Genomic DNA, 72,089 nt, shown 5'->3' on the forward strand with positions numbered 1-72,089 from the left:
ATTCTAAAAAACAGTGTTTTAAATCCCATGTGTTATTTTGCTTTGTATAAAAAGTGTGTACACGTGGGTCAGTCTATACCCAACCCATGTATATGTGTTAAAACACTAAAAAATATATAATCTCCTTAAATTCGGGTGGATTTTACAGGTTTTACCTGTTACTCACCTACTATAGCTTGTGGCCCAACTGTTTCCCAACTGTAAAAACTAATTTGGAGAAGTATAAATAAACCTCCATGGGAAGGCCTAAGGGGGGAGAGAGATGAGATATTGATATTATGGTTGATTACATCCCTAATCAAGTCTGAAGAAATCCTTGTGCCTCTTGCACTCCCAAGTTATAGGAAACCTTTGTTTCCTTCTTTGAGGTGTCCATCATCTTTGTATGACATCCTGGTGTACCTTTACGGAGGAGGATTGTTGAGGCCTGGGCAGGACGGATCCGGAGGACGGTTCCACTTGGAGCTAGAGGAAGACTCAGGTTGTAGTTTTCCACATTTCATTTAGCTTACATCAATAAATAAATGTTGTTTTGTTCCTGATATTTATTGTGTTTATGCATTAATCTATGTTATGATTTACATATGAAATCTTATGTTAATGCTCATTTGCTCACATGCTTATATGATTTAACACCTATATCATGAACATGCTTTCTATTACTGTTGTTGTATATGCTTTGCTTGGATAAGTTGCAGGTTCTAAAGGAATTGGAAGGAGCAAAGGTTTTGGACCCTGCGGGATCAACCTCGAACGTAGGACCTTCAAGTAATACCTATTCTTCCTACTTTAGTAATTTAAGCATTTAGATTGCTTATCTGCGTGTTTCTTAATGTTGTATGCCCTCCGCTCTGTTGGGGTTTTCAACCCAATACACTAGGATGTTTCCACCCTCAAGAGTAGATGCTCTATTTCTCTTCCATGAAGGAAGCGAAGGGCCTCAAGGGAGGCTGAGTAAGTCAGATGCAGGAGGCCAAGAAGTATAATTGTGATGGTGCATCTAATGGATGAATGAGGAGCGTAGCCAACATGAGGAGTATACAACAATATTTTTTGTTGTGGGAAGAAGATGGGCTGCAGTGATAGTGTGGAATGACTAGAAGCTCACAGCCTAGTCTGGTCCACAGTATTAGTCCCCAAGCAAAAGCAAGGGATCTTTGCAGGAGATCAAGGAGCATTGGCTCAAGGGCAGATTATCTGACAAAGTAGTAGTAGGAAACAATGGGAAAGGAAGATTGTTGAGCAAAGGAAAGGTTTGCATCTTTGATGAAACACTCTTATTTCATTTAAGTTGTAAGCATATAATGTATAGAAATCTTGTGTTCATGAAACAAAATTGGTGTAAGATTTTTCATGTCCCTTAAACCTCAATTGGTATAGCTATGTCAATTGATTGTCATAGGCTCATGTTGAGAAACCATGTGTGAAAATGGACATTTCTTTTTTAGAAAAGAAATAACAGAGTTTTCCTAGTACAATGTTCCACTTGTATCATTTCTTTTTATGCAATTGGTATGAGCTGTGAAGAAGTCCCCATAGTATGAGAATGATCTCAAGGGGAGAAGTGGAGATGCTCAAGAATGAGAGAAGTCTCAGAAGCAGCAATAGCAGCAAGAAGGGCAAGCCGAAATGCATCAATATAACTTGGTATTTGCAGAAACAACAATACCATGCGGAATTTAATGGGTATCAATATTTTTTATACAAAATATGCATTGGTGGACAGAGTGCTCAGCCAACAGCCATAAGGTTTCCAAAATTGGAAGGAAAAATCAGAGGAAATATATGTTCAGGGGGAGCATATCATATTTTCCCAGTTTATGGAGTAGCAACAATGGTCGTCCTGGTAGAGAGGTCTACAAGGTAGAATTCACATCCCGACAGCTAGACTCTGACCCTCATAGTCAGTGAGAACATGGGGAGAGAAAGGCAGCTTGTAGCCCCTTGCCATTGATGTCAAAGGGGGAGAAAAGTTGTGGAAAAGTTGTGATGGAAAGAAGGTCATTGGAGTCTCATGCCATGAGATGTGTGGAAGCAGCTTGAGGTTTGGACATCACTTGGAAGAGAAGAGGATGGTTTAGTTTCCTCAATGCCAAAGGGACAGATTGTTGGATAGTTGGCATTATGTTGATGGCCAGTGGCCTAGGGAAGGCATCTGCAAGTGTGGGTTGGCATTGATGTCAACATTCATGCTGGAGTGGGTTGGGGAGTTGGCAGTGCCTAACTGATTGGCAGGAGTGTTGGTATTGATGTCAGCCAGACAAGATCGGATGCTTGTTGTAGCAGATGCAAGCAGTGAAGGCTCAAGAGGAATCTATTGGTAGTTTCAAGCTTTATGTAGCTATAGGCCTCATGCTAAGGAAAAATTGTGGATGTGATTCATGCTGGAGTGGGTTGGGTAGTTGGCAGTGCCTAACTAATTGGCAAGAGTGTTGGCATTGATTTCATCTAGACAAGATCATATGCTTGTTGCAGTAGATGCTGGCAGTGATGGCTCAAGAGGAATCTATTGGTAGCTGCAAGCTTCATGTAGCTGTAGGCCTCATGCGAAGGAAAAAATGTGGATGTGGTTCCTAACTGTCTGGAGAGTTCAGAAGCAAAAGATTGGAAGTGAGGTTAGAGCCATCTTTGAGGTATCAGATGGGATCAATGGCTAATCGGACCCCTTCCATTGGAAATTTCTCTAGAAGAGATTTCCAACAATATGAAAAAGTCTAGAAATGGACTTGTGGTTCAAAAGTTATGACTTGATGAAGTTTATGGTGTTAAAGCCTTAAGAAGGGAAGAATCTCGCATATCACAAGTCTTGCAAATCGGAGGTCCTGACAATCGGTAATTGCAGGGTCTAAGTGCATTGCACAACGATTGTGAATCACTGGTAAGAAAATAGCGATATCGGAAATCGGATGAAAACAATCGACAATATGGGGATTCAAGGCTCAGTGCACAGTTCCCAATGAATCGCAATCAGAGGTCCCCACGAATAGGAGGTCCCCACGAATATCATATCAGAGGCCCTAATGAATTACATATCGGTGATCCCGGATGTCGAAGGTCTCGAAATATCAGGGGATAAGTCAGGACTGTGCATTCTCTGTTAAATTGTCAAGAAGGCCAAAAGGAAAACTACAAAGGAATTTGATGCAAAACAAGGATAGGTGGGCCTCTTTCTCTCTCCTCCAGGAGGACATGTTGAGGCATCTGATTGGTTTCAATGATGACACATGGCAGTGTCTAGTAGGCTCCAATAAGGATAGATGGTAGCATCTAGTAAGCTCTGATGAGGATACGTGGCAAGATTTGATTGGTTTCTATAAGGGACATGTGGTTGTTGATGTTAGCATCATGTGATGGTACAGAGGGACACGTGGTAGGAATTTTTAGTGTTTTGAATGGCCTAATGGGCCATATATGAGTGAAACATGTCACTAGTCAGAAGCTGCCACCTGGCATGAGATGATGTCACTTCGGCAATCGGTGATCAGATTTTTGTGATGGTTGGCACATTGGCCACATTTGGAAATCGCCAGGATGTGGGATACGGGATAGCACATAGCCACGAATTGTTACAGAACTGAAGGCTAGTGCTGCACAGAGGGGCCTATTGGCAATCGACAATCAACAATTTTTGGTTTCTGGCATATGGGAAATAAGTGAAAAACATCGATAAGGGGGCTCCGATGGTGTTTGCGCTTGGTTGTGGAACACACAAGAAAGCAAGGGCTCGGAGATTTAACAAAAGAAAAAGGCCCCCGAAAGAGCGCTAAAAGACTTAGCGCCTTAAGGCCAAGCCCTCGGTCTTATGGTGAGAGGTGTGCGGTAAGGGCTAAGTGGAAAGATCTTAAAAATTAAAGATCGACAATCGCAGTTTTGTGCTTACTAACATATTGGAAACAAATGAAAATCGTCGATAAGGGGCTCTGATGTGGTAAGTGCATGGTATAGAGAAAAGACAAGAAACCAAGGGTGTGGCACTTTATAAAGGAAAAAAGGTTTCCAGATAGGAGTCTAGTGCCTTAAGGCTAAGCCTTAGGTCACATCCTTTGGTCCTATGTTGAGAAATGTGCAGTAAGGGCTAAGCAGGAGTGAGCTAGGAAATCAGAGATCGACAATCGATGGTTTGTTGTTACTGGCACAATGGCACAAATGAAAATTGTTGATAAGGGGGCTCCGCTATGGTTGGTGCTTGGTCACAACACCCGGTCCTATGGTTGTGATACATCAAGGTGATAATCAAAAGGGGCTTGAATATTGCAGATCGATAATAGACAATGTGTAACATTTCACCACTAAAAATTTGTGATGTGGAAACTCTGATATAACATTGTAGTGTGAATTCTCTGATAGCACAGTACATGACTTTGAAGGTTGGATGGGTCGGCAGCTGAAGATTAAATGAAAAGGCACTGGAGTTGGTCGCTAGAGATATCCCGTGATCGCATTATAGAAATAAATGCAAAACAGAAAAGCCATGTCGAAATATTGTAAGCCATGAAGAGGCATTGAGATTCTTAGTGGAGTGTGCAGGAGAACTAAGATTAAATTTTCAGCATGGAGAGCCTCAGTGATGGGAGAGTTGCAACATAGAGAGGATTGTGCCTAGCTTGAGTAAGCAGGTGGACTAAGAGTTAATTATCAGTATACGGAAACAGTGAGGTGCCCATTCTAAGTGAATGCAGTGGGAGAGACCATGTCTGATGCAGACACCATAATGCAGGGCCATGTTGAGGTACAACACAAAGTGTTGTATGAGGATAGTGTGACAACATCGATCGGGGAGACATGAGAGGAACAAAACCCAGGAGCTCGATTGAGCATGTGGGTGAACGAAACATTGTTGTTTGAGAGGTTAAGAGGAAAAACCTCTTATTGTGACCATTGTTGTGAGAGGCTAAGTGAGAGCCAATTCTACATGTAAAGGTCGAAAGTGTCTAAGAAGAAAAGAAGAGACCCCGAGAGAAGCACTCTGTGTGTTAGGCCAAATGTGCATGTGTTCTCTATGTGTAAAGGTCGATATTTTCCTATGCTATGTGCGTTAGGCCAAAAGTTTCTTGTGAGTGTTGAGACAAGGCTGAAGTGCCTGCACTCTATGTTAAAGGTGAAAGTTTCCTGAGTTGTGTGTATAAGGTTGTGAGTGTGCCTTATAGAGTAGACTGTGTGTTGTGCAAAGTAGTGAGGCTGAGAACAGAGTGATTTCTGTTGAGAGCAGAGAGCATAGGGTTGAGAGTGGATGTTGTTGAGTAGATCACAGGGTTGCTAAAGAGAGCTGAAGAGCTACAAAGTGCACCAAAGTGAGCAGAGATCAAAAGTTGTTATCAGGCAGAGTTTCTTCCAAACTACAGAGAACATCCAATGCTTGTTTGAGTGTGGGTGGGTGCCTACAGTCAGGAAGTTGGTGCTTCCATCTCTAGTGGAGCTTGGGAAGCTTGGGGGTTGATGCCTCCTGCAAGTTGGTACTTGCATTAATTCAAGAAGTTGCAAGTTGGTCCTTACAACAAATCCATGACATCGATGCCTCATATGGTGCTTCTGGTAAGCTGGACAAATGTCTACAAATAGAGGGAGTTTTTGCTTCCTAATAGTTGGTGCTAGCAAACAAATCAAAGGGAGTTGGTGCTTCATGTGAGTGGGTGCTCACAAACAGATTGATGTAATAGAGTGGGTGCTCTTTATTTACATCAATAACAACAACAAGATTTATGGTTTTTTCCCGATAGGGTTTCCATGTGAAAAACCTGTGTCTAATGTGTATGATGCTTATGGTTTGCATGCTTGTGTGTTGATTTAATGTTGCTGCTACATTATAAGTTGCTTCTGATTATATGTATGAATGCCATGTTTAAATAACGAAAGTAAACTGGCATAAATAAGTAAAAATTAGCCTTAATACTGATTCACCCCCTTCTCAATATTAACATTGTTTCCAACAATTAGTATCATAGAAAGTTCCTTCAAAAATAACTTAGTCGCTAGAAGGTAGATCGAAGGGAAACAATGGCTAATGGAGTTTGGCTAGCAACAGAAGAAGTTCCATTCTTAGATAGATCATGCCATGATCTTTGGTATGAAATATATAAGGTTAGAATGGAAGCCTACCTTATGTCCCTCGATGGTGATATGTGGCTCTTTGTTTTGAATGGAGAAAACAACGAGAAAGCCAAGTAGGTCATCCTGAGAGGGCTATCTAAGTTAGATGTCGATGAATTAAGGCATTTTGAGTCAGCAAAGGAAGTGATAAATAGACTGCAATTTCTGTATGGTGGAGATAGCCATGAGGGTCAAGTAGAGGTTGAGGAGCCCCACTGCTCTGAAAATGAACAAGAACAGGGTAATGTTGCTACTCATCACATTTATGATGATGAGGAAGATGTCTCATAAGAGAGACTGTGCTGCTCAGAATCTAGAATCTCTAGTGGTGAAGAAAAGGATCCAAATGAAGGGAACTTTTCTAGAAATAGGTTGACTTAGGCTCTAAAGGAGACGAAGGACCTACCAGAGGAAATTATCAAACAAGAGGAGAAACTGAAATTCTATGAGATTGAGAATGGAAATTTTAGCAAAACAATAGTTGAACAAATTACTCAATAAGAAGAGGTTAGTAGACTGACTGGGAGGTTAACCCAACTGCGTATAGAGGAGGTTTGCTGCGAGAGACTACAAGCTGAAGTAGTCTCATTGAGACATGACTTAGATAAGTCAAATAAAGAGTTGTATCAATGTCAAATGCTTAAATAAATAAAGGTTGTTGGACAGCAGCAAAAAAAACAACAACAGAAAAAAAGGTAGGAGCAGAAGGCTAAGTTGCAGCGGCCTGTAGTGTAGCAAAATCCCAAGTAGCAGAAATAGAAGAAAAGGCAGTATCAGAAGGCTAAGAAACAACAACCTATAGTGCAGAAGAAGAGGGCAAGGCAGCTTTAAGGGAGAGTGCATGGTAGCAATGATTGTTGTCATAAAATGCACAAGAAGAGCCAACAGAGGACCCCTCCTTCTCAGAGACAGAGCCTTCGAAGAAAAGGTAACCTCTGTCATCAAAATCCTTTTCATGGTTTTTGTTTTTCTTGCAAAAATTTTGGACATAAAGCCATAAACTGTAGATGGCATGCAAGGAAACAAAATGTGTTGGGTAGAAGAAACCCAAGAATGCACATAAAGGTTGGGAGAAGGAATGTTGGCCTTAGTAGGAGTTTTGACAAAAGATTTATCAAACGGAGTAACTCCTCTGCCCCATTTCTAGGCAAAATCAAATGCTACAATTGTGGTGAATTTGGGCACAAGGAAGCCTGTTGCATGCATGGGAAGTCGAAGCATTTATTTCAGGTGATACGAGGAAATGAAGCCAAGAATGTCTTCGGTGCTTTGTGCCATAAGATCAAGGTGAATAGAGGAGGAATAAGTCAAAAGAGTGATCTTCATACTCTTGTAGAAGTCCCTTCTAAAAGGAAGAGAGACTCCAAGTGGCTTTGGGTGAAGAAAGAGGAGGTGAAAGAAAGATTTCCTCTACCCATGTGCAGCAGAGAAGAAGCCCAGATAGGGGCAAAGAAGAAGCAAGATGGGAATTCTTCTGTCAAGTCTCGACCTTTAAAGGTCTGGAGAAAGAAGGGGGATGATCTTCTCAGGGGGAGTAGATCCTTTGTTTCTCTTCAGTGAAGGAAGAGAAGGGCCTCAAGGGAGGCCAAGTAAGTTAGATGCAGGAGGCCAAGAAGTATAATCAAAATGGTGCATCTGATGGATGAAGGAGGAGCGCAGCCAACATGAGGAGTATACAACAATATTTTTTGCGTTGAGAAGAAGATGGGCTGCAGTGATAGTGTGGAATGACTAGAAGCTCACAGTCTAGTCAGGTCCACAAGATCAGTCCCCAACCAAAATAAAGGGATATTTTCAGGAGATCAAGGAGCATTGACTCAGGGGGAGTTGCTTTGACAAAGTAGTAGCAGGAAACAATGGGAAAGGAAAATTGTTGAGCAAAGGAAAGGTTTGCATCTTTGATGAAACACTCTTATTTCATTTAAGTCTTTAGTGTATAATGTATAACAATATTGTGTTCATGAAACACAATTGGTGTAAGATTTTTCATGTCCCTTAACTCTCAATTGGTATAGCTATGTCAATTGGTTGTGATGGGCTCATGTTGAGAAGCCATGTGTACAAATGGATATTTCTTTTTGAGAAAATAAATAACAGAGTTTTCCTGGTACAATGTTCCACTTGTATCATAGGAACACCCAAGCCTTATCTGCAAGGCACCTTACCTGTCCAAAGGACCCCACAAGTCCCTATAGTGAGCCCTATATTTCCACAAGAGCACCCAAGTCTCCGTAATGTTCCAGTATATCTACCACAACACCGAAGTCTTCATAGTGCATCCTATTTGTCTATAGGAATACCCAATCTTGTTGATAGTTCGTCTTGTCAATGGTTGAAAGCTTCCATCTGAAATCTATCTTACCAAGAAAACCCCAAAATGTGCCTTGCCAATGGAATAGGGCATCTCCATAAAATCATGTATCCAACATGCTCATCTACACCAACTCAGTGGAGGTGTCTAACGCCACTCTAGGAAAGGGTCTTATATCATGTTAAAAATGACTCAACAATATTGATAATAACTCATATAGAAACACACATTTCAGTAACTTTTTCTACGGCTATCTCATATAAATTTAAGGGAGTTAATATGAAGAATATCACCTTTCACACAATAACTCATAAGTATTCATAAAAGGAAATATATGCATGAACACTTTGTTGTATCTCTGAAGATAATTCTAGGTTAGGAATTATGCCAGAGCATCTATAATGTTTTGTTGGTTTTTAAAGTTTTTGGATGACCAAAGCTCTAAATTGTTTAAACATGTGCAAATTCTTAATTACTTGTGATTTATTAGAAGGGACGATTCTTCGCCTCTAAGAGTGTTTCATATTTGATAAGATATGTAAGGTTGAAACTTTATAAACTATATGATTTGTTAAATATCAAATAGATTATTTCACCAGTGATCCACAAAGGATGCGTGTAAAATAATTTTACAACCAAGTAGTATATGTTTAAAACTTAAGGGAAGATGACAATTTAGTGATGTAGAGGAGTTAAATCAAATAGATAGTTTAATTAACTAATATTTTTAAAGGATTATAACTTCATGGGGGATTTCAGATAAATTGAAACTCAATTTTATCATACCTAGAATTCCCATAAACTTCAAGCATATGCATATCAAACATAGTGAAAAATAATAAAAAAGAAGAACTTACAAGGACACAAGTTGTTTTGAAATGAATCGAGAGTCCTTTTATTATTTTAGAAATAACTTCGAAGGATACAAGTCTGCTCAAAATCTATCACAATGGTTCAACCCTTTCTAAGTCTCTATTCTAAGTATTTATAGAAATATTTACATTCCAGATCGGATTTCAAATAAAATACATTTACAAAATAATATATGTTTAAAAACACAGATATTTCTAGATATAGTAGGAAAACCTATTGAATATTTTTTGCGTTGTTGAGGCTATATAGGAGTCTGGTGATGACTATTGCTGCTTTTCTGGAGATGGTGTTTCTTTTAACTTCACTCGACCAATTCTAGCAACCGGTCCCACCTTTCTTCACTTGGGATAGAAAAGCTAACCATATTCTTGAACCTTTTATCCAGCTCGGTGTAAGTGTCGAAATTTGGTTTATTTACAAAAAGGTGGTGGACCTCGTGCTAGATATTCAAATCAAACTAAATTCCCTGTATGAATGCTTCCCACTGATCATTCCTTTGGATTTTGTAAACTTGGAAGTATCAACACCTATGTTGCACAGTTGTTCTTGATAATTTTCTAATGGGGTTTATTGTCCATTAGAATTCCTTATAGTAGGCAAGCCTTTTTCTTGTAGCAATGTGAATTTTCTGTTCAATCTTCTGACCTACAACTCAAGATATTTACATTTATTTTCCAACTGTATCATCAAATTCTTCTTAGTCAATATCCTCTTAACTTCCATGATTGTTTTTGTTCTGTCTGGAATGTTCAAGTCTTCTAGTTCCTCCTTGGTTTTGGAATTTAGGAACTTGATGATTCTTTGTGCTTCTTCTGGCCTGTGCTCTAAATCCACCTTTGTATTTTCTACTGTCATCTTAACTCTGTGTATAAGTTCTTCCTATTCAAAAATGATTTGTATTGAGGACCACATGTTTGTTATGTTGGCATTTATATTTTTCCCAATACTATTCTTAGCCTATGCTAACATTTTAATAACAAAGGACTGGTCTTCATACTTTTGTAGTTGTTGCATGAGTTTGTAGTTTTTCTAGAGTTCTGACAAATATGCATTGTCAGTTTTAATATTACTATCCTCCATCTTGGCCAATTTCGCTGACAATTTATATTTTTCTGACTAAACAACTGATAATTCATCCAAAGCTCTAGTATGCTCTTGTGTAGATTCTGAAACTGTAGTCCTTGTTGAAGTTTTTGCCACTATACATGTGCCCAATGCAGATACTCTTGCTGCTTCCCACTGTTGTTTTTCTTTCGACAGTGCTTCCATGCCCTACTCCATCTTTTGAATTTGTGCATTTTGTTCAATTACAATAGTAAAGATTTTTTCTTTCTCTGTTTCTATATTGGCAACCTCTTTAGCTTGAGGATGCTCTGTGGAGGGCAGCTTCAATTGCTTCCTCAATGCTTGAATGTTTGCTTCCTTGTTTTTTATGAGCTCTTATGCTTCTTTGATATCCTTAGGATCATGTCCTAGATTTATGATTAGATCTCTCAGAGATTTGATCTTGTTATCCTTAGAAAAGGATGACATTTTTTCAAAAAAACTGAGAATTTATATTATTCAAAGATGATTGTAATTTGGAAACAGTCATTGCTGAACTAGCGAGTGATGAAAAGATTGGCTCCCCTATTTTATGTAAATCGATCTGATTGATTTCATGAATTTCCTTGGTATCAATTGAAAATATGGAAGCTTTATAGTCTTCAACACTCCTGGGGGCTGGCACTATAGGTTCGATTAAATCCATCTGGAATTGTCCCCTTTTCTGAATCAAATGCAGAAAGTAGTATGTTTTGAGTTTTAGTTGTCTGCTTCCAAAACTCAAAGTAGGTGGAGGCCTTTAAAGCTTCATTCTTTAATTTTATTTCTCTGTATCTTGAAAATATACTCTGCTCAGTAGAAACCTGTGAACTGGATGAAAATGAAGATTGGATCGTTGCTTCCACAGTCGGTGATTGTACGGTTTGTTCTACTTAAGTAGGAGTGATAAGGGTCCCTGATAAAATCACTATGGTTGGCTACACTATGTTCCCTTCCTTTGGATTTTCATCGTGAATAGTTATTATTTGAGGCCTAAACTGAGGATTAATTGGAGAATCTTATTTTTGTGTAGTATTAGGGTCCTTCTTCTTCCTTTTAAACACAATAAACTCTGCATCTGGATTATCAAAATCTATAGGGGACATATGTTCTCTTTCTCTTTTCTGCTCATTCTCTTTGGGAATTGGTGTTTGCATGGATGATTGGCTGACAAGTTGTTCTTCAGCTTCTTGTAGAGTACCCTCTATAAATTCTTCTGATTGGCATATTGTTCGATCTCAGGCCTTGGTGTGTGTGCATAGGGAGTGATTTTCTATTCCAATCTGAGCTTGGAAATTATGCCCTTAGGATCATAAGACCAAGAAAAATTGAGTTTGAACTTCATTTGACTCAAGATTGCTTCTATTTCCTTTGTTGCAGCTTTGGTGTTGATGATGTATGGCCCTATGTGAGTTTTCAGCTTGAATTGTGCTTTCTTATTATAAGAGACAAAATTCACTTCATCCATATTTAACATTTTCCTAGAGTATTCCAATGCAAAGATCCTAATATGTACAAAACCTAGCAGCCTGTAACAGGGGAATTTTGATCCATAAACTCTAATCTCAATGTAGTTTTGATATAAATATCAGTCTCCAACTTTGGCTTGCTTAGTTAAGTGTAAAAATTTATTTATCTTTGGATAGATTCTTGGGATTACATCATTGCTTAACAAGCATAGTGAGGTATATAAAAAAATTTCAACATAGTCAGTGAAAGAATACTTCTCTGAGTTATTTCTGTAGGTTTTAACCCCGTAAAGAAATTACATGCATACAAATTCTAAAACACTGAAAATAAACAATGCGAGATCATAACACATAAAACACATATACACAGAGATTTTCCCCTAGATCCCAAAACTGGGACTACCAGCTTGATTTTTCATTATGTTCCTTTCAATGTTATAATACATATTTATACATGCGGAAGCATCCAATACCATGGACCGAAAACCATCGTGTCCAAAACCATGTGCATAAACCATGCAGAAAACCATAGGTAGGTCCACCCAACCTAATATACAATCCAAAAAAAATTTCCTCGGGGTGCTACCCCAGACCCTATAGAGGAGGGCTACCCACCCCTGCAATGCCCATTATTTATCTACATCAAGAGAACTTCTCAGAGCTCATAGATTTTGTCAATGAATTTGCAGTATTCTTTAATGTTTCCACCTCTACCAGCAACACCTTTTTGTCTTCTATCATATCCCTCACAAAGTGATATTGAACATCAATGTGTTTTGTCTTTGAATGGTAAGCAGGATTCTTTTCCAAGAAAATTTCACTTTGGCTGTCACAGCCTATCCTTATAGCTCCCTGTACTAACCCCATACTTGAACACAGTCTCTACAACCAAACTGCTTCCTTGCTTGCAAGAGTGGTTGTCATGTATTCTGCATCTATAGTTGATAGTGCCTCTACAGATTGTTTCTTACTCATCCAACTGACTGCACCTCCAAATAGGTTAAAAAAATACCCACTCGTAGATCTTCTTTGATCCAGATCTCCAGCCCAGTCCACATCAACAAAGCCACGAATATCCAAAAGTCTGTCCAATCCTGGTCTTCCTTGGTAGCACAAACCATAATCACTAGTTCCATGCAAATACAGAAAACCCTCTTCACTGTTGTCCAATGCTCCTTCCCTGGGTTTGACATAAACCTGCTCAATACTCCCACTGCATGTGCAATGTCTAGTCTAGTACAGACCATTGCATACATTAGGCTACTGACTGCACTTGCATATGGAACACAGGAAATGTAATCTTCTTCTTCTTATGTCTTGGGACACTGTTCAACAGATAACTTTACACCTATAGGAATAGGAACCTTCACCGGTTTACTATCCTGCATATTAAACCTCTGCAGTATTGTCTCGACATACTTCCTTTGGTTTAAATAGAGATCCCTCTTTGTCCGATCTCTTTTAATTTCCATGCCCAAAATATAGTTTGTAGCACCAATATCTTTCATGTCGAATTTGGAGGACAATTGGGTCTTCAAATCCTAGATAATTTCTTTGTCATTTTCAACCAGCAACATATCATCCACATACAAGACCAGATAAATAACATGGTCACCAATTAATTTAAAATACACACAGTGATCTACCTTGCTTCTGGTGAATCCAAGTCCTCGTATAAATGTATCAAATTTCTGATACCACATCCTTGGTGACTGTTTAACCCATACAGAGACTTCTTTAACTTTCATACCAGTTCTTTCTTACCCTTCACCACAAAGCCTTCAGGTTGCTTTATGTAGATCTCCTCTTCCAGATCCCCATGAAGAAATGTTGTCTTCACATCCATCTGTTCTACCTCAAAAGCAAAAGCAGCAGCAACAGATAAAAGTAATCTAATAGAAGTTACCTTGGCAACATGAGAAAAATATCACCAAAATCAATTCTCGGCACCTGGGAATAACCTTTTGCTACCAACCGAGCTTTGTATTTCTCCACCTTTCCTTCTGCATTTGTCTTCTTCTTGAACACCCATTTTCTGCCAATGGGTTTCCTTCCAGCTGGAAACTCCACCAGATCCCAAGCCTCATTTTTGTGAAAGGATGCCATTTAATCAACCATGGCCTCTTTCCAAAGTTTTCCATCCTCTGAATCTACTGCTTCCTTCACAATTCTGGGATTATCATTAGTAATAGATGAAGAAAAATTTGAACAGAAAGCAGATGGACTATACCTTTCTCGCTGCCTTCTTTCTCGAACTGATCTTCTCACAACCTTTTGTTTGTGGCTATTCATATTCTGATTCCTCTTCTACTGTAGAGTTTGATTCTTCCTCCTTTAGCTCAAACTCTATCTTCTCAGGTTCCTTTGATGGGACTTCATGTTTAATAATATTTTTCACCTCTCTGAACACCACATCTCAACTATACACAACCTTCCTTGTTACTAGGTTCCAAAGTTTATAGCCTTTTAAGCCATCCTTATACCCAATAAAGATGCACTTTTCAAATTTACTCTCCAACTTGGTTCTTTTCTCCTTTGGAACATGTACATATGCATCACATCCGAATACCCTCATATGTGAAAGAGAGGGTTTCTTACTAGTCCATACCTCTTGTGGAGTCTTATCCTCCAACACTAATGAAGGTGATCTATTGACCAAGTAACATTCTGTCTCCACCACCTCTGCCCAGAATTCATGTCATAACCCGGTACCACTGAGCATGTTTCTTGCCCTTTCCATCAACGTCTTGTTCATTCTTTCTACAACTCCATTTTGCTCAGGTGTGTATGGAGTAGTCTTCTGTCATGCTATACCACACTTCTTACAGAATTCTTCAAATCCTGATGCAGGAGCATACAACTCAGCAATTTCATTATGTTCTATTTAACTTAGGGGGTCTTGTGTTTTCAAGGAAGTTGGATTCCTATGTATGTAATTATTAATGTTTTGAGTGATTAGAATAGGAATTAATTATATGTTGTGAGGATATTTGTAAATGCTCTCGAACTTAGGCGAACGTGAGTGATGATGAGAGAATTGGAAATCAATTGTAAGTCTGAGACTAGAAAGTGGTGTCATGATTCGTGGAACTAGAGAGGATTCTTAGGGATAACTAGAGTTAAAAGTGGACTTAGAGCATATTCAAGATTTAGTTTAGCAGATTAAGGATCTGAACCAGAATTGGTTAAACAGAACCTTTTGTATAAATGAAAGCCTAAAAGGCATAGTGGTCAGTGGGTAGAGTGTTAGTTAGAGTGAGATTAGATAGGTTTGACTGTAAGCCTACGGGCAGAAAAGAAAGGCCACTGATATAGAAGATCAGGCGGAAGAAGAAATTCCTGTGTAAATGTTTGTTTATTAATATAGATAACTCGATCTGAGTTTGTGTGATGTGTATTTGAATTATAAGTTGTGTGTGAACTTGAGTAATTCTGCGTAACATAGGTTGCAGGTGTACAGAACCAGAGAAGAGGTGTAGAGAGGAGTGTTACGGCTTTACACACAGACAGTACAGGAGGAAGCCTTTAATTTTATAGCGAAGGTGAAGGAAGCGTAAAGGCGCGAGCGGATATCGAGTTCAGAACCAATGAAGATCGTCAGGCGGGAGCAAATACACAGGCAGAAAGTCGAATGAGCTGTTACATAGTAAGAAACAAAAGAACGTAGCAGCGAAGCACAGTCGTTGGATCAATCAGATCAACGAACAAGAGTGAGGGAGATAGATGGCTAAGATTAAGTCGCGCAAAATAAAGTGAAGAAGATGAGCGGAGGAGATTAAACCCACGTGCTAGAAAAGGATGAAGTGGTCTCGCAAAGGGTAAGCAGTTTCTCACGCGGCCTAAAGGTAGTAAATGGTATTTCGTAATTCTACGCGATTAGCCTTAACAGCTGACATGTAGCACATGGAGGAAAGAGAAAACAACTTTTCTCGCGTGCCTTCATTTTGATATTGGTCGTGCTTAATTTTGCCCGAGATTGCGCGATAACCGTTGGTTCAAGCGGGATTGATCAACGGTGAAGATCAGCCAAGCTTGTTGGCAATCGGGTGATGCGACAGTCATTGGATCAGATAGAGCAGATCAACGGTAGAGATCGTTCGAGGTTAGTTGATGATCAAGTGATGCGATAACCATCGGATCAAGGAATAAGATCGATGGCAGAGATCTAATGCCAAGGAGAACATCGATGTATGTGCAAATATTTGAAGAAAGGCGGAAAGGTAAAGGTTTAAGTGTGGTTATGTAATATTTATATTATATGGGAATTATAATAGAAATAAGCGGAGTTAAGGTTTTTTGGGTTAAGTTTGGGGTTTAACCAAAGTTTATGAAGGGTTGCGTAAGGTTCCGCTTAAAGGTTTATCGAAGGTTTAGACTTTGGATAGTCAAATGAAATGTTTCCGCGTAGAGATTAATTAAGTAGCCTTAAACCTTGATCTAAGAGAAATTTTCCTAAGTAAGGAATCCTTGAAATTCCTGGGACACACATAGTGTGACATGCAATCTTAATTGCATGCTGTGGGTATATGCGGCTTAGGCTACATCATTAGGGTATATGCAGCTTAGGCTAGCATCAAATTCCTTGCTGCAAAACTCTCCACCGTTATTTGACCTCAACACCTTTATTTTCTTCTTTGTCTAGTTTTCCACTAGAGCCTTAAATTCTTTAAACCTCTCAAAGACTTCAGATTTATTCTTAAGGAAATATATCCATGTATTCCTTGAGAAGCCATCTATGAATGATACATAGTACATATACTTAACCAATTATGGAACCTTCACAGGTCCAAACACATCACTGTGCACAAGCTTTAATATATGTTTCACCCTCTTACCACCAGAGGGGAAACTCACCCGATTCTGCTTCCCATATAAACAATTTTCACATAAATAAAAATCCAGAGAGCTATTTCTCATATCTTCTACCATACCTTTACCGTGAAGTATTCGAAGGCCCTTCTCTCCAATATGTCCAAGTCTTTGATGCCACATCATGGTCTTCTCTCCAGAGACCACTAGATTTCCTGCTCCACTTTCAGGAACCACAGAACTGTTGCACCCATCAACAACAGTGCTACCTTGTAGCTTGTACAGAGTTCCAATCCAAACTCCCTGCATTAATACCAATGCTCCCCGAACCATCTTGCAGGTATCCTTCTCGAACACTGTTTTTACACCTGCATCATCCATCTTGCTTATAGAAATCATATGATCTGAATGCGGAAATTACCAAGATCTTTTCTAGTTCTCGTACAAAATGGAATGCAAGCGTTACTGAAAGAATTATTCGTGTATGTGATTTAACTATTAGACATGAAATGATTTTAAGTATAAATCTATGGATGTTTAGATTTAACTAATTCCACATCAATCACATAATAATACCATAGTACCAAAAATTTGTTACGGAGTTCGTCCCTCCTGGACTACGTCTCCAGGTCCGCCTCAGAAATGTGCGTCCGCTATATTCCTTAAGCCAAAAGAAATATTGCTTACAATGAATCATCAGTTGCACTACTGATGTTGTAGATATGGATCATCTCCTGAAAAGGCTACTTGAATACAGATTCTTATCCTTCGACAACTGAGAAAGGATGAGGATGAATTGCACACTATTACTGAAGAACTGAAGCTTTATGGACCTTTGACTGTATGGTGGCTGAACAGAGTTTGAAAATTCGAAGTCGATCTCGTCGATCATCAACGTACTTCGACACTGAAACTATGCAAGTAAGGATGTCCTTTGCTCCTTCAATAACCTGCAAAAAGAAACTCTCCACCAGTCATATTTGATATGTTCTCTAGAATGTTCACTTCATCTTGAAGTGGAGAACACTATCTCCTTTCCTCTCAAGTCACTCTTCCATCCCTCCTTTATTACAAAGAAACATCCTTTTCTTTTTTATATGGGGAGTTCGTTAAACTTGGCAAATTGAATCCCTTCATATCCTCGAAGAGATATTAAATCCCATTGAACATAGCTCTCTCGGGTTTGTTATGACACCTAGTGTCTTTGGATAATGGTGTTTTTAATAGACAACGCCCTTTTTGCATCCAAAAACCCACTTTAGAACTATATGGTATAATTTTAGCCCTGATGGCTAACTAACCGGGCGGAAGATCTGACTTTCCGCATGTGATCAGCACAGGTGGGTGCGGATGTAACACTGACGGTTACGGTTTTCCTCTGGCGGTCACTCCGACGGTTCCCATACATCTGTCACATGGAAACCAACTGACTTTTCCCGCTGCGGATATGGCTTCCCTTCGGCGGTTCCGGCTACGTTGACTGGCGGTGCCATGTGAGCAGGCTGACTCCCGGCGGTTACGGTGAACTGCTGGCAACAGTTAAGTTTCAAAGCCCCATGGCTTCATTGCTCTATTCACATTACGCAGTTAGCCCGTGGTTACGGTCTCCGCATAGTTTACAAGCCCACGGCTTGTTAACCTCCGCATTGCTCACATGCTGCCTGCTCCCCGACATGGTTACGCTAACCCTTACCTGCTAACCGAAAACTGTTGTGTTGTTCACATGCTGGCTGCGATGATTGCGGTTCCGAAAACCATTAAGCCCACGACGGTTACATAACCCATAGCTAACCTCAAACATTGCGTTGTTCACATGAACTTCTTCCGACGCGGTCTCTACCTGCGGTTTGGACTGTATAATGTTTTGATTGTAATGTTTTACAATGATTTCAAAACAATAGGCCGAGAGGGTTTAGCACCTCTGTTTATGCATTAATACATTGTCTTAATGTATTAGGATTATAGCATAGGGTCCGACAAGGTTTAGCATGACAACTTTTACATGGTTTCTCACCTTAGCCTAAGTAGATTTTCATTTGACACCTAGGATTTGTTCTTAGGATTTTGATTTAGACCAAGGACCTTAAATCTAGGTTTTTAGTCCTTTTTACCTTAGGATTTCTTATCCTTTAAGGTTTACAAAGTGGACTAGACATTTGACATTCTTAGCACCTTTAAGTCATTACAATCATAACTTTTTGTGTTTTTATGTCACAGGTTTCTATGATGACGTCTTGCTCTGACGCGATGTTGAGGTCGATATTGATGTCGATACTGATGTCGAACTGATGTTGAATTGATGTCGACACTGATGTCGAACTGATGTCGATACCGATATCGAAACTAATGTCAATAGATGTCGAAAATTTAAACTTAAGTCGACGACCATGTTGGTCAAAACACCTGTTGTATTACATTATCAATAATTACTTATTTCAAAATGACCATCTTGGACATTTGGTAATTTCGATGAAATTTTGAGAATCCAAAATTGGATCATCAGATTTCTGGCCAATGCAGGAATATGCAGAACACCAGGAGGTGTTCTAACCCTTCCACTTTGCAACTTCAACTTTAATTTTCCACGACCAACAATTATAGCCTTCCTATCATCCCCTAAGAAGACATCACCACCATCGTATTTCGCATACTCGTAGAACCACTCTCTATGGGGAGTGAAGTGAAAGGATGCACCTGAGTCAATCAACCATGCCTTATGATCTACATGTGTACTTGAAGAAGCCAAGTACAAATCCCCACCTTCATCTGAGGTGGCTTTCACCTCTACAAAAGGAGCATCATCAGATGCCTTTCCTTTGTTATAAGCTTTATATTTACAATCCCTTTTGTAGTGCCCTTCCTTTCCGCATTTCCAGCAAACCACCTTTATAGGTTTTCCTGGAGATTTAGATCTCCCTCTAGATTTAGATCTCGCACTCGATGACTTATTTTTGTTTCTATTCTAGGACCGTCCTCATACAGACAAGGCATCACCATTCTGGCTCTCCATATTTTTCTGTCTCATCTCCTCTGTCAGCAAGGATGAGACTATTTCATCAAACTGCAAGGCAGTTGCATTGCTACCTATTGCAATAACTAGACTATCCCATGAATCTGGTAGAGAACACAACAAACTGATGCACTTATCTTCATCTAAAATTTTAATATCAACAAATAATAACTGACTTACCATATTATTAAATGCGTTCAGATGCTCTGTCACCGAGTCTCCATCTTTCATCCTCAAGTTATACAGCTTTTTCCATAGGAACAATTTATTCACCAGAGATTTAGATTAGTACAAAGTCCCTAACTTGTCCCACAGAGCCTTAGCCGTAGCTTCCCCTGATACATTCAACAATACTAAATCTGAGACACACAATTGTATTGTGCTCTTTTCCTTCCGATCCAACTTCTTCCACTCTTCATCGGACACTCCCATTGGTTTAGTACCCGAATCTACCGTGATCCACTGATCTTTATCCACCAACAAAACCTCCATATTGAGTTTCCATAACTCAAAACTCTAACCATTAAATTTCTTGATCTCTATCTTTCCACTGCTTGCCATCTTCTTTCACCACCAGAATTTATCCTACAAATCTCCCACTAAACGGGGTCTACCACGGGCCCGAGTGAAACCCCTCAACAACAAAGGCATCCCCTTGAAGCTAAAACATCTTTGATACCAAATGTAGGTTTTAACCTTGTACAGAAATCACCTACATACGAATTCTAAAACACAGAAAATAAGCAATGCGAGATCATAACACATAAAACACATATACACAGAGATTTTCCCTTGGATCCCAAAAAAACGACTACCAGCTTGATTTTTCATTATGTTCATTTTCATGTTACAATACATATTTATACATGCCGAAGCATCCAATACCATGGACCGAAAACCATCACGTCCAAAACCATGGACCGAAAACCATCGTGTCCAAAACCATGTGCATAAACCATGCACAAAACCATAGGTAGGTCCGCCCAAGATAATATAGGGTCCAAAAAAAATTTCCATGGGGCACTGCCCAGGACCCCGTAGACGGGGGCTACCCGCCCCCCTCAAACCCCCTGTGACCCTCCCGCTACGCAATCGGGCAACAAAGGGGGGGCTTTGCCCCCCCTCTAACCCCCTGGTTAACTACGTGGGCTAGTCGTGGAAAGAATATAACACAACCCAAAAATTTCTAACCAGAGAAGTCCAATGAATGACTGACCAAGGGTTACCTTCGCTATCTGTCTTTTGTAAAGGAAATTTAAATTTTCCTGAATGGTAAAGTAGCATAAGGTAAACTAGGACTAACTCATACTTAAAGACACCTTCTTCTTTAAAATTGACAAACTAGTCATGGATTAAATTAGCCAAAAACTGAATTTAATTGAAAAGGAGGGAGGGTTGCTTGCCAACTGCAAAAGTAGATGGAAAACCTAACACTACCTCATCTACCCATTGATAACTATGGTATCCGAGCAGTCGGGTTACCATAGAAATCACCTACTTGGACATTTAAGGGAAAATTGAAGCTCGATATGGGGTATTGGTCCTATGTAATTCAACATTTTCAGGAAGAAAATACTAAAAAATCAGGGTTGCCTGAGGGAACGTGAGTTTGTTATATAATTCCATTAGACTATCAATAGAAAAGGGGGCATGGGAGGCCTGATATTTAATATGCAAGGCTTTGCCAATACTTTCAGGGGAGATAGGAAAAATGACTTCGTTGTTATGAGAAATGGCTGCCCTTTGACTCGACATGTATCTTAGGTGGCACCAGACAGAAGACTTAGGAAACAAGTGAGTTTGGGGGGAAACAAATTGTGGGAGAAAGGATTCCAAGACACTTAATTCATCACTCTTATCTAAGTATTTTTGTTTTGCCCAATTATGGAGCTCATAGAGGTCGAATTCAGAAAGGGTTTCAGCAATCTTGTACAAGATACCTACTAAAGGATTCTTGTCAAAATCTTGCACTAGAGGAATAAGGGGATTTGAATGTATAGCCTTCCCTTTTCCTTTTCGGTTAGATATCTTGAAAACTAAAAACAAGGAACAAAGGGAAATTACTAGATTACAAAAAACTTGGATTAAAGAAGCTTGGAGGACAGAGTTACCCTTGAAATTGTTGATTTTGTGCAAGGAATTGACTATTGAAGGTTGGAATATGGTAGCAATTTCGTCGTTCATCCTGTGAGATGAATGACAAGAAAAAATAAATGGTGTACTGGCTCCAGAGGGTCTTTTATAAAGATGGATTTAGTTGTGTAACAACTTTCTTAACGATTATGGAGCAGAAAGGAATTATTTGTAAAATGGATAGGGCGTGGGGTTTTAATGTCTTAACATTCATTTAACAATTGGTGGCATTTTTTGAATATTAAACGGGAAAATGACATGGATGGTAGTGGTGGCAGAAGCGGAGTGGTGGGTGGATGATCCATTGGCGGGATATGAATGGCGAAGGGGAAGACACGTGACGAGAGGCAAATGGAAGAGTCGTTGGCGGAAGAGTGAAGGTGGTATTTCGTCACGGGGGGGTTTTGTCGACGGTAAGTGGAATTGGGAGGTGACCCACCGAAATGGCCCAGCGTCTGCCACATCTCGTTAGTAGTTTAAGGAGAACTACCCCCCCCCCCCCCCACGTCATGTTAAATGTCGAGAGCGCGGGGGTGGGGGAGGGGGGCATGCGCGAAAAGCCTTATCTGCCATAGGTCTGGGCAGAGTGAATCATCATTGTTGTCTTTGGCACGGTGTTTATTGACAAACGAAAAAATCATTTGGTCATATTATAACATGTAAAATAATAATCAAATAAAGCGTAAATACTAAGTTTTAAACCTTATAAATTAACATTTTCACATTTTGAAAGCCACATTTAAATTTGCTCGTTGGTTTTATTTTTTTGGGATTCATTTCTTTTTTATATTTTTTTCATTTTTTCATATTCATTTTTTATATCCCTTTTATTTTTTCATTTTCATTTTCTTTATATATATTTATTCTTTCTTTTCTTTTTGACATGTAAATGTAAAATATAAAACAATGTTACAACATTGACTCCATCTGGGGATTGCGTTTTCCTGTGAGATGCAGAGAACATGTAGATCCATGTGCCTTATCCTTGGGCTATGGAGTATTTGCTGTGAAAAACACACTTGCCATGAAAACTATGGCTGTAACATCTTTCAGTACTGAATATAGTGCTTGAGATATTGTCCATTGACATGAAATAAGGAATATCTTCCTTCTAGGTTCTGTAGAATAAAAATATTGTTTCCTTTGACATGTGCAATGTTGAATGGTCCCAACCAGAGATTATCAAATTTACCATGTTTCCATTTTTCTTCTATTCGGGCATCCCATTTCAAAACCAAATCTCCTTCCCTGAAATCTCTTTCTTTAGCTTTCCTATCAAACAAACTTTTCATCTTGTTTTGATATTGATGAAGTTTGTACTGAACATCATCTCTATTTTCATTTAATTCTATAATCTGATTGATTCTTCTAAACAAATCATCAGGCTCTTAATTCGACTCTTGTAAAAGATTCATGACAGGAAAAGCTAGATGTGTAGGAAGAATGGCCTCAGTGCCATAGACAAGCTGAAAAGGGGATTTTCCTATTGATCTTTAGGGTGAAATTATGTTGGCCCAAACTACACACTTGAGATGAATGTCCTAGTTTCTCTTATGATCTGCTAGTACCTTTTTAATCACTTTTACTAAACTCTTGTTAGATGACTCTGCCAATCCATTCCCTTGAGGGTAGTATGGAGTAGAATGATGCAATAAAATCTGATATTTCTGGAAAAATTCTATCATTTTAACACTACTAAATGTCTATGCATTATCTGTGACTATCTTTTGAGGACAACCAAATCTAGATATTATATTTTTCTCAATAAATTTAATGACAACAGTATATGTAACATTTTTTACCGGGATAGCTTCTACCCACTTTGTAAAGTAATTTGTAGCAGTTAAGATCCATCTGTGTTGATTTTTAGATGTTGGATGTATCTCTCCAATGAAATATAGTCCCCATTATAAAAAGGGTGCCTCAATCAAAACTAGAACAAAATGGAGTGTTGCTAATCTTTGTTTGCCAAAAAAAAATCTGACATGGAATGCAACTTTTGACTTTTGCCCCAACCTGTGAAAACAACTTTGGCCAATAGAAACCTACTCTCAAAATCTTATGTGTTGTTGCTCTCCAAGCATAATGACCCCCACATATTCCTTCATGAAACTGATCAATAACACATTTTGTTTCACTCTCAATTAGGCATAGAAGTAAGATATTTAATGGGTCTTTCCAATACAAGTTGGCATTGATGATACAATACTTCATAGCCTTTAATCTAAGAGTTTTGCACTGATTTCTTGTGAAATCAAGAGGGTACTCAAAATCATGAAGAAAGTGTACAATATCAACATACCATTCAAATAACAGGAACTTTTCCTCAATATGAAGTGGAAGAGGAGCTGAGTTTGTAGATGAAGAAGGTTCTTATGGATTCTTCTCTGTTGAACTTGGAGAAGGTTTTTGTGGATTCTTCTCTGTTGATACCTGCATGATAGTGCTTATTCCCAGAACTTTACAATTAGATTCACCCAACAAATTGGCTAAACCTTGTCCTTTTACCAGCTTAGTGGATTTGATGTCTAGATCAAATTTAAGAATTTTAGCTATCCCTCTCCCTCTCCTACCATTTGTATCAGGTTGGGTCAAAACAATTTTGACAACATTATTTGGGACATAGGAAGTAATAGGGGAGTGAAGGACATAAGTTCTGAAAGATTGTAGGGCTTCTACAAGGGCATAATCTTGTTTTTCAATGATGTCATATTTCAGCTCTGCATCTCTCATAACTTTACTAAAGGAGGCAATTGGATGGTCATCTTGGTTATCATTCTTTTGCAGTAAAGAAACAACTAAAGTGGTGTTAGAGGCAAAAGAAAAAATGCTAAAGGGCTTTGTATAATCAGGACTAGCTAATACTCGAGCTTCATAAATAACCTTTTGATTTGTGTAAATGCATATCTAGCCTACATTATCCATTTAACCTCATAATCTTTCTTCAACAGATTAGTAATATCTTTAATAATCTCAACATAGTTTGGTATAAATCTCCTTAGAGAACTAATATTTCCTAAAAAGGCTTGAATTTCTTTTTTATTTATAGGTAGACCAATTACCTCAATGGCTTAGACTCATTTAGGATCAATTACCACTCCTTATTTTGAGATGACGTGGCCAAGTAACTTTCCTTCCTTTATGGCAAACAGAGATTTCTTTGGGTTGAGCGAGATTCTAAATTTTCTGCACCTATAAAAAACCTTTCTCAAGTGCTTTAAGTGCTTTTCATCAGAGTTTGAAAACACAGTTAAATCATCCAAAAAAATAATAATAAACTTATTAATTTTACCAACAAAAGCTAAATCCATTTCCCTTTGAAATTGTTATGAAACCATCTCACAAAAGATAGAAAAGATAGATCAGCGACTTAAAAATCAGCCTCTTCGAGGGGGCAACCTCCTCTACATTACACAAATGAAAAATTCTTGGATGATACAAATCACAAGACCTCCTTTCTATATATAGGATTATAAGGGGTCATAATATAATCAGAGCCGACATAACAATAATAATGTAAGGGCACAACAATAACAATAGTGGGCTTCTATGGGGCAGAATAATAACAATATAGGGGCTACATGGCACAACATATAATAAGGGGGTTGCACTAATAAAAATAAGGGGTTACACTAGCAGTATAGGGACCTAACATGCCCCTCTCCTTCAAAAAGTGTTATCCTCAACGCTTGAGTAGTTATGGATGCTTCTATATAAAATTCTCGTCCTCCCATGTGGAATCTTTAGTAGGAAAGTTCTTCCACTTGATGAAATACACAAAAAATTAATCGATTTCGTAGCTGTTGGGTTCTTGTTTCCATGACTGCTTCAGGTTCCAATAAGATTTTTCCTTCCTCGTCAAGTTCTGACAATATTTTTGAACTGGGAGCTTGTCACCTATAACCTTCTTTAAGCATGAAACATGGAAAACTGGGGGCACCCAGGAAGATGCAAGAAGCTCCAATTTGTATGCCATAGTACCAATCTTTTGTAGCACATTGTAAGGACAATAGTACTTTGGTGATAATTTAATATCCTTCTTAGCTTGCTTGAGGGACATTTGTTTGTATGGTTGTATTCGTAAAAATACCCAGTCGCCTATATCAAAAATTCTTTCATTGTGATGTTGATCTACCTATTGTTTCATTCGATTCTGTGCGAAAGTGAGGTTATCCTTTTTCTTCTTGATATGTCCTTCTATCTTGAGAGTTTGAGGAGTGGTAATTCCTACCAATGCATTACAAGATATGGTCAGATTCATTTCTTCTTTCTCTGGGATTGATTCATGGTGTATATCCTCTTCTTTTGACGTTTTTTGTTCCTTTTCTTGCTCCTCTTCCCCATCTATGTAAATTAATTTCTTCTCGGCACACTTATGACCTTTAGTGTATTTTATATCACAATTGTAACAAAGCCCTTTTTCTCTTTTTTCTTCCAATTTTTGTGGTCTCAGCCTTGTAGGTGGTGAAAGGCTAGGAGAAACAACACTTCCATCTTTATAGTTATGAGTGGCAGGCTTCCTTGTTGCCATAATTTTGCTTTCAATTTTTCTTGCCAACCTGTATGTCTTCTCTAATGAATCAGGTTCCCAAAGGTGAACCTCGTGTTGAATGTTATCCTTTAAATTCCCTATGAAGACATCAATCCTCTGCTTCTCTAGAATATCATTTAACCTATAGGGAGTACTTTTATGTTCCAATCTGAGCTTGGAAATGATGCCCTGAGGATCATAAGACCAAGAAAAATTGAGTTTGAACTTCATGTGACACAAGATTGCTTCTATTTCCTTTAATGCAGCTCTGGTGTTGATGATATATGGCCCTATGTGAGTTTTCATATTCAATTGTGCTTTCTTCTTATAAGAGACAAAATGCAATTCATCCATATTTAACATTCGCCTAGAGTATTCCAATGCAAAGATCCTAATAGGTACAAAAACTGGCAGCCTGTAAGGGGGCAATTCTGATCCATAAACTCTAATCTCAATCTAGTTCTGGTATAAATACTAGTCTCCAACTTTTGCTTGCTCTGTTAAGTGTAAAAATTTATTTATCTCTAAAGAGATTCTTGGGATTACATCACTGCTTAACAAACATAGTCAGGTATATAAAAATTTGTCAACATAATTAGTGAAAGAATACTCCTCTAAGTTATTTCTAACCAGAGAAGTTTAGTGAATGACTGACCAAGGGTTACCTTCACTATTTGTCTTTTGTAAAGGATATTTAAATTTGTCTGACTGGTAAAATAGCATAAGGTAAACTAGGACTGGATGATACTTAAAGACAACTTCTGCTTTAAAATTTACAATCTAGTCATGGCTTGAATTAGCCAAAAAATGACTGTAATTGAAAAGGAGGGAGGGTTGCTTTCCAAATGAAAAAGTAGATAGAAAAACTAACACTACCTCATCTACCCATTTATCATTATGGTATCCGAGCAGTCGGGTTACCATAGAAATCACCTGCTTGGAGATTTAAGGGAAAATTGAAGCTGGATATGGGGGACTGGTCCTAGGTAATTCAACATTTTCAGGAAGAAAATACTAAAAAATCAGGGCTCTCTGAGGGAATGTGAGTTTGTTATATAATTCCATTAGACTATCAGTAGAAAAAGGGGCATGGGAGGCCTGATATTCAATTTGCAAGGCTTTGCAGATACTTTTAGGGGAGATAAGGAAAATGACTTCATTGTTCTGAGAAATGATTGTCCTTTGACTCGGTAAGTATCTTAGGTGGTACCAGACAAAAGACTTAGGAAAGAAGTGAGTCTGGGGGAAAACAAATTGTGGGAGAAAGGATTCCCAGACACTTAATTCATCACTCTTATCCAAGCATTTTTTTTCCCAGTTATGGAACTCGTAGAGTTCGAATTCAGAAAAGGCTTCAACAATCTTGTACAAGGTATCTACTAAAAGAGCCTTGTCAAAATCTGGCACTGGAGGAATAAGGGGATTTGACTCTGTAGCCTTCCCTTTTCCTTTTCGGTTTGACATCTTGAAAAATGAAAATAGAGAACAAAGGGCAGTGACTAGATTACATAAAACTTGGATAGAAGAAGCTTGGAGGATAGAGTTACCCTTGAAATTGCTGACTGTGCACAAGGAATTGACTGTTGAAGGTTGGCATACGGTAGCAATTTCATCCTTCGTCCTGCGAGATGAATGACAAGAAAAAGGAAATGGTGTACTAGCTCCAGAGGGTCTTTTATAAAGATGGATTTAACTGTGTAATGACTTTCTTAATGATTATGGAGTGGAAAGGAATTATTTGTAAAATGGATAGGGCGCGGGGTTTTAATGTCTTAACATTCATTTAGAAATTGGCGACATTTTTTGAATGTTAAACGAGAAAATGGCGTGGACGGGAGTGCTGGCAAAAGTGGAGTGATGGACGGTGAGCCATTGGTAGGATATGAGCAACAAAGGGGAAGACACGTGGCGGGAGGTGAGAGGCAGATGGAAGAGTCGTTGGCGGGAGAGTGAAGGTGGTATTTTGGGGGGCGGGGGGTGTCGATGGTAAGTGGAATTTGGAGGTGACCCCCCAAAATGGCCCAGCCGCTGCCACATCTCATTAGTAGTTTTGGGAGAAACTACTTCCTGCCAACCCCCTCCCCCCCTGCCCCCCCACCATCCCATGTTAACTGTCGAGAGCGTTGGGGGGGGAGGGCAAAAAGCCTTGTTTATCGTAGATCTGAGCGGAGTGAATCATCACTGTTGTCTTTGGCGCGACGTTTATTGACAAATGACAAAAACATTTTGTCATATTATACCATATAAAATAATAATCAAATAAAGCATAAATACTAAGTTTTAAACCTTATAGATTAGTATTTCACATTTTGAAAGCGACATTTAAATTTGCTCACTGATTTTATTTTTTTGGGATTCATTTCTTTTTTATATTTTTTTCATTTTTTCATATTCATATTTTTATCCTTTTTATTTTTTGTTTTCTTTTTCTTTATATATTTTTTGAAATATAAATGTAAAATATAAAACAATATTACAACACACTTAACATTTTCTCTTTCCTCTCACACATAATCAACTCAACTATATCTTAAAAGAGCTACGAAAGGAACCTTACCCCTAAACAAATCTTGAATCTTCTTTACAATAATCCAACATAATTTATGACAAAGTATGAACTCTTTGAAAGTATATTACCCCTCTTCTATTGTAATATTCAAACTTCATAATCTCATTTAATCTTTTATGAAAATCAACATAATTATTTTTACTCTCTTCCTTCAATAAATCATTTTTGCCACGGGCCACAACAATCATGCTAAAATATAGCATCTTAAATAAGATAAGAAAAATATAAACCAAACTCAATATCAAAGATCCAACATAATTATTTTCTTTTATAATTCTAAACCATCATTTTAACTATATAATACTTATTTTTAAACCTTAATAAATCCTTCGTAAATCCCTCATATTAACACCTTTAGTAATGTAGCAACATGTACAGTCTCTCACAGCCTGATTTGCACGCAAAACAACTGGACGTCCTTTTTTTTAGGGTTTCCTACTATCTAGAATCTCCTAGACAGTTTCATTATTCAATTGGGTGGGTCTTCGTAGTGTTGAGACTTAGATCAAACCCAGGAATAGTCAACCGTTGTTAACCACTAATTTGAAATTTAATATCTTTGATGAGTCAAGGGTCATCTTGACTATAGGTATGTGAAATTAGTCACTGGGAAAGGTGACTTTCGATTATCTATCTGCGTCCATCCAAAATTCAGACCAGGAGTCAATAATCACGATGACTCTTTGGATAAGTTTTTTTATATGAATATATTTTTAAATAACATTAATAATATTTAACTTTGTTTATTGAAATATTTTATTTTTACGTAGAATTTTTTTTATTGTTTAAAATTGAATTTTTTCATTTTCAATTACTTATTTTCTTCGCCGTTGAAATATTTTATTATGGTTATATTAAAATATTGTTTTTTCACTTTCCCTATATATACATAGGAATGACCCTGAAATATTTAATTAATATGAGTATTCGAATAATTTATTTATGTTCTCTATTGAAATATTTTTATAAAGTTTAAGAATGATGTATTTTTCTCACAATAAAAGTGCAAATATATATATCTATATACTTTCTTAAACCTGATAGACCCATGGTATTGTAAAACATGTTATTGGCCTATGGTATTGTAAAGAAACCTATTCACAAGTTAAGAATATCCATGATAAAATTGAGTCGAATATCCATGATTAAGAATCTTGTTATATTGTAAATTTATTGTAAGTACTATGTTTTAATATAAAAATGTTATGAAAATATATATATATATATATATATATATTGTAGGAATTTACAGGGTAAGTTCCACAGAAAGAATACCAAAAGGACACCGCTCACAACCAGATCTCAAATCAATACACCAGTATTTTTGACGTGGTTAAAACCCTCAGAGTGCAAGGAGGGAAACAGTCCACGGCCTGTCCCAACGTGGGTACTACAGGCAATTTATTAATCAAAGAATGAAAATTTACATAAGCTTCTCTCATGCACGGATTACCCGAACAATGACCCTCCATGCGCTTTAAATAGAACTCATGGACCAATCGGGTGTCAAGCCACGGATCAAGTGTCGGTAATACCGAGGTGAGAGTGAACCGTCGGATCACTACATATCGTGACCGTCGGATTGTAAGTTACAAAATGTACAACGGTAAAGAAACACACTTTACCTAACTCTAACCTAACTCTATACTAGACCAAGTTGAACTTAACTATATCCTATGTGTCGGAATATCCTAACATCCCCCCTTAAGAACAACTTGGGATAGGATTGAAGGATTTACAAATATGACACAATAGGAGAAGGAAGGAGGCACTAGAGCCTATCCCCCCTTAGTGACAACTTCCTGAACTCCAAGCATATATCGAAGTTTAGTGAACTTCGCCTCTGTGAGAGCCTTTGTGAAGATGTCTGCAACCTGATCATCTGTTGGACAATATTGCACTTCAAGAACATGGTCATGAATGAGCTTTCTGATGAAGTGCATGTGTAGTTCAATGTGTTTGCTGCGCTGATGCTGGACTGGATCTTTGCATAGCTGAATGGCACTTTGATTATCACACCAAAGTGTGGTTGGATGCTGCTGCTCAAAGCCAAACTCTGATAGGATCTGACGAAGCCACAAGGCTTCCTTACTAGCTTCCACGGCACCACGATACTCTGCTTCTGCTGACGAAAGAGAAATGGCAGCCTGTTTCTTACAAGCCCATGTAATAGGTCCTGAACCAAGAGTGAAGACATAACCGGCAGTAGACTTCCGATCATCAGGGTCACCAGCCCAATCAGAATCAGTGAAACCAACTAACAGAGGAGCTGCTTTGGCACTGTAATGAATCCCAAACTGTACTGTACCTCGAACATAACGAAGTATTCTTTTAGCTGCTTTCCAATGACTTTCACGGGGGTTTTGCATAAAACGAGCAACAAGGCCAACAGCAAAGGAAAGATCAGGACGAGTATGGGTTAAATACAAGAGTTTTCCGACAAGTTGACGGTATAAGGTAGCATCAACTTCAGGAGAAGTACAAGAGACTGAAAGTTTGACTCCAGACTGAAAGGGAGAAGGGGCTGGCTTACAGTCTTCCATGTGAAAATGACGAAGAATATCACAAGCATACTTGGACTGGGAAAGGAAAATACCCTCTTGGGATTGCAAGACTTGAAGACCGAGAAAATAGTGTAAGTGTCCTAAGTCTGTCATTTCAAATTTCTTTTTAAGGCTGGACTTCACATGGTTTATAAGGTTGGGATCACTACCAGTAAGAATAAGATCATCAACATAAAGAACAAGGATGATAAGAGAGTTGCCCACTTTCTTGGTGTAGACAGTATTGTCAGAATGACACCTAGAAAAGCCAGATTCTAAAAGAAAGCTATCCATTTTGGCATACCAAGCCCGAGGAGCTTGCTTGAGGCCATAAAGGGATTTCTTAAGTCGACAAACAAGGCTGGAGTCTGTTTGTATGAAGCCAATGGGTTGTTCCATATAGATTTCTTCCTGCAAGTCCCCATGCAAGAAGGCAGATTTAACATCCATCTGATGGACTTCCCATTTTAAAGAGGCAGCAAGGGAAAGAACAAGGCGGATAGAGTTCATTTTGGCAACAGGGGAGAAGGTTTCAGTGTAGTCAATGCCTTCAACCTGTGAAAAGCCCTTAGCAACGAGACGAGCTTTATGTTTATCAACTTTCCCATCTGGTCCATACTTGGTTCTGTAAACCCATTTACATCTAACAAGTTTGCGTCCCTTTGGTAGAGGAACAAGATCCCATGTATCATTTGTCATCAATGAATGATATTCTTCATTCATAGCTGCTTCCCAATGTGGATGGCCTGAAGCTTCTGCAAAAGTGTCAGGATCATGATTTACTGGAGCTTGAGCCAGTAAAGAAGAGGCTCTTTCAAACTGAGAACGTGTACGTCGCTGATCTGTAGGATCACCGGCAAGATCACCTGCTGCATCCCGAGTAGCACGGACCCATCTTGGAAGTTGAGGATCCTGAGAAGGTGGGGGAGGATTATCATCCTCGCTTTCATCATCTGAAGAAGAAATGTTTTCAAAAATAGAAGAGATAGGAAGAGGTGGCACATCCGCCGGACTAGGCTCGCAGGCCGATTTATTTTCATCAAATTTTACATCTCTTCTAATGATAACATTTTTGGACTTAAATGGAATAAGTCTATAACCTTTTACATCTTCAGAATATCCAACAAAAGTACATTTCTCACTCTTAGGTTCTAAAGCTTTATGCTTTTCATCTGGAATATGGGCCCATGCTTCACTTCCAAACACACGAAAGTGACTTACATCTGGTTTAATGGAACTCCAAGCTTCTTCTGGAGTGATATTCTCTAGAACCTTAGTAGGAGTGCGATTGATTATATAATTTGCACAATTAATTGCTTCGGCCCAAAAACTAAGACTGAGTCCTTTAGATTGCAGCATACAATTAGCCATTTCCTTTAAGGTGCGATTTTTCCTTTCAGCTACACCATTTTGTTGTGGAGTGTATGGAACAGTATGTTGCATTTGAATTCCATTTTCGGTGCAAAAGTTGATGAATGTGTTTTTAACATATTCTCCACCATTATCAGTTCTTAGCTTAAGAATTTGATGTCCAGATTGTTTTTCAACAAAGGCTTTGAAGGCCAAAAAAGTGTTAAATACTTCGCTCTTGAGTTTTAAGAAGTATACCCAAGTGCGTCTGGAGAAATCATCAATGAAAGTTAAGAAGTACTTGCAGCCAGAGAATGAAGCAACAGGAAGAGGACCACATAAATCACTGTGCACAAGCTGTAAAGGGGCTGAGGCGTGCCAAGAGGCACGTTTGTCAAAACTGTCCCGATGATGTTTTCCGAGTACACATCCGGAACAAACACCATCTCTGCAAGATACCATAGGAAGACCTGTCACCATATTTTCTTTACATAGATGCTGAAGGGAGCGATAGTTTAAGTGACCAAATCGCTCATGCCAAAGTTTGCTCACTTCATCATTATGAGCAACAAATACTGAGGGAAGATTGGATGACCCAAAGTTGTGAAACTTATACAACCTTTTGGAATCATCAGCAAGACCAGTAGCTAGAATCTGTTTAGGATCTTTTAGATCCTTGATTACAACATCATGAGGTGAAAATTCAACAATTTTACCTTCACCTGAATGAGTTATCTGATAGACAGATAGAAGGTTGCAGGATAAGTTTGGAACACATAATACATCATTAAACTGACCATTGTCTAGATGAACAGTTCCAGTCCCTACAACATTAAGAGATCTATCATCACCAATATATATATTTTTGGTGTTACAATCATTTAAAGAAGAAAACATGGCTTGGTTTTTGGCCATGTGACAAGAGGCTCCAGAATCAATGAGCCACTCATGAGAATGAGAAGAAGAAGAAGATACATTTAATGCATAACCAGACTGAGATGATTGACAATGACATGCAGAAAGTGCCATTCCGGAAGTTGAAGTTGAAGTAGGCTCCACATGGATGTTATGTTTCTTCATTGCGGCTTCCAAGGCTTCCATCTTCTTAAAGCATTTAGATTCTAAGTGGCCATCTCGATTACAAAAGTTACAATGTCTATCAGTCTTCTTCCATTTGTTTTTATTGGTCTTATCATTTTGCTGAAATGATCTTTCATTTTGAGGCTGAGATGGTTTAGGACCATTCTTTTGAGGATATGACTTCTTAGGATTCTTTGAATTTGGTTGCTGCTGGGCGGCTAACGCTTTCGTGGAAGAGTTTCCAAGATTAAGAAGACCAAGGTGTAAGAGTTTTTCTTGTTCTCTTATTAAGGAATCACAAAAGGAGTCAAAGGAAGGGGCCTTGTAGTCTTGTCCTTGACAAATGAAAGCTTCCCTTGTAGAATGGAAAGTGGAAACAAATACAGAGTAGGCTGGTCCCAACTTAGTAAGGATGGAATAAATAAGGTTACCATCTTCTTTCTTAACTTTAACACCTTCCAAGAGATATCTAAGGGTCTTGAATTTGGACAAGAAATCTTCAATGCAAGAAAAATTATTAGGATCCAAAGTAAGCAGCTCATTTTCAAGTTGATGGGCTCTAATTTCATTTTTAATCCCAAAAACTTTAGCAAGTTTTTCTAATGCTTCATGAGGAGTCTCAAGTCCTGCAATGTGGAATCTAAGATCAGGAGAAATAGACATCCCTATCAAACCACGTGCTTGATCTTGTCTATTTTCCCATTTTGCCGCCTTGTCTTCATCTTTGGGTTTCTTCTCTTGGTTTGTGGCTATTCTGAAGAGACCTTTACTTCTAAGTAAATCTTCCATGTATTCTACCCATTGGAAGTAGTTAGTGCTGTCAAGAATGACTTGGCATGGACTTTCCATTTAAAAAAAACTGAAGCTGAAGATGCTGAAAGTAAGTGTTCCAATGGATAGATCTCGAAAAAATAGGCGGTTTTAAAAAAAACGGCTCTGAAAAAGGCTTCCGGATGAAGAAGTTATGGCTTTTTGAAAAAAAATTGTTGACGTTGCCGGCAAAGTGCGCGAATGTGCGGGAATGAAAAAAATCCGCCCCCACAAAATGGAGACTTGAACCCAAGACCTCTACTCTCTTAAAATAGCTTTGAACCAATTGATCTATACAAAAAATTTGAGAGAGAGAGAGAGAGAGAGAGGGGGGGGGGGGCCTTGGTTTGCGTGCTTGCCTTGAGAAAGCTCTTTTTCCCTACAAAACACAAAACACAAAACCCAACACGAATATGCAAAGAAAAACGAACCTTGCGGCTCGAAGTTAGCTTTAGCCAAAAAACTAGAAATTTTAAAAAAAATCTCAAAGTTAGCTTTTGCCGAAAAACTAAATATTTTTCTCAATGTTTCTGATTTTCCGAGATCACACTAAGGTGCAGGGAAAAGAGCATACGCATGAGAAAAATCCTTCCTTTCTGTTTCTGATTTGCCCAGATCGCACAGAGTCGCAGGGCAAAGAGCATACGCAGAAATGAAAGGTATAGATCCGGTTAAAAAAAAAGGCTAAATAAACTGAGACCGAAATAAGCAGAGAGAAAATAACAGTAAACTGCAAAAAAAACACTGTATACCTCCCGATCTGAAAAATGACGCAGCTAGGGCTACCGGAAACCTTTTCGCGTGAAACGAAAGGGGTTCCTCACTGGAACAGATGCTCCGAACGCAACAGAGCAGTCCTCTCGGCCCGAAAGCAGTCAGAAACAGCAGATCTAGGAAACGACAGCCGCATGCAGTTCTACCGGCTTCAGATTTGGATCACCAACGGACGCGGCCCTCAAATAGCTCTGATACCATGTAGGAATTTACAGGGTAAGTTCCACAGAAAGAATACCAAAAGGACACCGCTCACAACCAGATCTCAAATCAATACACCAGTATTTTTGACGTGGTTAAAACCCTCAGAGTGCAAGGAGGGAAACAGTCCACGGCCTGTCCCAACGTGGGTACTACAGGCAATTTATTAATCAAAGAATGAAAATTTACATAAGCTTCTCTCATGCACGGATTACCCGAACAATGACCCTCCATGCGCTTTAAATAGAACTCATGGACCAATCGGGTGTCAAGCCACGGATCAAGTGTCGGTAATACCGAGGTGAGAGTGAACCGTCGGATCACTACATATCGTGACCGTCGGATTGTAAGTTACAAAATGTACAACGGTAAAGAAACACACTTTACCTAACTCTATACTAGACCAAGTTGAACTTAACTATATCCTATGTGTCGGAATATCCTAACATAGATATATATATATATATATATATGAGTTATGGTTTTTGGGTATGTGGTATTGATAAAACATGGTATTGGCTTATGGTATTGTAAGAAATTTTATATAGAAGCTAATAATATCCATGGTAAAACGAGAGTGAATATTCATGGTTAATAATCTTGTTATATTGTAGATATTAATTCTTTATGTGCTTATTAGTTAAATTTAAATATGGTTAGAGAATCATCAATAGAATTTATATGGTAAAATGGATGTTAATTTATGACTTATTTATATGTTATCTATATATTATGATTTTCTTCTATCTAAAAAAATCTTGGTAATTTTATTAATAAAAACAAAATTACAATTAAAAAAATTGAATTTAAAAAATGTTTACATCTTACATCTAATGCCTACACATATACCCTATACTAGGTTGTAGAGCGCCTCCGGCGCAACAACTAACCAAGCAAGGATACTGAGAGTGGTATTATTGATGTTTATTATTGATGCTTTATAATGCTTTTAATTAAAATTTACCATTAATATATGTAGGTATGTATGTATTTGTTTTATATTCTATCTGACATTGTTTTTTTATCGAGATTATTTTAAAAGAGACACATTTCAACTCCAGGTTGAACATGTCAACTCATATTGGGTTGTAGAATGCACCTCTCGGTGCAACAAACTCTCCTTTCTTAGAATACTCAATCTTAGAAATAACAGTTTACACTGGGTCCACATCCAAGTCATCCATATGCTAGGTTGTTCATGTCAAGGTCACTATATCTACAAAGTCATCTCAAGCACAACAAGGTCATCCATCCATCCACAACTCTATCCATTTTCAAGTGCACCCAAAGCGCCCAATGTACATGTGCTTAATGGATGGATGCCCAAGAGAGTATGCTTTGTGAGTGCATCCCATGATTGTGGTTTATGGTAGTTTGCGCCCCAAGGAACTTAACTCTGTCAATTTGTATAAGTCACAACACACCAAATCCTTGAACCTTTAGTCAAATCCACGTAACTCCTTGGTGCATCAATCCTATCTCCCTCCACAACACACTTTATCTATCTATATGAGCACCACAGTCCTATCCACAATGAACCCTATCTATCTGCAGGAGTTCCCAAGTCTCTGCAACAAGTCGTATATATTCGTAAAAGCACCCAAGTCTCCATATTACACCCTATATATTCACACGAGTACTAAATTCTCCATAGTTTACCTTGTCTCACCATAGGAGCACCCAAGCTTTTCCACGTTCCATTTATCCAATGGTCCTAGATGTTTGAATAGATTATACTTTGCCAAGGAAACCCCAAAATTCACCTTGTCAATGGGCCAAGGTGGTTATCCATAACACACCTTACTAATGGGCAAAGGCATCTCCACCAAATCGTCTATTAAACATAGTCGTCTACATCAATGCAATGAAGGTTCTAAACACAACTCTTAAGTGATTATCTTACATCCTCAACAACATCCCAAGAACCTCTATTCTCAAGTCCATCTGAATCCATGCATTTGTTTGCAACCAAAGACTAGTGGAAACCTTGAATTTCATGCTAATGTATTTAACCCCGGATTTTAAAATCCTACTATATCAAAAAAATCACAACTACTCTACATTTTCCATGATAGAGTTGACATGTAATTGCATTATATCCACTTCGTGGACAATGCCTACTACCCAATTCTATAAACAATGCATTTGGTCATTGTTTCCTTTTGCTACAATGGTTGCACTTTAATCCACCATTATTGCTACTATCTCCTATAAGTGCAATCCATCCTTCATCAAACATATCATCCAAATGTCACACCTCCAAACCTACTACAACATTCATACGTTTACCCCTTTTTTATTCTTTTGTTCTCTAAACGTCCCAAGTCTTGAATTGGTTGGGTATCTATTCCAACTGCCATGTCCAATCTGTGAGAATTCATGTCCCATGCCCCATAATAGTCTTATCCTTATGTAATTTGTTCCCTCTACACAACTCTTCCTAGACTAAGGAAATGTCACAACTCTTACCTCAATTGTCAAGTCATTTCCTCTAATCCAACATTATGTTGTCTCTATTGAGCCAAGGCACCTTCTTCAAAGGAACACTAGGCTCCACCATTAGCTTCTTGACAATGAGCCATATTGTTGCATCTCAATTAGAAGTCCATGGCAAGTGGCTATCAAGACCATTTCCAATATCCATAATTCACCCATGTCTGATTCATGTGATGAGGTTGGAAGGCCATTGTACTTTTGCATCAAAAGGCCCATATAAGCGCATCCACTCCAATTCTACCCTTGCATTCTTCCAATAATCATTTGATTTTTGAGTATTATCACCAACTGGCTCACTTAAGTGTGCCCAAGAAAGTTTCAACCTCCTCCTTGGTCCTCAAATACCAAGGTCTCTACACCTCAAACTTGTCATCTTGGTTTGTTGCCAAGCCTACCATACAAGTCAAAAGCTTCATGGTTTCCTTGGTTGAATATTCCATCGTCTTCATATACTTACTCAAGTTTGGGTTTTCCTACTTATAAAAGCAAACAATTTTGAGTAATCCTACTTAGACAAGAAAACATGCATCATGTAGTCGCTACCATCCCCATGGTGTCCATTATGGCTCCAAGTCTAGTGAGCCTCTACTCCAACATGTTCAATGTTCATCCAAATCCTACATGTCCAAACTTGATACTACACCATTACTTCAATCAACCTTCCATGCTCTTGTACATAAATATATCTATGTGTTCAAAAGTCAAGTGACCAACCCAACGATCATGCCCAAGTAATGATAAATACACACCATGCTGGAAATATCTTTTCATGATACAATCAAGTCTATCTACATAATTCCTTTGGACCTAGGTAAATTCCCCACCTTTGCCTCCAACTGTCAAGTGACCTTTTGCAACTCAACATCCAAAATGAAGGTGGCATATTAACAACATGTTTGCATCCCTGAAGTGTCTCAATAATCTATCCAAAGTGTCCTAAATCAAATGAGATAGCTAAAAGGGTAAAAGCATTTATATGTGTCTCATTATATGGCAAAAGCAAAAAAGTACTCAAATGAAAAAAGATAAAAAAAAATAATAATATAAAAATATCAATTAAATGAGTTGAGTTTCATACTTGTTAATTATAAAAAATAAATACTAAATTTGTAACAAAGCTAACTCACAATAAATTTTGGTAAAAGCCATAGTGAATCTATTTAATTGGTTTAGAAAATATAAATAATGTTATAAAAAGTAAATACTAAATTTGCAAATAACTCAACTGATAGTAAATATTGGTAAATACTATGGTTAATCACTCACAAAATATAAATAACTTTATGTAAAGTTAAATGAAATGCTAAAACTTTTTAAAAATATATATAAAAATAGTAGAATTTCTAAACAAATAATTTTATATATTATATTTTGAATAATATAAAATACGTTATTATAATAATGATTAAAAATTTTATTATAAAAAATATAAAATATATTTTAAAAATTTTCAAAAAATAATTTTAACATTTTGTTATATGTTATTTTCAAATTTCTATTAAAAAAAATTGATTTTATAAACTTGAAAGGGTAGTTTCTTGGGTCGCGGTTTTATATATACGAAAATATGAACATTTTTACTAGTATTTTAATAATAATTAAAAAATATGCTTACTTTTTATTTTTAAGTTTGTTTAGCAATCTTTAGAATGTTTACAACACATCTCTTAAAGAAATTGGAATTAAAAAACATAAATCAATAGAGAAATGGGGGGTCGCGGTTTTGTCACTACTTAAAAATTTATTTAATATTAATGATATCTTTTAAAGAAAATGAATAAATTAGGTAAAAATTATATATTAAATTTTAGAAAAAATATGACATGAAGTTGAATTTAAATTGACATGTTTTGTCTTCTTTTGCCACCACCTAATTTTTGATGATTTTGTAAATTTAAGAGTAAACATTCCAACTCCATTTATTTTTATAAAACTTCTTTGCCACAAAAAGGGAAAAAGTGATACACATTAACATGCTTTTACCCAAAATACTTTCGTACCTCTTCTTAAAGAGAGGCATGTATGTACCAATACTTCAATCACATTCAAATAATGATCCTTCCAATCTTCAGGTCATCCAACAATCATTTTCAAGCTACCTAAGGAATTCTCTACCTCATCCTAAGTGTTGTACAAAAGGTGGGAGGACATTGTCCAAGTCACTTGGTCTACATTCCTTGTTGCCCCATATAGGTCGATTGTCAATGTTTCCTTGGATGACACCTTCATTGTCTCCACTCATCACATAGAATAGAACTTCCTTGTCTCACTAAACAAGTATTTGGTGCTTTCACATTATCATCACAGTCACCTAAGGGAAAATTTCACTTCTTCTACAAAACTATCAAGTTGCCTCCACAACTCAAATGATTCTTCTTAGTCACCCACGCACTAGTACCTACATCTTGAACTCCAAACTATCCAACTCATTGTTTCTAAATAGGAGAGGATGGCATGTTGCCATCAAAAGTTTCTAACAAAACCACTCCTCCATATCCTTTATCTTTCACCAAGCTCAACACCTTCAATTTCCTTTCGATTCCACTACCTACTTCATGGTAGTGAGTTGTTGATGCTTCAATTAAAAAAAGGAATGTGGTAGTTGACTACCAAGATCACCTCCAATAACTATAACACAAGTTTGCCTTGAGTTCACAAAGAGAGTCATCGTCACAACTGTTATTCCAAGCTTCCACTCGAAAGTCTACCCAAACCTATTGTTAAGGTGACTAGAATATCCAACATCCCCCTTAAAGTCTATAGCACTTCAGCTACTCCCAAGTTTATTAACTTAGCCATAAAAGTGGGTTACATTTGGACTTCCTCCAAGAGGGGTGTTTTTCCATGAAGTCACTAGGGAAAAAAAGAGGGGTGTATTTTTTGTCTGGTTTTTAGTGGTTTTTGACACACGACTTTTCTTTTGGCGTTATTACGGTGAATAGAATTCCAACCCATGGTTTTGTAATTACGGTTAAGGAATTAAGATTGTAATCTAATCTGAGTCAGTCGATTAGGTGCCTTGGATGTCACAAGATCCTATATATTATATTGTAAACAATGAAGTTAATTGATGATAAAACTTAAGGTTGTGGCTCTAAACAATTTTTTGTTTTCCTAGTTAGGGTTTCCATCGAAAATTTCTATTTATTTTGTGTTTTCCATTGTTTAGTATTATTATAATTAAGAATCCTATGTGCATTGCATTATTGTAAAAGGATTAAAACTTACATAACACTTAGATAGTGTTACGCATACATGTGACAATACATTCAAATGTGTAAAACATCCACAGAAGAACTTAGTATATGTGGATGGGTAGCACCCAAGCTAGGTTCCTAACACTCTTATGTGTGTGTGTGTGTTTGATACAATAGGAAGAGCATGCCTATGCTTGTGGCTCAATTTCAGAGTACAAATAAATCGTGGAAGGACAACCTTGTGCCCAAAAATGTCCAAATGACCTTGTACAAACCAACCCAAGAACTTTGACATGTCTTCCTTCTACAACCATGTTCCATTTTCCATCTCACCAAGGAAATACAAGTTGCTTCATCACATCCCTCCATGGCACAAGCATATAACTCCCTCCTTTAAAGCACTTTTTTCTTCCATCAATTAGTGATGATTCATTTATGATTGTTGGTGCCTTGCCTCATGAAACATCCACTCATATGTGTTTTTCCTTTTTCTTGACAATTCATGTCACTCTAAGAAGTCTCATCAAGCGAGCTCATTCCACCAAACCATTCCATCACGTGAAGTGCATGTACAAGTCATCTTGATCCCACTAAGTCATCCATCCACCTAGGTTGTCTCATCTACCAAGTCTTATCTAGCATGCCAAGGGTGTTCATCCATCCACAACTCTCTCTGCACTCAAATGCACCCAAACCACCCAATGAACATATCATGATGGATGCATGCCCAAGGGAGTGCACTCAGTGAGTGCATCCCACAATTTCAATCCATGTCAACTTGTGCTCCAAGGCATCTCATTTGCTTGTTAGAACCCAGTGCAAAACACCTAATTCCATTGATTCATATAAGTCTCAACACTCCAAATTCTCAAGCCTTTATCCAAGTCTGCCCAAATCCTTGTTGAATTCAGCTTAACTCCATGAAAAATGCACTTTATCCATCCAAAGAAGTGCCCAAACCCTATCCGCAGGCATCCTATCTATCCGCAGAAGCACCCAAGTACCTGTAGTGTGCCCTATCTGTCTAGAAGAACACCCAAGTCTCTGTAGTGCACCCTATCTATCTGCAAAAGAACCCAAGTCTCTGTAGTGCACCCTATCTATCTGCAAAAGAACCCAAGTCTTCGTATTGCACCCTATTTCTCTATAGGAGTGCACCCAAGCTTGTCCATAGTCTATCTTGCTAATGGGCCAAAATGTCTATCTGAAGTTTGCCTAAGCAAGTCAACCCTAAAATTCACCTTGCTAATGGATCAAGATGTCTCCACCAAATCATCTATCCAACATGGTCATTTGCATTAGTTCGATGGAGGTGCCTAATGCCACTCTAGGCAAGGGTCTTACACCCTCTTACTAACGACTCAACAATATTGATAATAACTCACATAGAAAAACACATTTCACTAACTTTTACTAGGAATTCATATGAATAATCTCACCTTTCACAAAATAACTCATAAGTATTCACAAAGGGAGCTTTATGTATGAGCACCTAACACTTCCTCTTTCCTCTCAAACATATTCAACTCAATCATAATGAGATGGAGCTATAGAAAGCATTTTACCCCTCAACAAATCTCAAATCTTCTTTACAATAATCAAGCATAATTTTATGACATGGTTAGAACTCTTTGAGAGTCCAACCCTTATCTACTGTAATATTCTAACTTCACAATCTCAATGTTCCACATAATCTCATTTCATCCTTCATGAAAATCAACATAACTATCTGTTGGAAATCACCTCAATGTCCTCTTAGCGATTTCTTTCTACACCTTTAACTTGATATTTTTCTTCGAATATTTTTCCTACCAACCATAACAATCTTATTAAAATATAATATTAAATAATAACACATTTTATTAAACAGATCTTCCCAACAAGTACCCCTCCTTCCATAAACACATAGACACGACTCAAACATCTAACATTTTGTTTTATTATTTTACCTCTCTTTCTAACTTCTAAACCATTATTTTAAACATATAACACCCATTTTTAAATATTGACATCTAATCCATTATTTAACACCCATTTTTTAACATTAATAAATCATTCCTAATCCCTCATATTAACAGCTTAGTAATGCAGCTAACATGAACCCTCTCTTACAGCGTGATTTGCGCGAAAAACAACTAGACGTTTGTTTATTTTCGGTTTCCTAACATCTAGAATCTCCTACACGTTTTTCTTGTTCCTTGATTATTGGGGTCTTCATAGTGTTGGAAGTTAGATCGTCAATAGTGGTTAACAACTAATTTCAAATGTCAAGATTCATGTAGACTATAGGTCTGTGAAATTAGTCACCGGAAAGGTGACTATCGACTATTTATCTGCATTCGTCTAAAAGTCAGAGATCAACTGTCAATATTCATGGCCAGAGATTGCGAGGTCCCCTTGCCGTGTAGTTGGAGCAAGGGATTGACGATGAAAGTGAAAGGAAAGCAGGAAAGCAGTCTGAAAAGATTTCTGGAAAAAATGGCAGACAGCTAGACGATTTCGCCAACTTTTTTCTAAGTTTGAATTTATTCTCCTTTTACATTTAGGTCTAAAAGTCAGAGATCAACAGTCAATATTCTAGATGACCCTTATTTATGGCCGGAGATTGCGAGGTCCCTTGCCGTGTAGTTGGAGCAGGGGATTGATAATGGAGAACGATTACACTAGTTCGAGGTGCGCGGTATATACGTTGTTATTCTGAAAGGAAAGCGGTGTGAAAAGATTTCTGGGAAAAGTAGCACACTGGACGATTTATCTGTATCCATCTAGATAAAAGTCACAGACCAATAGTCAGTAGTCAAGATGACCCTTATGGCCGTGTAGTTGGAGCAGGGGATTGATGATGAAAGTGCGCGGTATATACATCGTCATAGTGAAAGGAAAGCAGGAAAGCAGTCTGAAAAGATTTCTGGAAAAAATGGCAGACAGCTAGACGGTTTTGCCAACTTTGTTCTAAGTTTGAATTTATTCTCCTTTTACATTTCTAACATTTTGAAGTTAAAAATGAATCTATGCGTCTATATAAGGAAGCAATCACAATGGTTTTCTGAAGCATTGTGACTGTTGTGTTTCAGAGATCATTCTGTTAGAGAAGGAAAATATGGAGATCTGTTACATCCCTTCTCTTTCCTGGTGGTGCCTCCTCCTCTTTTATTTCATTCTCTTTGCCAATCCTTTTGTGTTTTCAACAACTCATCTCTCTAATCGTCACCATCCTCGTCTAACCAATGCTACCGATCAACACGCTCTACTTGCATTCAAGTCTGCAATTACATATGATCCCTTCCAATCCTTAGCCGCTACCTGGAAACCGAATGTTTCGTTCTGCGAGTGGACGGGTATCATATGCAGCAGGCGCAGGCAGAGAGTCGTTTCCCTCAATGTTTCAAGCATGGCATTACAAGGTACAATCTCTCCTCTTCTCGCCAATCTCTCCTTTCTTAGAGTACTTGATGTTAGCAATAACAGTTTCCACGATCATATTCCTTATGATTTGGGAAATTTGTTTCGCTTAAATACTCTTTACCTATTTTCCAATCAACTCCAAGGTTCTATTCCACCCACTCTTGGTAAGTGCCGTAGTTTGTGGGACTTGAGTATGTCCTTTAACAATCTCACAGGAAATATTCCCGCAGAACTATGTGTTCTATCCAGCTTACAATTCTTTGTGTTAGGAAATAACAATTTGACGGGTACAATCCCAGCATGCTTGGGAAACCTATCTTCTTTGGACCAGATGGATTTGGGTAACAACAATCTTCATGGAAGTGTTCCTTCCGAATTGGGTATGTTAAGTCAGGCCAGCTTTATAAGTCTGCATGTTAACCATCTCATAGGACACATTCCATCTTCTTTGTCTAACTGCACAAACCTTCAAGTATTGGATATAGCTGTAAACCAGTTGATTGGTCACATTCCCAGAGAGTTGTGTAGCAAGAACATCTGGTTGACAGAACTCTATCTAGGTTCTAATCAGTTGACTGGCAGCATTCCTGCTTCCCTCTTCAATTGTACGAACTTTCAAATAATCGATTTAGCCAGAAATCAGCTCAGTGGAGTGGTGTCCACGGAGTTCGGTAAATTGACAAAGCTTCTCACGCTTGGCTTATACCATAATCAACTGGTTAGCGGCAGCACCATGAACTTGCCCATTCTTACTGCTCTTGTTAACTGTTCCAACTTAAAGAACATAGAGTTATCGGCTAATCGTCTCACAGGACGTTTGCCCTTTTCTATAGGACAGCTCTCTACACAACTGACCTATTTAGGCTTGGCAGACAATAAATTAACAGGAGAAATACCTCCACAGATTGGAAACCTCACTAATTTAATACGCCTTGCATTGAGTCTTAACTCTTTTACAGGGCCAATTCCTTCTTCACTTAATATGCTTCAAAAGTTGCAGGGCTTATATATGGCCTATAACAATTTCCAAGGAAACATTCCAATAGAAATTGGGAAACTCAAAAGCTTAAGTTTACTGGATTTAAGGGAAAATAATCTCTTTGGAAGAATCCCTGATTCTGTTGCTCATCTTCAACAACTAACACATCTATATCTTCATCAGAACCAGTTATCAGGTAATATACCTGCAAATTTAGGGAAATGTGTTAATTTATTACTGGTAGATCTATCATATAACAAGCTTAGTGGGCACATACCTCCAGAAGTTGCAGGCCTTGCAAATTTAGCTTTTTATTTCAACCTTTCAAACAATTTATTACATGGTCCCGTGCCATCCGGATTAAGCAAAATGACTATGCTTCAAGCTATAGATTTTTCTAGAAATCAGCTAATCGGTCACATTCCAAATGCGCTCAGAAGTTGCAAAGAACTACAATATCTTAATCTTTCCTACAATGCACTTGAAGGTCTAATTCCAGATTCACTTGATGAACTTCTCAGTCTTGAGGACATGGACTTATCCTCCAACAATTTGTCAGGTCAAATACCCATGTCATTGGAAAATATCAAAATGCTTCGTCACTTGAATTTTTCTTTCAACAAGTTGTCAGGACAAGTCCCTAAAGGGGGAGTTTTCAGAAAGCTCGGTGCCACTGCATTTGCTGGAAATCCTGGTCTCTGTGGGCCTTGGGTAAGTTTGCCACCATGCTCTACTGGCAAACATCATAATGTTGGGCATCTAAAAAGAGTTATAATCATTGTTAGTGCAATTATAGCCACTGTTGTTGTATTATGTTTATTTCTGGGAATTTTGTGGAGACGATGTCACAAGAAACATAAATTGTCTAGTGCATCCTTAAATGTGGGGCACCGAAGAATTTCCTATGGAGAGCTCATTACTGCAACAGATGAATTTAGTGATGCCAACTTGTTAGGAATTGGAAGTTTTGGGAAAGTGTACAAAGGGGCTTTGAATGATGGCACAATTGTTGCTATCAAGCTTCTTAATGTGGAAGATGAAAGGGCTTACAAGAGCTTTGACAAGGAATGCAAGGTTCTAAGTAAAGTTAGGCATCGGAATTTGATTAGAATTATAACATCTTACTCAGACCTCCAAGTCAAAGCTTTAATATTTCCATTAATTCCAAATGGAAATTTGGAGAAGTGGTTATATCACAATAATGAAGAACAAAGTGATTTGAGTTTGATTAAAAGGCTGAATATAGCAATAGATATTGCTGAGGGAATAACATATCTCCATCATCATTGTTTCGTGCAAGTGATCCACTGTGACTTAAAACCCAACAATGTGCTTCTGGGTGAAGATATGACAGCATATTTGATAGACTTTGGCATTGCTACCATATGCTTTGCAAATTCTGAAGATTCTTCTTTCACTTCCACAAGTGCACTCAAAGGATCTACTGGCTACATTCCTCCAGGTATTACTTTAACTAGATAGCATGTTAGGCAATGTTACGATTTTCCTGTTTTTATTAAACATTGTGAATTGATAAGCTTACTATGATAATGTTTGAATGTAGAATATGGATTGGGTGGACGTGTCACAACAAAAGGTGATGTTTACAGCTATGGAATAATGTTATTGGAGATGCTCACTAGAAAGAAGCCCACCGATGATATGTTTGGGGAAGGAATGAACTTACAAAAATGGGTGGGTAATGCTTTTCCAAACAGAGTAGAGGAAGTGGTAGACACAATTCTATTGAGGACTAGTATGAGCATTGAAGAAGATAAATATCTCAATTGCCTCAAACAACTCATAAATGTGGGTTTGTTATGCACAATAGAATCCCCTGAAGGACGTCCTAATATGATGGATATTGTGGGTACACTCCAAAGCATAAGAAATATGTTCTTAGGAGTCACTAGAATTCCAACATTCCAATCAGATATAACACATTTGTTGGGCAATTCAAGCACTACTCAAAATAACATTGTCGAAGCCCAAAGTTCTTCCACATTCTAGCCTAAAGAAGTAGTGGTTGCTTAGCTTAACCATAAACTAATTTGAGTCCATTGCCATTGGTTGCATGTAGTTTGAGTCATATTCCTTTTTCCTTCTTTCTATGGCATCTTTCTTGTTGGGTGCATGTGGATCAGCAATAAAGTGAGATTTGCAATGGACGGCATTCTAGAAATGTTGCAATTATAAAAGTTTATATCATGGAAATTTTTATGTTCAATGGCCTTTCTATATATACAAAAAAATGCATTGTGCATTTGTTTTATTTATATTTCCATGTCCATGTAAGAACTTTGAATTTGTTTTGAATGGTGAAAAAGACAAAAATATTTTTTTAGTTTCAAAATTATTGAAGGGAATATCTTGATAAACATAATTATACCTATTTACTTTTTAATATAAAAAACTATGAATAGATGTGGAAAAGACTTATATTCTAACTTTTATATAACTAGTACATTTATATCTTAATTCTAGTAACTAAAAGGTGCCCAAAAAATAGAAAGTTGATGTTTTTTTCCATTTTAAAGGACAGTTAATTAACTTCTACGACATTAGATGGGATTTAAGTCATTGTAATTTACACTTCTTAGAGCAATATTGCCATAACAAATACATGGAAGAGGTACAGTTTTTTTTGTCTTCCCGTGATTAAGTAAATTCCATCTTATTTCCAGAGTACTACAATATGTTTTATATTTCAAGTTTTTATTTTATTTATCAAGTGTTGTTATATTTTCTATCCTAAGTTTGAGACTCAACCTTCTATCCTAAGTTTGAGACTCAACCAACGTGAATCACTTGTCCACTTGTCCATGAAAAAGAACTAGTGCTTTATTTTCTGCATGCTAGCAAGAGAGTACATCTCATGTTGCAGCAGCCCTTGATTCCTCACACTTAGAAAAAGCTACTAACATCAAAGAATTGAAAGAGAAAATTGAACCACTTTTACTTCACATGGTAACCTCAAAACCATACCATGACAATAAAATATCTTAAAGGATTCATTTATTTTTTTGGAATTGAATGGAATAAAATATCTCAGAGGATTCATTGTATTTTGGGCATTGAATGCATTGTACAATAGATATTTCATTTTCATGGTATACTAGCAAAAGGAGGCGAGGATTCATTGTTTTTTTGGGCATTGAATGCATTGCACAATACATATGTCATTTTCATGAGATCAAGAGGGGGCATGGGCTTTAAGTACTCCACTCATGAAACAGATAAGCTGAAAACTACTCAATAATACATGTAAAATTAGTGAGGACATTTTATATAGCAAGAGATATAAGTTGTGAGGACATTTTATATAGCAAGAGATATAAGTTATTTTGATCGGATACAAGCAAAAATAGGCATGGTTTTCAAGTACTCCACTCATGCAATAGACAATTAGTGAGAGTATTTTGTATAACAAGAGATGTGCACACTGATGACAGGACAATTAGTGCAAACTATTTTGTGTAACCAGAGATATGCACATCGATGACAATACAATGTGTTTGTGAAGTTTTAGGTAGAACTACTTTGCTTTTAGCTTTTTTAATTTTTTGCTTTTCAATAATGAAGTAAATTCCATCTTGATTTTTAAACCACGAAATTACATAAATATGTTTTATATTTCAATTTTTTATTCTATTCGTACAACCTTGTTACACTTTCTATCCTAAAGTACCATATATCCGTAGACTAGGGCAAAATGGATTCCTTATCTATGAAAAAAAAACTAGTGCTTTTTTTGTTACATGTTAGCCAGAAGCAAAACGGATTCCTTATCTATGAAAAAAAACAGTGCTTTTTTTCCTACATGTTAGCAAGAAAGATTATTTTTTATTGGAGCCCTTGATTTTGCACACTTAAAAACAGCTACTAACATCAAAGAATTGAAAGAGAAGAAACTGAGCCATTTTGGCCTCGCATGGTAGGATCAAAACCATACCAGAATAAAAAAATATCTCGAAGGATTCATTGGTGTTTTTCTGGAATTGAATGCAATAAAATATCTCCGAGGATTCATTGTTTTTTTGGTCATTGTACAATAGATAGTCATTTTAATGGGATAATTGTACTCATGCAACACAAAAAATACATGTAAACTTAATAATAGTAACTTAATGCTAATACAATGTGTTTATGAAGCTTTTGTTTTGAATATTTTGCATTTTTGTTTTTCGATGATTAAGTAATTCCATCTTATTTTCAGACTACTCTATTTAATAAATATGTTTTATATTTCACGTTTTTATTCTATCTGTGAAATGTTGTTACACTTTCTATCCATAAGTTCCATTTACGGATAGATTTAACCAACATGAACTGCTTGTCCATGAAAAGAACTAGCGATTTCTTTTCTGCATGCTAGCGAGAGAACATCTCATATTGCAGCCCTTGATTCTGCACACTTAGGAATGGATACTAACTTCAAAGAACGGAAAGAGGAGATTGAGCTAGTTTTGCTTCACATGGTAACATCAAAACTATACTACGACAATAATTTTTTTTTAGAGGAATCATTGGTTTTTTTGGGAATTGAATGCAACAAAACATCAGAGGATTGATTCGTTTTTTGGACACTAAATGTATTTCACAATACACCATAGACTTGGAATAATGTCAGCATTACATTAGAATGGAGGTAGATTTTGTTGGTTAGTGTTTAGAGTTTGTTAAGAAATTTTATCAACAGTATTCTTGTTGGAAATTTCTGGTAATTTCAAACAAAACACTGAACAGAGAAAATGTTTTGTTTTTAACCCAGGAAATAATACTCTGTTTTAGCATAGGGAAGCAAAAAAAAATTGTTTGCTGGAGAAGAACAGAATTCACACATATAAAAACTCTGTATTCATTAATAAAACAACAGCTGATACAAATTCCTTCATTCTTTACACTACTGTAAAAAAAAACTTTCTTACATTTACTGCTGTAAATGTAATTCCTTACCTATGCTACTGCATTTTCATTACATTACATTTCAACAAAAAAAAAAATACATTCCCTTTTTGCTGCTGTGTTTTCCATGTGCTCAACCTGCTGTAAAAAAATCCCTCTATTTCATTTGCTGCCCCGAGCTTTTCATTACACATGCGACTACATATGGCAACCAATAGATCCCATGCTATTGGGCCGTTAATGTTTACCCGTATCTTATGTAGCACCATACCCCATGGTATCCCCATACTCCATATTCCGATTTGACGTAAAAGACAGTTGTATGAATGGCATGCCCATACCTCCATAGCGCATGATCAAATAAAATTTTATAATGGTCATCATGTATTTTCGGGCATCCCGATTTTCCGACTCCGTGGCTCTGACTCCAAATGTCACAGTCCCACCATAAATACGGCAGATAGGACAGTCCACCATACTCATTCAATGCAACTTAGATAGAGAGAATTTCAAAATTCAAATGGTATGGCCGCGCCCAACATTTCAAATTGACAGTAAGCAAGGTTGTCGCAGTTGTTTATGAAGATGAGAGGAGTGCTTCTCCTATGTTTTTGAGCATGAACCAGCAGGGAAAAATTCTTACGACCTCTCAAAATGAACTTGTCACGGCAGTGGTCTGTGATGTCAAAAAAATCCCACAACTTTTGTCCCCTTGCCTCAGCGCCAAGCTAAGTGTTAGTGTTGGGGTTTTAAATGCAAGTGCCAGAGATGCAGATTGGAGTTGGAGCAATGTCTAAGGCTGATGCAGATTGGAGTTGGAGCAATGTCTAAGGCCGCTCCTGGAGCCCACAACCAGAGAATTCAGAAAATTGCTTGGCAAAGCAATGGAGGAAATCAATGCTTCAGAAAATTGCTTGGCAAAGCAATGGAGGAAATCAATGTTGCAAGATCTCTTCAATTGCATCCTCTTGACGCTGATCTTAGGGCATGCGAAAAATTTGCAAATCTTTTTTCAAAGGTGGAAGAGGTTATTAGGGTCCCCCGAGTTGAAAACGGAAGAATAAAAGAAGTGGGTGAGTGCGTCTTTTGTGTCTGCCTAGTTTGCAGGAACGCAGTCAAACAGGTTTCTCTCCATAACGTTAGGGAATCCTGGAACCGTTCAAAGAATTGTGTCAACGAACATTCTAAAGAGGGACATATCCTGGGGTTTCTCAGAAAGTTTCTTGTGGATGAAACGCCGGGGGCAAGTTTTAATGCCTAAGGAATCAATGGCCGCAAATTTCTGCTGCTCGCCATGTGGGATCCTGCTACCAGCTCTGGTAAGATGCTCCCGGTGTCAGCGATTAAGACGATATCCAACCAAACTGTTCTGTTGGTGTCGTTATCATTCTTTTATATTTTTATTAAATCAACTTGTTTTTCTTTATTAATCTTTAATAAAACAAATTTATTCTTCACTCCTTGTCTTTAAAAAATTTCCATGGGCAAGCTCATGAACAGGTCATATCGTAGTCAGTTTTGGTGGGAAAGAAATTGGTTATTATAGCTTAAATTCAAATAAGTTATCGGATTATATCATACTAAGATTTGGTGGACATAGTCACAAGATGAATTCAATATAATCCTTAATGAGATTAAGGATTTGACAATAGCCCGTTCGGAGGAAGATTTGAACTTGCTAAAGGTAGTAAAAAAATTTTCTCAGGTTTGTTATCTGTTCACACAGATACAACCTTCATCACTTTGACCTTAAAGCAATAGTTTATGGCTTCTCTAGTTTAACAAATTTCTTATTTTCCGAATTTGAAAGTCAAACGACAAATTAAGAAAATAGAACCGGAAGTTTTGAATTCAATATACTCCCTATAATCGTTGATGAGATTAAGGATTTGACAATAGCCCATTGCGAGGAACATTTGTAGTTGTTAAAGGTACTAAAAAGAATAAATTTTCTAGGTTTATTATATACAAGTTTCATCACTTTGACTTTAAAGCAGTAGTTTATGGCTTCTGGCTTCTCTTTTTAGCAATTTCTTTATCTTGCGAATTTCAAAGTGAAACGACAAATCAAGAAAATATACCCAGCTTCAAAAGCTTGGAGTATTATGGATTTAACATAGAAACTATGAGAAAACCTTGTATAAAAAACTTGGAGTATTATGGATTTAACATAGAAACTATGAGAAAACCTTGTATAAAAAACTTGAAATTTGTTTAATTTTTTTTTTTTTTTTTTATACTGGTGAAAAATATTTAGGAAATGTGATTATCCACACTTTATAATTCAAAATTGTGATTTCATTTTGTTTTCAACAAATACATATTAGATTTTGGGCAAATTAGACCAAAAATAATATTCCAAATTTTTTTCTAAAACACATCACAAATAAACTATATTTGTATAACAATTTTTTCTATAGCAATGAATTAAAAAAAAAAACAAACAAAAGAAGTTTAATTTGAAATTTTTAAAAGTTTTTTATTATTATAAATTTCATATAAAAATATTTTTTTAAAATATGCATATTATTGTTATCAATTATTGTTTTCACACTTTTATTATTATAGATTTAAGAAAGAAAAATATTTTAAAAATATATATTCAAATTATGAGTTTGGTTAAATTAAAATTTTAATATTATGAAATTAAAATTAAATTATTAATATAAATTCATAATTTAAATTTTATTTATTAAATAATAAAAAATAAAAAATATATTAAATATAAAAACATATGTGGGGATATCAGGTAGTTCAATTATTAATACAAATTTAAATTGTGAGAAGATGCCTGTCTTTCCTCTTAGAAATTTTTTTAGTGGTTTTTTTTTCTTGATTCTAAGTTGTTTTTAAATTATTAATATAAATTTAATTTATTAAATAATAAAAAATAAAAAAATATAATAAATATAAAAAAAATACGTGGGGATATCAAGTTTAAATTATTAATACAAAAATAAATGATACAAATATGTGAGAAGATACCTGCCTTTCCTCTTAGAAATTTTTTTTAGTTGTTTTTTCCTTGATTCTTTTATTTGTTTCCCTTTTCCAATTCATATTTATATATATTTTTTAAATTCGTAATTTATAAAATTTATATGCCTATTAATATTTCTACATACTATGAATAATTAATTATTGATAATGGTTTATTATTTTTACATTTATATTTTTTTTTCTCGGAATATTCATAATTCTTAGTTTTTGGTATTTTTATTTATTTATTATTTATTTTTTTAATTTTTATTTTTGATTAATTCTTATTCATATATATATATATATATAATTTATGTTATTTATTTTATTTAGTATTTAACATTTTTTTATTCTTTAATTTATTATTTCCTTATTGTTTTTTTTATTAATTTTTACGTTTTTGTCTTCATTATATATATATATATATATATAATGTCCACTAATATCAATGCAGTCTATCACACCTTAAGAAAATAAGAATCTAATTATGATTCTTCAAAAAATTATTTCTATGATAAGAAAAAGGGGAAAGGACTTCGAGATCACTATAGTTGGGATGACTTGATTGAATATTAAGTGACTGAGGTTAGAATGCCATATATGTTGTGTTTACCAAAATTGTTGATAATGATGTTTTAATGAAATAGCAATTGTTTAGTGTAGTTAAAAGAAACGGTTGCAAGGAAAAATAGTTACCCTCTACCTGAAAAAGGGAAGAGAGGGGGGAAATCCTTGAGTTGGGAGAGAGAAGGAAAAGTCACTGGGATTTTGCAAAAATAACATTCAATAGAAAAGTACAGAACTTGAGGCTGGGAGAAACCCTGAGGCCCAAGGTACTGACTGTAACTGGACAATCCAGTGTGGAACACAAAAAGTGCTCGGGGGGAGTCTGGACGTAATTGCCACACTCGTGGCTGGGAGGAAAAGAGACTTTCAGACCGATAGGCAAAACAACAATCTTCTGAGCCAAACAGATAAGTAAATATTAAACTCTCATGAGTAAATATTATGCTCTCTGATAAGTTCATTTATTTATAAATTCTAGGCAGAAAGAATAGCAATGATCTAGTTAACCATTATCCGACCCAAGTCTTAGTTTATTTTGATAGATTAAAGAATGTAAAAATGAGATAAAATAACTGCATATAGATATGTATAAACAAATTAGCAAAGGAAGCTATAGGTTCATGTATAGTAAAATCCAACCAAATAACTAAGTAAGATAAAAGAAATTTATGTACAGATTTGGAAATCAGTGCTATAGTAGTATTCATTGACTATCATAGGTAAGGAATCAATTAAAATATTAAAACAAGTTTGATCCAAGAATGAGAACAGATAAGCCATAACTATAATTTATAACCAGCATCGCATGCATATGTACCCTAACCGGGTATCTTTTATATTCATACGATTAACATAAAACTACAAGATCTAGCATAAATTTTAACCTTTACAACCCATGTTACCTCTATCGTATTCCTACAGGATTCTGGAAATAGAAAGCACTTCCTATCAGGCCGAAAATTCCGACCATATCCCTCTTAATTGATAAACATTACGACTACCAATCGACAGACGTATTGTTCCTCATAATATGCATGTCTTAAATTAGGAACATAGTAGCATTGTAGAAGAAACTTCATTAACAACAATAGAAACATTATACAATATTTGTTTCAATGAAATAGTCCGAGCTTAATTCAGTATTCGGGCCGTGTAGGGCAGTTAAAAGACAAACCATAATAAATAGTACTTTTGGTCCTAAGCTGCTCGAGCTAACAACTCTAATCCAAAACAGAGTATTAAAGAACTGAAACATGCATATATGAAAAACCCTTGAAAAACCCTTCATACTAATTTAAACTAGACTCGTGAGCCATAGACTGAGGATTGATGATCGAATCCCGTCCCCAACCTCATAGCAAGTTTGAAGTAGTATCATAGCCAGAGGAAATCCAACCTGTGCATACGACGAAGAACCTGGTGAGGGCACAGCCTTCAGGTGTTATTTCCAAATAAACCAAGGGTAGTAGCATACCTGCGATAAGCAACCGTGTTCTAAGTTGAGGGTTAAAAATCCTGAAATATTAAATTTAAAAATAATTGAAATGATTGATAAGAGTGTACCTGTGGATGAGGAGCAATCACTAAACCCTCGTTGCCATCCTGTCAGTACTAGTCGTGTTACCCTGGCTCGGACCTTCAGAACGACATAGCATGAATTCAATCAAAGGAAATTGTCTTTCACGAATCTCAGAATGGTTTACCTAGGCCATTAACAACCTCCATCCGTCCAACCTCCTGAGAGCCGAGCATTCAATCCTCTCTGAGCGCGAAAGCCCAAGGCTGTCACCACAAACCACCATGCACAGTCAATCATCGTGCCTCAACTTATTCAAAATAAAACTAAGGGTTATGACTGGAGTGGACAGACAAACTGCAAGAGAGATTTCTTACCTGTATTGGTCATGAGGAGAAGCCAGAGGCCATGGGGCGAGAGTTAAAACCTCCTCAGCCTTCGCAGAGGCTAACCTCTGCAGAGCAGCAAGAACCCAACTCAGTCGGCAAAAATGACAGAGCATCAGTCAGAGGGTGTGTAAGTTGGTTAGATATAACCTTAATGATCCAAGACCGTGAGATCCATTCAGATCGACGGTCAACATGGAGCCACTCTTGCAGCGTCTGTCACATTAATAACCTTTACCCCTACGTTTAATGCATGGCCTATCCGTGGTACACCTGTGAGCCAACCAAGGTTGGGAAGGGCGCCACACCCTCTCGCTTAATTAAAAATATTTTTACACTGAGTTCTGACATTAATCGTAAATGTTAAGTATAATGAGCCATGTGCAATCCATATCCATGGATTAACACTTTAATCACTTCTTTTGGGATTGACCGTATAAGCAATCAAATTATTATGAATATGTAGGTTAATATCTTCGTGGTAAGTTTTTTTGTTTATGTATATGTATGTTACAAATGGTATCAAAGCTCAGGTTCATACAGTGAGACTCTTTGGGAATAAAATCAGTACTGAAAATCAATGTGTTTATTTTTTTTCTTTTCACTAATAAATTTATGTGTGAACACAGAGAGAGAAATAAGGAAGATGCAAGATAGCCTAGAACCGACTGACCCGCCCAGAACCACTTATATAAACGCCAATCCTGATATTTGGATACAGCTGGGTGAAGAGTCACGACAAGCTAATGTAGTGTTACTCGAGACTGTTCAGCAACTGCGTGCTGAAATGATAAATTTAAGAACAAATAATGAAAGACTACGAGAAGAGCAGGAGAAAATTCCCAGGAGTTTGTCCAATCGAAACAATCATAAGGCAAAGAGCACAATACGATTGTGTGTCTCAGATTCAGTATTGCTGAATGTATCAAGGGAAGCTACGGTGAAGGATTTTTGGGACAAGTTAGGGACTTTGTACCAATCTAAGTCTCAGGTGAATAAAATGTTCCTACAGAAAAAGTTGTATAACTTGAGGATGAAAGATGGAGGCTCGGTGACAGAGCATCTGAACGCATTTAATACTTTGGTAAGTCAGTTATTATCTGTTGATATTAAAATTTCAGATGAAGATAAGTGCATCAGTTTGTTGTGTTCTCTACCAGATTCATGGGATAGTCTGGTTATTGCAATAGCTAGCAATGCAACTGCCTTGCAGTTTGATGAAATAGTCTCATCCTTGCTGACGGAGGAGATGAGATGGAAAAATATGGAGAGCCAGAATGGTGATGCCTTGTCTGTACGAGGACAGTCCCAGAACAGAAACAAAATAAGTTATCGAGTGGGAGATCAAAATCTAGAAGGAGATCTAAACCTCTAGGAAAACCTATAAAGGTGGTGTGCTGGAAATGCGAAAAGGAAGAGCACTACAAAAGGGACTTTAAATCTAAAGCTCTTGTCAAAGGAAAGGGATCTGATGATGCTCCTTCTACAGAGAAGTAAACCACCTCAGATGAAGGTGGGGATGTGTACTTGGCTTCTTCAAGTACACATGTAGATCATGAGGCATGGTTGATTGACTCAGGTGCATCCTTTCACTTCACTCCCCATAGAGAGTGGTTCTGCGAGTATGAGAAATATGACGGTGTTGAGGTCTCCTTGGGGGATGAAATGAAGGCTAGAATCTTGTGTCACAGAAAAGTAAAGTTGAAGTTGCAAGGTGGAACAGTTAGAACACTTCCGAGTGTTCTGCATATTCCTGCATTGGCCAGAAATCTGATTTCCATAAGCAAGCTGGATGATGCAGGTGTAAAAACAATGTTCGATAAGGATACTTGCAAGATGGTTCGGGGAGCACTAGTGCTCCCCGCATCAATACTAGTGTTCCCCGAACCATCTTGCAGGTATCCTTATATGCAGTTATTTTATCTCATTTTTACATTCTTTAATCTATCAAAATAAACTAAGACTTGGGTCGGATAATGGTTAACTAGATCACTGCTATTCTTTCTGCCTAGAATTTATAAATAAATGAACTTATCAGAGAGCATAATATTTACTCATGAGAGTTTAATATTTACTTATCTGTTTGGCTCAGAAGATTGTTGTTTTACCTATCGGTCTGAAAGTCTCTTTTCCTCCCAGCCACGAGTGTGGCAATTACGTCCAGACTCCCCCTGAGCACTTTTTGTGTTCCACACTGGATTGTCCAGTTACAGTCAGTACCTTGGGCCTCAGGGTTTCTGCCCAGCCTCAAGTTCTGTACTTTTTTATTGAATGTTATTTTTGCAAAATCCCAGTGACTTTTCCTTCTCTCTCCCAACTCAAGGATTTCCCCCCTCTCTTCCCTTTTTCAGGTAGAGGGTAACTATTTTTCCTTGCAACCGTTTCTTTTAACTACATTAAACAATTGCTATTTCATTAAAACATCATTATCAAAAATTTTGGTAAACACAACATATATGGCATTCTAGCCTCAGTCACTTAATATTCAATCATTAACATGTAATAAAATCTAATACTTCCAATCTTCTTGACTTGTTAAGTCATCCAACTATAGTGATCTCAAAGTCCTTTCCCCTTTTTATTATCATAGAAATAATTTTTTGAAGAATCATAATTAGATTCTTATTTTCTTAACGTGTGATAGACTGCATTGATATTAGTGGACATTATATATATATATATATATATATATATATATATATATATATATATATATATATATAATGAAGACAAAAACGTAAAAATTAATAAAAAAAACAATAAGGAAATAATAAATTAAAGAATAAAAAAATGTTAAATACTAAATAAAATAAATAACATAAATTATATATATATATATATATATGAATAAGAATTAATCAAAAATAAAAATTAAAAAAATAAATAAAAATACCAAAAACTAAGAATTATGAATATTCCGAGAAAAAAAATATAAATGTAAAAAGAATAAACCATTATCAATAATTAATTATTCATAGTATGTAGACATATTAATAGGCATATAAATTTTATAAATTACGAATTTAAAAAATATATATAAATATGAATTGGAAAAGGGAAACAAATAAAAGAATCAAGGAAAAAACAACTAAAAAAAAATTCTAAGAGGAAAGGCAGGCATCTTCTCACATATTTGTATCATTTATTTTTGTATTAATAATTTAACTACTTGATATCCCCACATATTTTTTTTATATTTAATATATTTTTTATTTTTTATTATTTAATAAATTAAATTTAAATTACGAATTTATATTAATAATTTAAAAACAACTTAGAATCAAGAAAAATACCACTAAAAAAAATTCTAAGAGGAAAGACATGCATCTTCTCACAATTTAAATTTGTATTAATAATTGAACTACCTGATATCCCCACATATGTTTTTATATTTAATATATTTTTTATTTTTTATTATTTAATAAATAAAATTTAAATTATGAATTTATATTAATAATTTAATTTTAATTTCATAATATTAAAATTTTAATTTAACCAAACTCATAATTTGAATATATATTTTTAAAATATTTTTCTTTCTTAAATCTATAATAATAAAAGTGTGAAAACAATAATTTATAACAATAATATGCATACTTTAAAAAAATATTTTTATATGAAATTTATAATAATAAAAAACTTTTAAAAATTTCAAATTAAACTTCTTTTGTTTGTTTTTTTTTTTAATTCATTGCTATAGAAAAAATTGTTATACAAATATAGTTTATTTGTGATGTGTTTTAGAAAAAAATTTGGAATATTATTTTTGGTCTAATTTGCCCAAAATCTAATATGTATTTGTTGAAAACAAAATGAAATCACAATTTTGAATTATAAAGTGTGGATAATCACATTGCCTAAATATTTTTCACCAGTAAAAAAAAATAAAAAAATTTAAACAAATTTCAAGTTTTTTATACAACGTTTTCTCATCTTCTTTCTATGTTAAATCCATAATACTCCAAGCTTTTGAAGCTGGTTATATTTTCTTGATTTGTCGTTTCACTTTGAAATTCGCAAGATAAAGAAATTGCTAAAAAGAGAAGCCAGAAGCCATAAACTACTGCTTTAAGGTCAAAGTGATGAAACTTGTATATAATAAACCTAGAAAATTTATTCTTTTTAGTACCTTTAACAACTACAAATGTTCCTTGCAATGGGCTATTGTCAAATCCTTAATCTCATTAACGATTATATGGAGTATATTGAATTCAAAGCTTCCGGTTCTATTTTCTTAATTTGTCGTTTGACTTTCAAATTCAGAAAATAAGAAATTTGTTAAACGAGAGAAGCCATAAACTATTGCTTTAAGGTCAAAGTGATGAAGGTTGTATCTGTGTGAACAGATAACAAACCTGAGAACTTCAAATCTTCCTCCCAACGGGCTATTGTCAAATCCTTAATCTCATTAAGGATTATATTGAATTCATCTTGTGACTATGTCCACCAAATCTTAGTATGATATAATCCGGTAACTTATTTGAATTTAAGCTATAATAACCAATTTCTTTCCCACCAAAACTGACTACGATATGACCTGTTCATGAGCTTGCCCATGGAAATTTTTTAAGGAAAAGGAGTGAAGAATAAATTTGTTTTATTAAAGATTAATAAAGAAAAACAAGTTGATTTAATAAAAATATAAAAGAATGATAATGACACCAACAGAACAGTTTGGTTGGATATCGTCTTAATCGCTGACACCGAGAGCATCTTACCAGAGCTGGTAGCAGGATCCCACATGGCGAGCAGTAGAAATTTGCGGCCATTGATTCCTTGGGCATTAAAACTTGCCCCCGTCGTTTCATCCACAAGAAGCTTTCTGAGAAACCCCAGGATATGTCCCTCTTTAGAATGTTCGTTGACACAATTCTTTGAACGGTTTCCAGGATTCCCTAACGTTATGGAGAGAAACCTGTTTGACTGTGTTCCTGCAAACTAGGCAGACACAAAAGACGCACTCACCCACTTATTTTATTCTTCCGTTTTCAACTCGGGGGACCCTAATAACCTCTTCCACCTTTGAAAAAAGATTTGCAAATTTTTCGCACGCCCGAAGATCAGCGTCAAGAGGATGCAATTGAAGAGACCTTGCAACATTGATTTCCTCCATTGCTTTGCCAAGCAATTTTCTGAAGCATTGATTTCCTCCATTGCTTTGCCAAGCAATTTTCTGAATTCTCTGGTTGTGGGCTCCAGGAGCGGCCTTAGACATTGCTCCAACTCCAATCTGCATCTCTGGCACTTGCATTTAAAACCCCAACACTAACACTTAGCTTGGCGCTGCGGCAAGGGGACGAGAGTTGTGGGATTTTTTTGACATCACAGACCACTGCCGTGACAAGTTCTTTTTGAGAGGTCGTAAGAATTTTTCCCTGCTGGTTCATGCTCAAAAACATAGGAGAAGCACTCCTCTCATCTTCATAAACAACTGTGACAACCTTGCTAACTGGCAATTTGAAATGTTGGGCGCGGGCATAGCATTTGAATTTTGAAATTCTCTCTATCTAAGTTGCATTGAATGAGTATGGTGGACTGTCCTATCTGCCGTATTTATGGTGGGACTTTGACATTTGGAGTCAGAGCCACGGAGTCGGAAAATCGGGATGCCGGAAAATACATGATGACCATTATAAAATTTTATTTGATCATGCACTATGGAGGTATGGGCATGCCATTCATACAACTGTCATTTACGTCAAATCGGGATATGGAGTATGGGGATACCATGGGTTATGGTGCTACATAAGATACGGGTAAGCATTAATGTCCCAATAGCATGGGATCTATTGGTTGCCACTACATACAATACTCCAGAACAACCAAAAAAACCATTAGATAGTCAACGTATCCGTGAATAAAACAAAATTAAACTCTTAACGACTTTCACTGGCCACGGTAAGTTCATTAAATGTTTCAGCATGGTGCAACATTCTTTTTATTATTAACCCTGTTATACGGCTACTACGGAGGTCCTCACGATAATAAAACAAAAAAAATAACAAAAAGATGTGCAGCTACCACAACCATAGATCTGATCCACATCAAACAGACGGCTGTCATTAATTCCCCGGGAGGCCCTTTCAATCGAACTTTACCGGCCGGGGAATGGGTGGTTTTGAAATAGTGTTGTGGCCACGTGTCGATCAACAAATGTGATCGGAGCCCCTCGGAAAATACCGCTCAACGTGAAAGGTGGTGCGGGGAAAACTGTTGGCGGCTTTGCAAAACACGGCAGTTGAAATTAATATTTCAACAATTCTTTTGTCTTAGAAATTGTTAGATCTCATGATCATTATTTATGTGATTTGTAATTTGATTTTGTTACGAAATATACAAATGGATTTGTGAGTGGATTTGTGCGACATTTCCTATTTAGGAATATGAGCCTGACTCTTTTAACAGACAACCTAGAAAGATGGAAGAGATTTGAAAATTGATTTGTGTACATAGAATAGTATAAGTGTGTGGAGGTTTCTGGTTGTTTTACTGTGAGATATAAATTTGCAGGTAGATAGCTCAAGTTGCTCTCCACCTGGATTGCAAGGAATAGCATCATCAGCCACAATATTTTATACAATTGCTCTGCGCCCAGCACACCACGCACCTGTACCCAGAATTCCACTGGCGATTATCGACAAACATTGTGACTTGATTGATTGTGTGAGGAACACAGTTTTTTTTTCTCGAGTGTGAGTTCCTTCTGCGCCGACTTTGCAATCAAGCAAGAGACGTAAAGTCGGCTTGGCAAGCAACTGGCTACCCGAGTTCGAATCTCGTAACAATTCTCCCTGCGTTGCGTTGCGATTTCTGAGCAGAAGACCTCTTCTTCCCTGCGGAGGAAGACTTCTTTTCTGCTGGATCTTAACCTACCTCCTTCCGCTGATTAGGACAACGCGACAGAAACTGAAGACTTTATCAAAGAGCTTAATCATTATATTCACAAACACATAGATTTATATATAGATTGAGCCAGATTGTCATTTATTTTTTACAACACTCCGATCTGCCGATATTTTTTACAACACTCTGATCTGCCGATTGATATTGATAACTTGTGCACTATCGAGTCATCATACGATTAGGAGTGATTAATGTTCTAACACTTCTTCTTAATTACCAAGGATCTAAAAACATTTCATTTTTGCCTTCTTGCTAAAGGATCCACGCTTGTTCATTCGCTGGTGTAGTTTCATCTACACTTTTTTTACCATAAGATAGTGATGGAGCTTCTCCTTTCTTGATTGCGAGTTAACATTCTTTGTGTTCAACATCACGACAAGTTTTTGAAACTTATACTTGTTCCTAATGCTTGCAATTTCTTCAAGTTTTGTTGCTTCCTTCCTCTTTCTTTGTTGATATAATTGGTTGATTCATGTCTTCAACCTCTTTAATCAATTTTGTTGCTACAAACATATTGTCCTGCATTTGATTTGTATATGAAAATAGACAACTCGTCTGACAGTCGCTACCGTACCCTCAAGCCCTCTCAACACAGTCCTATCGATATCTCACAACAATAGCACCCAGCAAACAACTCCAGGCTTTCACCCCTCGCTTCACATCACAAAAGGCAACAACTGCCTACTTCACCTCACAGCAGCTACGGATCTTTGGAGACTCTCCTCAGTAAACACACAACAGATCTTAACTATTTGTCGTCAAGCCCTCTCAACACAGTCCTATTGATGTCTCACAACAATGGCACCCAACAAACAGCTTCATGCTTTGTCTGCACACCACCGCAACAAACAAATCCAGGCTTTCACCCCTCTCACTTCACATCACAACAGGCAACAACGGCCTACTTCACCTCACAGCGGCTACGGATCCTTGGAGACTCTCCTGAGTAAACACACAACAGATCTTAACTATTGATTTGATTAACTATGCACAATGGCGCATACAACTTTGGTTCTCCTTAGTCACTCAGTGGGCTCTTCAGCGAACACTTGGCTATTCACACAACCGATTCCTCACGACCTAAAGGCACTCGACAACGTCTATTAATGGCACAGCGAACTCACAACAGCCAACTCCCTCACTCAGCTCTACCCATAACCGCAGGTTTTCTCCACACTTTGATTTGCAGTGGCTCCGTCAACCACACTCCACGCACGTAAGGATTAGCCAGCTATCCAGGCTTCCGCTGGCTCCAAGTTTACACACAGCCACCCCAGAGCCCACAACTCTCACTCTTCCTCGAACAGCAACCACAGCCGAAACCCTCGGCTCTAATACCATGACAGAAACTGAAGACTCTATCAAAGAGTTTAATCATTACATTCACAAACACATAGATTGAGCTTGATTGTCATTTATTTTTCACCAACAGTCGCCCACTTCCGACTAATATTGATGACTCGCCCACTATCGTCGTCATACGATTAGGCGTGATTAATGTTCTAACACAACGAGAATGAGAGCCCGGTTCTGTAAATTTAATGGATGGCGACAGTGTCATTTACCTGATAGGATTCCCTGTTTATTAGTGTTTATATGGCGACTCCTCACAGAGAATATATTTTTCAGGATATTTCTCTCCTCCACGGTTAGGAATCATGCTTGTGATTGTCCCAAAACACGTATCTTTTACTGGAGCTGACGCTGTGTGAGATTGGCGGTGAGACAATTTGCATACAATGTTGTATTGACATCTACGTGGGCCAGCTTCCAAAAGTGGTTCTGATTCCAAAAATTCTGATCCGATAGAGACTTGTAATTCATGGAGTTGTTTTATTTTTGAAATATTAATTGCTTTCCAACGAGGGAGACAGGGTTCCGCACATGTACACATTTTTTTGTCACCCCATTCGTGGTTCTTGAAATCGCATTCCTAGCCGACGAAGTTGTTGGAATTTCTGATAATTCTAAACAAAACTAAAAAACAGAACAATACTCTATTTTAACATAGAAAACTGAAAATTGTTTGCTGGAAACAGTGTTTCAGCAACACAGAAACTGGTGTAACAGCAACGCAGTTTCGTCAGTTGCTGTTTGTAGTGTAACAGCATCGGTGTTTCAGCAACGCTAAAACTTGTGTAACAACAACACGTTGTTTTAACGTCAAGTTTATTTTTCTGCTTACGGTGTAACATCAACGTGCAACGGTGTAACAACAACGTAAAAAAAAACTTGTATTTATAAGCAGTAAACCAACTGATACAAATTCGTCTTCCTCACATAGAGGGATTTTCACAAAAGATTTATGCTGAAAAGCATATTCCTCTTGACAGAGGGATTACAACAGGAACGCTTCAGTTCCACAAACCGATTTCTCACTATCTCAGAGAATTACAGCTTCAGCCACACAGTCTGTTGCTGAAACACACAGACAGTTGCTGTTACAGCCTGTAGAATGCATTGCTGCTCCAAAACACAGCGACTCTGTATTCTTGCTGTTTTTTCTGCTATGCCTGCTTCTCTGTCTTTTTCTACATTATTCTAACTTAAAACAGAACAGTTGTTCATTACATTTATATGTTAAAACATATTTGTCTTTAAACAATAAAATAATACAAATATCTTCTAAAGCTTAACTGCGTATTGAATGCAGCAAGCGGTGATGCCTTTTGAAGAAAATGAAGTCGACTGTTGCAGGGGAATTCAATTCAAAATTTAATGCACATAAATATGCATAATATCAAGCGCGACTTGAGGTATCAATAGCCTGGAATATCTGCTGAAAATCAGATTTCTGTCCAGCTGTTCATTGTTGCAGTTGGAATTAAATTCCAACACTCCCCCTTAATTTCAACTGCTGCATACCCAGGCATTTCCTGAAATGATCAAAACTTTTCTTTGCTAATGGTTTTGTCAAGATGTCAGCTAGTTGATCCTCTGTTCTGCAGTGCTGTAAAACAATCTCACCATTGTTAACCAATTCACGTATGAAGTGAAATTTGGTGTCTATGTGCTTTGTTCTTTTATGAAAAACAGAGTTTTTAGACAATGCTATTGCTGAGCTATTGTCACAGTAAATGGTTGTGCCTTTTTCTTGTTCATGACACAAATATCTGAGAACTCTTCTCAGCCACACTGCTTGGCATGCTGCTGCTGTTTCTGCGACATACTCTGCCTCTGCTGTTGACAAAGACACAACTGGTTGCTTCTTGGAAGCCCATGAGATGACTCCCGATCCCATATGAAACACATATCCCGATGTGCTTTTCCTATCATCAACACTTTCAGCCCAATCACTGTCATTGTAACCTGTCAACATGAAACTTTCAGAAGAGGAGTATAAAATACCAAACCCCTGGTGAGCTCCAGTATTGTAGCAATAATGCTACAACTCCTGGGGCTTCCTGTCTCTTAATTTTATCAACCCGGTAGTTCGTACAAACTTGGAAGCGACGGTGCTGTATGCACAAGTACTAGCTCTTGTCGCAGCTGTCACTTGGTCAGCCAGCACAAGTCCGCTAGGGCTCAAGCCAACTTATATATGCTCTCAGAAGAAGCTTTTTAACTGATGGACGAAAGCTAACTCAAAGGAAGTTAATCTACTTGCGAAAAGAACCTGAAAGCCAAAAGGAAACACAAACCCTAGCAAACCCTAGCAAACCCTAATTCTACCAGCTAGTCCTACTGATGCAAAGGAAAGAATGCAAACAACGAAAAGAGATGCCATTACTTCTAGGAAGGTAAAATGCATGTGTCTAAGTTATCACTATCTGAAGAAAACATATTTTTGTATTTTTGATTAAGTTGTTGAAATTATCATGCATGTGCTTCTAACTAGTTTTCCACTGTGCAGGGATGGATCAAGGGATGAAATGCTTTGGGAAAGGCTGGGATGGTACAGAGAGGGTCTAAGGGATACCTGACATTCTCTTTAAGAGTTTCACAAAGTTTGGATGACATGCAACCGTGTTTATGAACTTCTACAGGAAGTCTGCAGGGGTTTCTACAGGAAAGTCCTGTAAGTCTTCTACAGGATGTTCTGTAATTCTTCTACAGGATGTTTACGAATTGGATTTTTGAGGATGGATGGTTGATGGAAGATGCATGGATGGTTATGGAGGTAGGATGGGGGTCTGAAGTGACTTGGGAACTGATGGATGGAGTGATGAGATGATATGTGGAAGGCTGATTTGGCTTTAAGGTAGTTGAGGCAACAATGGAGAAGAAGGTAAGGTTACTTGGCAAAAGAGAAGATGGGAGATGAGGGAACAGACTTGGTGATGGAGGAGCTGATCTGAACGAGGCTCAAATGAACGAGGATGTGATGAAGGTGATAGAGATGCCCTGCACAATGCTCATTCAAACAAATCAAGGAATTCTTGCAAACAAACCAAGTCCTAGCTAACTCAATCCAACTGTCAATGAAATGAATAAACAGCAGCTTTGTTTGGAAAGAGAACCATATACATCACGTGAGCAAGAACATGCCAAAAGATCTAAATGCATAACAAGCTCCTACCAATCTATTATAAACATGAAAAGCTACTTGAACCATCAAAAGAAATTTAAATAACAAAGAAAGATCTAAATCTAGATAGCAGATTTTGTTTCAAGAATGTAGCAAAACACATAAAGATAAACAAAGGAGGTATTGGGCGCTTGAGATGGGCCCAAACCCAAGAGCTACAGCCTCCTAAGAAAGATTTAGAGCTGGTGCAAAGCTGGATCCATCTTTATTAATCAAGAAATGAAAAGTTACATCAAAACTGTCCACAAGGAGAGCTTGAACATGAGCTGAAAGCAAAGCTACTCTATTGCATAAAAATCGAACTACAAACTAGCTGACTAATGGCTAAAACGAAATGACTAACTAGCTACAAAATGACTACCCACTAGCTAACCAAAATGAGGCCCCAAGCCTTCTTATTTATACAATTTGAGGACCCAACAGTCCTCCTAAAAGTTAGGGACTTGGCTACCCAAGACTTGTAGTTAACATCAGTCCTACTTGACTTGCTTGGCTGCCCTTGAGCTGATTGATTCGGTGGCCCTTGAACTCCGAGCTGATGGTGGAGAATTCGAGGTAAGGGCCCATAAATGAGGGGGACACCTTCCTACAAATCCTCTAGCTTGTTCTCCCACGAATTTGGCTGCCAAGTGCTCATTAAGACCTTCAATTTTGTCTCCAAGTTGACCAAAAAGGCTACACAAAGCACCCATTAGACTTGTTGGCATAATGACTAACCAAATTCACTCTATTAACATAAAAATAATCAAAAACATGCAATAAACAAATGAGAATGGTGGACTAAGCCAAATTAGGAGGTTGAATGAGCCCAAATAATTGTACATTTTTGGGGCTCATCATCACCCCCCTACTGAAAGTGTTGCTCATCCTCTGAGCAACCAATCTCTCTCCTCATCTTTGATGGCCCTGATGGCCTCCTTGTCATGCCAAGCTTCTGAAGTGATGTCCTTTTCTCTGTCATGAAACCATGCTTCTTTGCTTTTTCTTACTACTTGCTCCTTTTCCTAAAGAATTCTCAGCTTGGGTATGATTGTGCAAGTATATTCAATCTGATGGCGGAAACGGTGGTGAAAGGAGATGAAACCAGTGGAGGATGGAAGAAAAGAGTGGTTGCATGCCTCCTTAACAGACTTCAAGCTTCAAATCCCTCTCCATAATTGATTCTGGCCTGCCAAAAGGCTTCTACAGGATGTTTTTGGGTAAAAATACAGAACTTCCTGTAGAAAGTCCTGTAGCTTCCTGTAGAAGGTTAAACCGTGACTAAATTGTGCCCGAACCTTGAAAGAAATGAGTATTCATGGAGGGGATGGATGTGCTTAGGGTGGCCAACACAGGTGCTGCCTCCTTAGCTAAAATCTCGGCCGATTTCTCCTTTTGCTGCCCTTTTTCCAAACTTCCTGTAGAAACAGTCCTGAAGCTGAGTTTTGGCTTCCTGTAGAAACAAACAGCACCACTATATCCCGCTCGGCTGTGGGTGATTTTCCTTTCAGCTTGGCTGTGGCTATCCTTCATCTTCTCCCCTTCTCTGCTCTTCTTCCTTACTGTGGGAGCAACACCATTATGCTGTGCATTGCTGTGGGCAATATGACTCTACTTGAGAACCTGAAAGTATGCCCTTGCCAACATTAGCTATTGCTGAGTGGTTTTCCATGCGTGGTCTTGCATTTATGATTTCATCTACAGTCCTGCCATGCCCAAAATGTGAAATTTCCATTTTCTTTAGATGAGAAGGGTGATCAGAAATGAATAGCCTGCTAGCAGTGCCTTTGTTATTTGTCAGGATACCATAATAGCACAGAAATTCCGAAATAACAACTTTGAACACTGCAACCAACACTCTAAAATCAGTGATGGAAATCCATTCATACCTGAACACGACAAGATTGATACATTACATTCTCCTTCACTTGGACAACAAGCCGAGCTGATCATAACCTTTCACTCCTTCAAATTAGAACAACCCATCCACTTTTCTTTCACAAGACAATCTTAAGAAGAGCACATTCCTCCAGGTCTGCTTTCTCTGGACTTCCATAGATATTGAACATATTAAGGTTTACAACAAAGTCCCTATAAAAATCTCACCAACTTTAAAGGGTTCCCTTTATCAGGTTAACTATCAACTTGCTCATTTAAAGTTGGTTCAATCTGACCCTCAAATCTTTAATGCCTGAATTTTTCCTATTTCTGTAAACATGCCAGTGCTCACAACAATGCATTTGCAGCAGCCGTTGGTAACTGTAGTTCCTGCAAACACCATGCATGCTTTTGACTGCAACTTACAGTCACACAGGGTGGCTGGATATGTTCTTTTGATCAGATTCTGAATTCAAACAGATTGCTCCATCATTAACAGATCTATAATGCGTTAAAAAAACTCTGAAATCAACACTTTCAAGAACCCTGGTAACCTTGGACACGGGCTTTAACTACCTTTCTCATTTCAAGCGTGAATTTTGACAAGAATCTCGGGTTTTCCTTCTGCAGAGCTGTTCTCTGCCCTTCCTGTAGACGCCTTCCTGTAGGCGGCTCTCGTTTCCTGTAGAACGAAACAGTGCTCCCTGTAGAATGCCGATAAGCCGAAGGGTCTTGAAAAATGGTCGAGAAAGATCGGTGGAGGATGAAAAGTTAATAGATTGTGGAAACTTTAGTTGAAAATGTTGCAAGTGCAAGTTGGCAACCATCTGTGAGTTTCAGCTGAGCGTGGATTAATTGTTGCGTGATTTATGGTGAAGGAGTGCAGTGGCCAAGCGTACGTGGCCACATGCAGACGGCAGTGCTGTGAAGCTGCATGTCCTCTTCCCGTTAACCAACTGCACTGGAGTTAAACTCTCTATCACTGTTTTTCTTTAAATTTTTTTTTTTAATTCTTACGTGAGTCCATTGTCCACGTGCACTGCGTACTTGCTGGCTGAGTTCTAAAGCAGACAATCAGTTGAGCCTTGCTAATCCTTGGCTTAATTCCATCACCCCATTCGTTCATGCAGTTCTTGAATTACATTCATGAAACAGAGGAATTAGTTTAGTCACGTACCTGCAAATCGACTGGCTGCTGTGAAGCTTTTTGCTGCTGCATGCTTGGATTCCTTGGTTGCATGAGGGCATGGCTGATGATTCATAGCTGGTTTCCTTGTGCAGGTGTCCTCTGGCCAGATGCATGCAACAAGAGTTCATTTCCACGTTCAACTCTGCCCGTTCAAGCTGCTGCTGCTGCCTGGTCACAAAACCAGAACTTCTTTTTGCCATTTCTCCCAAACGGTAGATCGGTTTGATCTGAAACTCGGTGAGCGTGTTCCTACCATCATTATGCATCTCCCATATCAAATTCGTGATCAATGGATGCACGGATTTCGAGAAAAATGGAAAATGGCTGAAGATTTTAGAGCTCGATTTCTCGGAAACCGTGCATCGGAATCGGCTGAAACTGCTTGGGTAGGCTACTATCACCCATGTTCATCTCCCCATGAAACAGGTTTTAAAATGGATGCACGGATATGGAGAAAACGCAAAAATGGATGATGGTGATGGAGGCTGATTTCTTGTAAACCGTGCACCGGAATTGCATGAAACTGCTCAGGCATGTTGTCATCGACCTTGTACAATTCCCCACAAAACGGTTTGTCAAATGGATGCATGGTTTTCAAGTTATGGCAAAAACAAATTTTGCTCTATGGATTTTTGCTTCAAGGCACTTTGCATGTGTTTGCATGGTATGACAAAATGAATTTTGGCTGTGATGCAGGTATGGAGCTGATGGAGGAGGAGTTGGAAGATTGCATGAGGGCTTCTGGAGCCTTGAGGAAGCTACCATGCTTGCCAAACCACTTTTTGAAATGCATGCCTAGTTTCCCACAATTTCTACAGGAAGTTCCTGTAGAAGCACAATGAGAAGCACAAGGAGGTGGAAAAATGATGGAGAAAGGAAAGGGATGGACACACAAGTGCTTGTAGGCCTAATCAACAGATTCCCACCATTAGATTCACTTTTGAAATTGTATTTGTCTCGTCCAAAGGTTCTACAGGATGTTTCCTGTAGAAATACAGAGCTTCCTGTAGAAGACACAGTTTTGAGGAAAGAAGCATAATGACATGAAAAAAAAAATGATGGAAAAGGGGTGAGGAATGGAAACATGGATGTGGGTAGGCCTCATGGACATATTCCAAGCCTTCAGGTCCTCCTCAGAGATCAATTTGGCTTTTTTGTAAGCTTCCTGTAGAAGATACGAAACTTCCTGTAGAAGGCACAAAAACTCCTTTGTCTTTGTTTTGAGTGATCCACCTGACCTACAATGTCCTTCTTGCAACCTGCAATGTCACTGTTGCAACATGAAATTATTCAATGGAGATTAGCTTTTTATTTTTTCTTTTATTTTTTCTATTTTTTTTTGAAAAACAACTAGGGCGCCTCATGGAGGTTTTCACCCTAATTGCCTGCCCTGGGCGCCTCCAAGGGAGGTTTTCACCCAGAGATCTTATTCTCTTTTCTCTATTTTTTCCCAACCCATTGACCGCCTCATGGAGGTTTTCAATCAATGAGCCAATCTAAGGCGCCTCCGAGGAGGTTTTCACCTTAGATTTCTATTTTCCTTTTTTCA

General features: G+C 37.4%; 1 protein-coding gene across 1 annotated transcript; it reads left to right on the top strand.

The window, feature by feature from the left end:
- The first annotated feature begins 22,028 nt into the window (after positions 1–22,028).
- On the top strand, positions 22,029–47,720 carry LOC149173764 (uncharacterized). The gene is made up of 3 exons (XM_089426820.1): positions 22,029–22,188; positions 44,401–47,172; positions 47,275–47,720. The coding sequence occupies exons 1-3, from the start codon at positions 22,029–22,031 to the stop codon at positions 47,718–47,720; spliced, it is 3,378 nt and encodes a 1,125-aa protein (XP_089282946.1).
- Positions 47,721–72,089: the final 24,369 nt, after the last annotated feature.

This window comes from Pinus tabuliformis, chromosome 4_2, assembly GCF_031772625.1.
Source record: "Pinus tabuliformis cultivar Carrire ecotype Pingquan chromosome 4_2, CPIR1, whole genome shotgun sequence".
NCBI classification, from domain to species: Eukaryota; Viridiplantae; Streptophyta; class Pinopsida; order Pinales; family Pinaceae; genus Pinus; species Pinus tabuliformis.

Bases quoted from the DNA above. Each gene is read 5' to 3' on its own strand.
- LOC149173764 (XM_089426820.1), top strand. From the start codon at position 22,029: ATGACATGGATGGTAGTGGTGGCAGAAGCGGAGTGGTGGGTGGATGAT. The intron at 22,189-44,400 runs GTAAGTGGAATT...GTTGTGTTTCAG, and splicing joins ACGGGGGGGTTTTGTCGACG to AGATCATTCTGTTAGAGAAG. The intron at 47,173-47,274 runs GTATTACTTTAA...GTTTGAATGTAG, and splicing joins TACTGGCTACATTCCTCCAG to AATATGGATTGGGTGGACGT.